The 72089-nt window shown below is 40.6% G+C and overlaps 1 protein-coding gene across 7 annotated transcripts; it reads left to right on the top strand.

The window, feature by feature from the left end:
* The first annotated feature begins 30158 nt into the window (after positions 1 to 30158).
* esrp2 (epithelial splicing regulatory protein 2) lies at positions 30159 to 57676 on the top strand. 7 transcript variants are annotated; one of them, XM_087995922.1, is made up of 17 exons: positions 30159 to 30297; positions 31297 to 31452; positions 31678 to 31806; positions 36961 to 37074; positions 41960 to 42068; positions 43186 to 43284; positions 43366 to 43420; positions 43664 to 43774; positions 45413 to 45545; positions 45640 to 45682; positions 47267 to 47568; positions 48671 to 48889; positions 51355 to 51553; positions 52194 to 52383; positions 52555 to 52738; positions 55601 to 55717; positions 56797 to 56933. In XM_087995922.1, exons 2-16 carry the CDS (start codon positions 31321 to 31323, stop codon positions 55688 to 55690), a joined length of 2109 nt encoding a protein of 702 aa, XP_087852048.1. In that variant the 5' UTR covers positions 30159 to 30297; positions 31297 to 31320; the 3' UTR covers positions 55691 to 55717; positions 56797 to 56933. The 7 variants fall into 7 exon arrangements, with proteins under 7 accessions (XP_087852048.1, XP_087852053.1, XP_087852049.1 ...); XM_087995927.1 differs by lacking the exon at positions 30159 to 30297 and adding an exon at positions 30960 to 31031 and having other exon boundaries at positions 31312 to 31452; XM_087995923.1 differs by lacking the exon at positions 30159 to 30297 and adding an exon at positions 31005 to 31142.
* The last annotated feature ends 14413 nt before the right edge of the window (positions 57677 to 72089 follow it).

Here is a 72089-nt window from a genome sequence, read left to right as displayed (position 1 = left end):
TATGAAGCATGAATGCTTTATCAGACATGAGCAAGTCCTTTTCAGAAAATCTGCTGAAGTAGGACACAATCCCAGAAAAACAAGAAGTTACTCAAATAGGTTAATGAGATAGAACAGTCTACAAAATCTAAAGTATTCCAAGGGGCATTCAGTGACTCCCAACCTTGCACTTTGGCAAGCTGATATTTATGTCAACGGTTTTCTCAAGAATTTCAAGTTGTCCCTCATGTGTGAGTTTCATTGTATTATCGGAGAGTGAGCTGTAGTAAAGAAAATATAGTAAATACAACAGTGCAGCTAACATGGATCAGGAGAAATAGCATTTAGGATTAAAAGTGTGTCATAACCAACTCCACAATATGGGGATACAATTAGTCAAAAACTTAGTTCATGATCAAGAATTTATACTGTTGAGTAGGAATGTGTGCCTCGATTTCAATCCTCCTCAAATGGCAAAAAGATTTAAACTAGTTAAAGTAGAAAAACCTGGTCAAGGAATGACCGGTCAATGGACTGATGGAGGAAGATTTCATCGGGCTCCCTAGACCCATGGCAAAAACAAATGGGAAACAGAATACATGGAGATTAATGTTTTTGGCATAAGAAACTTGCTTCTTATTGTCAATGAGATGTGGGCCTGTGACTGTACTAGTTTGGAGGAAATGTTTTCCATTTCTATCCACAAAGAAGAGAGTTTGGACTCCAAGAATCACTAAGGTTTGTGAGAAGGATAAGCAATGGGATAGCAAATGAGCAGAACACCCCAGTTGAGCCAAAGATGGACATACAAGTAATAATACAACTCGGAATGAAACAGGGTTTGGTGAACAAACAGCTAGTATAGATTCAATTGTGATGCTAAACGCTGAGATGATATGGGAGAGACAAGTTCAACGCAATATTTGATTTCCTTATCTTCCCAGGAAATATCTTCAGTAACTGAGACAGAGAACAAGCCAAGCAAGAAGAATTCCCAAACAGCAGAACTGAGAAAAGGAATATTTGGGTTTCATCAATAAAGCAGTCGCTGAGCGTGAATAAGAAAAATTAAATCAATCAACAAGGGGGATCCAAGATGGCGGCGACCCAGCAAGACTGAGTCTATAGTGCTCCTCCCAAGACTTGGGTACAGTGGGTCACCCATCCCCTACCACGCTCACCAAATCATTTATAATAGTTGTGTAATTTAATTAGTTGTGTAATATTACATTTAAACAATTTAATCCTAAGTTAAAATGACTAAAGGGAAGGGAGCCCGCAGCTCTCAGCAAGCAGGAACCCCTCCCCCACCCTCTCCAGCTGCAGCAGAGGCGTCCACAGCCGCCTCGGGGGACTTACCAACAGTAACAAGCCTTGCAGAAATGATTTCCAAGCTTGACTCGAAGATCGATGCCTTTATTGCAGAATCCAGAAATCGTTGGGACTCGCTCTCGGCCGCGCTGCAGAAGCACGACCGAGAAATTCAAGAAATTGAACGCCGAGTCGGAGGGGCGGAGTTAAAGGCCGCGACCTCCGAAAATACCGCTCAATCGGCCGTGGATCAGGTCCGGACTCTCGAGCAGCGAGTCCAGACCTTGGAAAATCATATTGACGACCTTGACAATCAAGGTCATCGAAAAAATATTCGTTTGCTGGGCCTTCCCGAACGGGAAGAGGAAGGCCAGCTTACAGCTTTCCTGGAGCAGTGGCTGCCACAGCTTTTAAATCTGGAGGCTGGATCAGGCCAGGTAAGGGTGGAATGGGCCTACCGGTTTGTAATACGTGGGCCTGGCTCGAACCAGCGCCCACGCCCGGTCCTGTTCCGGCTGCAGAGCTATAGGTAGAGGCAGATACTCCTAGAAGCCTCTAGAAATCTCGGAAAAGACCCCCAAGCTATGATCTACAAGATCATGCTATTTCAGGACTTTTCCCCGGCTCTGGTTCGAAAGAGGAAGGCATTCGACGAGGCGAAGAAGCGTTTAAGGGACTTAAATGTTCAGTACTCCTTATGCTACCCAGCGACGTTATGCTTTAACCATGAAGGATCCGTATATAACTTTGGATCACCAAAAAAGGCTAAGGAATTCTTGGACTCTCTTAGATAAACTGTAAGACATAATGGATGTTGGTCTGCCTTTCCCCCCTGCTTTGGTTTATATCCCCCCCCCTTTTTCTTTTCTCTTACCTTACTGTTTAATATTATCATGGGGGGTGGGGAGAGGGATTTGATTTTCTCCCCCCCCCTTGGGGTTGTTTTCTGTTATTATTTTAAGTATATATGAGGGATGTATGTATATGTGTGTGTATATATATATAAAAGCTGGGGGGTTTGGTTAATGTTGGTGGGGGGAGGTGGTTACCTTATTCAATTTTACCTCTGTCTCTAGGAGCGGGGTTGTTTTCCCCTTGTTATTTTGTATTATTATATTTAATTATTATTCGTTGAGGTGGTAATTTTATAGTTATATGTTTATATATGGTATTAACATTACCAAATATATCCAGGTGTTGGTAAGGGTGGGGGTAGGGTGCTCACTGTTAACTCTAGCTTTGTATTATATTTGAATTCTCCTCATTTTATTGAGGAGTGCCTGGGTCAAGGGTGGGGCATTGGTTGGGAGAGGATATTATGGACTTTTGGAGAGGAAGTGACACCCCCTGGGAACAAGGGGGAAAGTCTCCACTTAGATACGTTTTATATTTTTTTTATTTAGAAATAGTTTTTTACTGTATTGTTGTGGGTGTATTAAAGAGGTTTTATTTTTGTAAATTTTACATGTTCTACGCTTGGGATGTTCTGGATAGGGTTCCCCCTCCCGAGGGGTCTCGGATTGGCCCAGAGGATTATGGTTGATCAGTCGGTTAAGTGGTGCACCTGGAATGTCAAGGGGAGTAATTCGCCAGTCAAAAGGAAGAAAATATTATCAAATCTTAAGAAGGAAAGAGTTGATATAGCTCTTCTACAGGAAACACACCTGTCAGATAAAGAACACTTGAAATTACGACAGGGCGGATTTGATCAGGCCTTTTTTTCTTCTTTTAGCTCAAAAAGCAGGGGAGTTGTTATTCTTGTTTGGAAGAATTTCCCTTTCAAAATCCTAAAGCAGTTAAAGACGATTCTGGACGATATATCTTGATTAAAGCCCTCATAAATGGAGAGGAATATGGGATTTTAAATTTGTACTGCCCCCCGGCACACCCCTTTAAATTTATAACGGAAGCCTTTTCAAAATTGATGGCTTTTAATGCCCGTCATATAATTATAGGGGAGACTTTAATTGTATTATGGACCCGGAAGTAGATAGGATTCCCAAGAGTACTGCAGGAGTATCTCCCAGATCTAGACAATTGATGGATCTGAACAAAGAATTAGGATTAGTAGATGTATGGAGATGTCTTCATCCACAGGGTAGAGATTTTTCTTTCTACTCTAATCCACATAAATGTCATACCAGAATTGATATGTTTTTTGCCCCCTCGATTTTCTTAAATTCCATATCATCCTGTAAAATAGGTAGTATAGCAATTTCTGACCACGCTGCTGTATATATGGAAACTAAGGCGAAAAACAATGGGACATCCCCTCGGCATTGGCGTATGGACCCCTTCTTAATGAAAGATAGTAAATTTGTAAAGCACTTCTCTCAAGAATTTAAAACTTTTTTAGAAATTAATTCAGGTACAGCTAGCAACCCGTCAATGATGTGGGAGACCATCAAAGCTTACACGCGAGGCTTGATCATCTCCTACTCAGCGACCCAGAAGAAATTAAAGGGAGAACAACAGCGTCTGCTTGAAGCCCGCTTAAAAGCAGCTGAAACAGCATACACTGATAGACCTTCTATTATTAAATTGCAAAGGATTACAGCTCTTAGGACAGCTCTAAACACTACGCTTATTCAAACGGCTAAGAGGGAAATATTATTTGCAAAGCAAAGGTTATATGAATATGGCGACAAACCGGGTAGATACTTAGCATTTCTTGCAAAGAAAAAAATGGCCCCTCAGACTATTACGTCTATCAAGGAAAGTACGGGTATTTTGACTCATGATCACAAAAAGATTAATGCGATCTTTAGAGAATTTTATTCTGAGTTATATAAATCACAGGATTGTGAAGATAGGACGAAGAGGATGCAGTCATTTTTAAAAAATTTGACTTTTCCAGGCCTAACTCCGGAACAAGTATCGGTCCTAAATGCTCCTCTTACACTCCAAGAAATACTTGATGCAATTAGGCAACTTCAAAATGGTAAGGCGCCGGGCCCAGATGGTTTTCAAGCTGAATTCTATAAAGAATTCACAGAAATACTGGCTGGTCCACTTATGGACATGTAAAATTATGCATATAGTCAGGGCTGTCTCCCGCCTTCGCTGAAAGAGGCAAATATCTCTCTTATCCTTAAAAAAGGAAAGGACCCAGAAGATTGTACATCATACAGACTAATATCCTTGCTAAATGTAGATTTTAAAATCCTCTCTAAAACGTTAGCACTGAGACTAGAAAGGATACTGCCACATATTATAAAGGAGGATCAGATGGGGTTTATTAAGGGCCGTAGATCATCCAATAATGTTAGAAGGGCTCTGAATATGATTCAAGCTTGTCATCAGGGAAAGATACCAGGAGTAGTGGTTTCATTAGATGCGGAAAAGGCATTTGATAGGGTCGAATGGTCATATTTGTTTTACATATTGGAGAGGTTTGGCGTTGGACAGGTGTTTACCAAATGGGTCTCAACATTGTATAGTGATCCCAAAGCAGTTGTGGTTACCAATGGATTAGGTTCGGATAGCTTTAGTGTGGGTAGGGGCTGCCGTCAGGGATGTCCCATCTCGCCATTGTTATTCACGCTAATAATTGAACCACTAGCAGAAGCTATACGAGCTGATCCTAATATAGTGGCCCCAAGGATTGGTACAGGTAAACATAAAATTACCCTTTATGCAGATGATGTTCTTCTATTCCTCAGTAACCCTTTGATGTCCATACCTCGCTTAATCCAAGTTATTAATACATTTAGTGCATTCTCAGGCTATAAAATTAATTTTTCAAAATCGGAGGCTATGCCAATGGGTAGCCTTGCTATGATACCCTGCTTAGCGGACGGATCCCTTTTTCCCTTTCGCTGGTCCCTGGAGGGCTTCTTATATTTAGGCATTTTTATTACTCCAGTATTTGGTCAGTTGTATAAGGCTAATTTTGTGTATTTATTGGAAAGGATAAGGCAGGACCTCCAGCGATGGGGAGACCTACCAATTTCCTGGTTGGGTAGAATAGCACTAATCAAAATGAATGTCCTTCCTATATCCTATGAGAATGCTTCCGGTGATGCTGCCGAGGACGGCTTTATGTAAATTATATGGCTGGCTGGGTTCCTTTATCTGGAATCATAGGCGGCCCCTCATTAAGCTGAAGAAGCTACAGCTTCCACAGGCAAGGGGTGGATTGGACTTCCCAGACTTTAGGAAATATCAGTTAAGTTCCCCATTAAGTTACATAGCTGATTGGGTCTTGTCTGATCCACAATCAATCTGGTTGGACATCGATGCTTCTCAAGTAAAATATCCACTTATTAACCTGTTATTCTCAGACATGAGGAAAATCATTACAGATCACTGTAAAAACCCTATAATACTAAATACAATCAAGGCTTGGAATATAATGTGGCAAAATGAGGGCAATTCACATAAAGCATCCCCCTATGCACCGAGAGTGGGAGCATGGGGATTCCAACCGGGATTAACAGATGCCACTTTTAAACTCTGGAGATCCAGGGGTATCTCATGTCTAGGGGATCTATTTAAAGATGGGGTCCTGATGTCCTTCGAACAGCTGCGTCAGAAATTCGGATTACCCAATGGAGACCTCTTTCGATACTTCAAAATTCGAGATTATATACAGAAGAAGACTACGTTATTAGATAGTTTTTATAAATCCGATAGAGAATGTAGTGTCCTACGACCAGTGGGGGTATCTTCCGTCAGTACTATTTATCATTTACTACATGATGAAGTATCGGGAGATATGGATAATCTGCTTAAAACATGGGATCAGGATCTGGGACTAGAAATCTCCACAGAAACGTGGAATGATATTTGGGAAAACGCTAGAAGAATTACTATTTGTAACAGAACCCAGGCTATCCAGCTGAAGATACTTCATAGGGCCCATATAGCACCGGTTCGATTGGTAAAATTCAAGGCAGGAGCATCTCCAATGTGTCCTAAATGTAAAATAGAGATGGGCACTCTTGTACATTGCTTATGGACCTGTCATAAGATCCGTAGATATTGGACTAAAGTAGCAAGTACCCTGACAGAAATTTTAGGAACGGAAATTAAAGTGGACCCTGTATCTCTCCTTTTGGGCTTTTCGAACTTTCCCTCCCTGGACACGTACGGGAAGAGACTATTTTCTATTCTTTCTTTCTGTGCAAGGAAAAATATTTTGGTGAACTGGGCGGCTGAGGGCCCCCCTGGACTTTCAAATTGGCACAGACTAATTATGGAATGTATTCCCCTTGACTTCCTTACAAATATGGTGCACCGAAAGACCGAATTATTTTATAAAATATGGCAGCCTTTTTGAATTACATAAATACAGATATTTCGGCTATCCTAACAAGGGCTTTTATTTAATTGAGATTACAAACCTGGCTGGTCCGGGGCCCCTCGGGGGAGGAATCCCGCACAAATACAGGTTTTATTATATATGATGCTAACACATCCCGAGCATGTAAGAGACTTAAATATACACTCTGGTTAGCTGTAGGTTAGATTAGTAGATAGTTGAGTTTTGTTTTTTTTTCTTTTTTTCGGTTTTTTATTGTTTTTTTTTAATTCTGGCTATTGTATATTGAGCTAATTGTATATCAATGTTTATATCTGAGAGTTTTGTTTATTTTTGTAAACTTGTAAAAATGTTAAATTTCTAATAAAAATATCTATATAAAAAAAAATCAATCAACAAACTGAGGTAAAGGGTCTACAGAATAAAACTGATTTGCTGGTAAATTGAGAATAAAAAGCTGCTGACACAGATTGAAAACGTGGTGCATTCAATTCCCTGGAAGCCACAATTTGAAGGATGGCCAATATCGAGTGATACTCCACAGAGGAAATTGCCTCTCTCTTCGAATAAAGATGATATGGAGAAGTAATTTCCTGTTTTATCAGTGAAGATGTTCCTTGTGAAGGAAATCCAAGAAATTAAAGATCTCCCACTTTAAAGGGATACTAGATGCCAGGAAGAGGATCAAAGATGCCAGTCTTTCACGACAAACTAACCATCTTACAAGTCTGAAGAGAATGTATTCTGAGAGAATAGTGAAACCTCTGGATCACCTCAATATGTAAAATATGAGATGTGGGGCCAGATAATACTGGAGGTTGGCAAACGTGGTGCCCCTCTTTAAGAAGGGCGGTAAAGACAAAGCAGGGAACTATAGACCGGTGAGCCTGACCTCGGTGGTGGGCAAGTTGTTGAAGGGAATCCTGAGGGACAGGTTGTATATGTATTTGGAAAGGCAAGGACTGATTCGGGAAGTCAACATGACTTTGTGCATGGGTAGTCATGTCTCACAAACTTGATTGAGTTTTTTGAAGAAATAATGAAGAAGATTGATGAGGGCAGAGCAGTAGATGTGATCTATATGGACTTCAGTAAGGCGTTCGACAAGGTTCCCCATGAGAGACTGATTAGCAAGGTTAGATCTCATGGAATACAGGGAGAACTATCCAGTTGGATACAGAACTAGCTCAAAGGTAGAAGACAGAGACTGGTGGTGGAGGGTTGTTTTTCAGACTGGAGACCTGTAATCAGTGGAGTGCCACAAGGATTGGTGCTGGGTCCTCTACTTTTGGTCATTTACATAAATGATTTGGATGCGAGCATAAGAGGTACAGTTATTAAGTTTGCAGATGACACCAAAATTGGATGTATAGTGGACAGCGAAGAGGGTTACCTCAGATTACAACAGGATCTGGACCAAATGGGCCAATGGGCTGAGAAGTGGCAAATGGAGTTTAACTCAGATAAATGCGAGGTGCTGCATTTTGGGAAAGCAAATCTTAGCAGGACTTATACACTTCATGGTAAGGTCCTAGGGAGTGTTGCTGAACAAAGAGACCTTGGAGTGCAGGTTCATAGCTCCTTGAAAGTGGAGTCGCAGGTAGATAGGATAGTGAAGAAGGCGTTTGGTATGATTTCCTTTATTGGTCAGAGTATTGAGTACAGGAAGTGGGAGGTCATGTTGCGACTGTACAGGACATTGGTTAGGCCACTGTTGGAATATTGCGTGCAATTCTGGTCTCCTTCCTATTGGAAAGATGTTGTGAAACTTGAAAGGGTTCAGAAAAGATTTACAAGGATGTTGCCAGGGTAGGAGGATTTGAGCTATAGGGAGAGGCTGAACAGGCTGGGGCTGTTTTCCCTGGAGCGTCGGAAGCTGAGGGGTGACCTTATAGAGGTTTACAAAATTATGAGGGGCATGGATAGGGTAAATAGACAAAGTCTTTTCCCTGGGATCGGGGAGTCCAAAACTAGAGGGCATAGGGTTAGGGTGAGAGGGGAAAGATATAAAAGAGACCTAAGGGGCAACTTTTTCACGCAGAGGGTGGTACGTGTATGGAATGAGCTGCCAGAGGAAGTGGTGGAGGTTGGTACAATTGCAACATTTAAGAGGCATTTGGATGGGTATATGAATCGGAAGGGTTTGGAGGTATATGAGCAGGGTGCTGGCAAGTGGGACTAGATTGGGTTGGGATATCTGATCGGCATGGACAGGTTGGACTGAAGGATCTGTTTCCATGCTGTACGTTTCTATGACTCTATGACTCTATGTACTGGTAAATGTAATTAGATGTACACATGTCTAATAGTTATAATGGGAAACCATTGTTGGGGTAGATATTGAAATGGGTCTGAAAGGGTTAAGATTGAGAAGGGCAACATGGTGGCTCAGTGGATAGCACTGCTGCCTCACAGCAGCAGGGACCTGGGTTCAATTCTACCTTCAGGTGACAGTCTGTGTGGAGTTTGCACATTCTCCCCGTGTCTGTGAGAGTTTCCTCCGGGTGCTCCAGTTTCTTCTCGCAGTCCAAAGATATGCAGATTAGGTGGGTTGGCCATGCTAAATTGCTCATAGTGTGCAGACCAGATAGATTAGCCACGGGTAATGCAAGATTATAGCGGAGGGTCAGTGTGGACTCGATGGGCCGAATAACCTGCTTCCACACCTGTAGGCATTCTACGATTCTATGCTGTAAGCACTAGGATGATGTCATTTCAACTCATGGACAGAACAGCTTCAGGTCGCATCATGTGAGACCTAACATTCCAGGCCTTCTCCTCCTGTAACAATGCCCATCATATAAATATAATCTGCAGCTAGTCACTAAGATGCAATAAATTATTTCTTGTTCAGTACCAGAACCTCTTCCAGATAGACTAGAAAGTGGTTTCCCTGTCACAAAATAAACAAAGCACGTTCTTAGATCCCCACATAGAGGATGGAGGCAGCACATGTACCATCTGGTGAGGTGCAATCTCAGTTTAGTTGCACATACAACACTTCCCCGTCAAGCTGCACCTCCAATGGGGACAGTAATCAGGATATTGCATCAGCATTTGTTATGAAGATAGGTCATTTTTAATATTGTTCTCATACACATTTTGAAGGAATGATGAATTTATTTCAAGTTTTGTGAAAATATCTGGAGTGGTTTTCCAAAAGAGATTCTCGAAAGAAAGTGGACAGTGGGGAAAATCAGAGCACCAGGCTCTGGAGTATTCTACACTTTATCCTTTTGTCTTCAAGAGGATTTGCTAAGTTTTCCAGAAAATCAATCTCTGCAGAGAAAATTTTTTTTGAGTGTGTGTGCCTGGGGTTATTTTAGATGAGCATTGAGATTTCTATATTACTGACTGTATGTTAACTACTTATTGCAATTTAATTGAATAAGGCTTGTTTTGATAATAAACCCATAATTGTGTTTATTAACAAACCAAGTTAATAGCTTTTGTTTAAACCTGACACAGATATGGTATCTAATTGGTCAACTTGGTAACTGGAAAAAGTATTTTTATTTTATGTTGTAAACTGTGGAATAGTGGGAATAGAGTGACAGAGTGAAACATGACAATGAATTTCCAAACATTTGTACTTAATGTCATACTAATAAGTGGACAAGATCTAAGGCCATCTCGCTATTCAGGCTACAGCTAAAGTGCTGCTGAGGACTTTAATTTCAAATTAGCTATCAGTGGCCTATGACTCATTTCACAACAATGTTTATAGAATCATCTAACTCTAAAACTTAAGAACAATGTTTCACTCTATATCCAAGTGTAACTTCACTCACTGGTACCGAGAGTTCCCCCACCATTATCTAACATGAGAGTTCACAGCACCAACGATGTATGGAGAGGGATCACATGCCAGCTCAATCTTTTCACACACTTTATAATGCAAAAGCCTTGTTCTATTCACCAATTTACTTTGACACAACTTGAATGTTTTGTCACTCTCCTTTGCCCAATTCTATATAACACCATTCCCAAAGAGTTTATTCAATGAATGGTATGAATTTACCACAATTATTCACTAAGCCCAAAACCGTTCTGAGCTCAGAGATATTCTGATGATGTGACCTATTTTTTATTGCTTGAAACTTACTGCATAGGATGTAACTCGTATTTGTATACTATGATCAAAATACACTACAGAGTTATCAAACATTTCATAATTTGACTGCCTCCACCTAAAATCCATTCTTTCCCAAACATAAGAGGACTTTATTTAACATGTCATCTGCTTTGTAATAAATATCATCCAAGCAACACAGCACTCCCTGAATTCCTTGCAAAATTTAGTTTGTTATGCATTGTAAAATTCTGAGGCTGAAGAAACATCAAATTACAGCCTAACAAACTAAATTAGACTCATGTGGGTATTAGTAGTTAAATACAACTTAGAATCATCATCTAAATCCAGTTGCATGTCGGCATTTATCAGATCTAACTTGGAAAGAAATCTGGCTTCGTGACAACATTGTGACAGATCCTCTGCACTTGGTAAGTTGTCAGGTGGATTACATTTTAGGATCTGATTTTCATTTACCTTACAATTCCCAAACAATTGTACACCAACATCTGACTTTGGTATCATCAATATGGGAGTAGCCCAATATTTTTACTTTAGAGATATTATTGTCAGTTTCAAATCTATTCAGCTCTCACTACATTTTCTTTTTTAGAGGACAGGGTCCTGGACAATGCCTGCAATAAACTGGTCTTGTATTCCTCAGATCTCATACATTTGCCTTAAATTCTTGCAATTTTTGAGATTTGTAGCTCAGGTTGAGGTTCAGGTTGTAAATTTGCTCACTGAGCTGGCAGGTTTGTTCTCATATGTTTTATTACCATGCTAGGTAACATCATCAGTGAGCCTCTGGTGAAGCGCTGCTGACCTGTTTTCTATTTGTGTGCCATGGTCTGTTCAGGTGGGTGATGTCATTTTAAGTCCTTTTGCTAAGAGGTTGCTAAATGGGGTCCAAATCGATGTGTTTATCAATGAAGTTCCGGTTTGAATGTCAGATGTATAGGAATTCCCATGCATGTCTCTGTTTAGTCTGTCCTGGGATGGATGTGTTGACCCAGTCATCCAGGTGTCCTTCTTCATCTGTGTGTAACGAATGATGACATTCATTTTGCTAGTTCTTGGTATAGGGTCCTTTAGGTTCATCAGTAAGTGTGTTGGTAGGTTTGTGGGCTACCATGATGCCAAGAGGTCGGAGTAGTCTGGTAGTCATCTCTGAGATGTCTTTGATGTATGGTAGTGTGGCTAGAGTTTCTGGGTGTGTTGTGTCTTCTTGTTTGTGATTGTTGTTCAAGAATCGGTGGACTGTGTTCTTCTTGATGATTTTTTTTCTGTTGCTCATAGTTCCTGGGTGCTGCAGTGTGTTGTGGCCCATTTAAATGCTGTCCTGATGCAGCTCTGTGGGTGTTGGGATGATTGCCTTTGTAAGTGAGTATCTGGTCTGTGTGTGTTGCTTTCCTGTAGACACTGGTCTGCACTTCTCCATTAACAGTTCATCCCACTGTGACATCTAGGAAGGGAAATCTGTGATTGTTCTCTTCCTCATTGGTGAAATTTATGCCAGTAAGGATGTTGTTGATGATATTGTAGGTTTCCTCTAACTTGTTCTGCTTTGTGATTACAAAGGTGTCATCCACGTAGCGGACTCAAAGTTTGGGTTGGATCGTGGGGAGGGCTGTTTGTTTGAGATGGTAGAATTTTCAGAGATGACTACCAGACTACTCCGACCTCTCGGCATCATGGTAGCCCACCAACCTACTAACACACTGAAACAGCTCCTGATGAACCTAAAGGACCCTATACCAACAACCAGCAAAACGAATGTCATTTATAAAATACCCTGCAAGGACTGGAACAAACACTACATCGGACAGACAGTCAGAAAACAAGCCACCAGGATATACAAACACCAACTAGCCACCAAAAGACATGACCACTAGTTTCCTTACACACAGATGAAGAAGGACATCTGGACGACTGGGTAAACACATCCATCCCAGGACAGACTAAACAGAGACATGCATGGGAATTCCTACACGCCTGACATTCAATCCGGAACTCCATCAATAAACACATCAATTTGGACCCCCATTTACCAACCTCTGAGAAAAAGAACCAGAAATGATATCACCCACCATAACAGACCCAGGCACATAAATAGAAAGTGCTTCTTCGGAGGCTTCTTCGGAGGCTCACTGAAGATGTTACCTAGCATGGTGATGAAATGTCTGAAAACAAATCTGCCAGCTCAGTGAGCAAACTTACAACTTGAACACCTGAAGCAGTTTGCTAGTGGGACAGCATAGTGGCTCAGTGGTTAGCACTGCTGTCTCACAGCACCAGGGACCTGGGTTTGATTCCAGCCTCTAGTGAGTGTCTGTGTGGAGTTCACACATTCTGTGTGGGTTTCCTCCCACAATACAAACATGTGCAGATTAGATTGAATTGGCCATGCTAAATTGCCCATAGAATTCAGGGATGTGCTAGTTAGGGGTAAATGTAGAGTAATTGTGTAGGGGAATGGATTTGGTTAGGATACTCTTCAGAGAGTCGATTTTGGGTGAAAGGGCCTGTTCACACAGTGTAGGGATTCTGTGATTCTAGTCTCATGAAGCACTTGAGGGTCAATTGCAATAATGCCTTCCATTGTAAATGCTGGTTCAATGGGAAAAGCATGATCTTCCAAGGGAAAGGTCTCAATTGGCCTCTCATTGACAAGATTAGAGTGGTGCTGGAAAAGCACAGCAGGTCAGGCAGCATGTGAGAAGCAGAAAAATCGACATTTCCGGCAAAAGCCCTTCATCAGGCTTCACATATTAACATCTAGATTGGAAGGAAAAGACCATATGACCATACAAAATGGGAACAGGAGTTCAGCCCCTCAAGCCTGATCCACCATTCAATAGGGTCACGACTGATTCAACATTTCTCATTTCCTGCCTTTCCCACATGACCCTCGATTCCCCGACTAATCAACAATACATCTCTGCCTTGAATATAACAAGGATTCTACTCCCACAGGTCTCTTTGGCAAGGACTCCATTTATGGTGGCTCAGTGGTTAGTACTGCTGCCTCACAGTGCTCGGGACCCGGGTTTGATTCCACCCTCAGACGTCTGTGTGGCGTTTGCACATTCTCCCAGTGTCTGCGTGGCTTTCCTCGAGGTGTTCTGGTTTTCTCCCACAATCCAAAGCTGTGGAGGTTAGGTGAATTGCCATGCTAAATTACCCATAGTGTTCAGGGATGAGTAGGTTGGCTGTATTAGTCAGGGGTAAATATAGGGTAGAGGAATGGGTCTGGGTGGGTTACTCTGTGGAGGGTCAGTGTGGACTTGTTGGGCTAAAAGGCCTGTTCCACAGTGTAGGGATTCTAATTCTTACTCACAACCCTCTGAGATAAGAACTTCCTCTTCAACTCAGTCTTAAATTGGCATCCCTTTATTCTGAGACTATACCTCTGCTCCTAGACTCTCCCATGAGAACCATTGTCTCAGCATTTACCCTGTCAAGCCCCTTAAGAATCCTATAATCTTTAAATGAGATCACCTCTCATTCTTCTAAACTCCACTAAGTACAGTCCCAGCCTGTTCAGCCTTTGCTCATAAATGAATCACTTCACATCAGGGATCATACTGGTGAACCTTCTCTGAAATGCCTCCAATGAGTTGATGTTTTTCCCATAAATGAAGGGACCAATATGGTGGGCAGTACAATGGCTCAGTGATTAGCACTGCTGCCTCACAGCACCAGGGACCTGGGTTCAATTCCCACCTTGGGCGACTGTCTGTGTGGAGTTCCCACATTCTCCCAGTGTCTGCGTGGATTTCCTCTGGGTGTTCTGGTTTCCTCCCACAACCCAAGCTGTGCGGGTCAGGTGAATTGGCCGTGCTTAAATTACCTGTAGCATTAGGTACATTAGTCAGGGGAAAATGTAGGGGAATGTGTCTGGGTGGGTTACTCTCAGAGGGTCGGTGTGGACTTGTTGGGTCGTAGGGCCTGTTTCCATACGTAGGGAATCTAATCTAACCTAATAAGAAATAAATAAGGATACCACAGTATCCATGCTAATATATTCTCTCCAACACCATGGGCTCTTATCTCAGGACTTAACATCTTGTGAATGCCTTCTGGAAGTCCAAATATAAACACATCTACTGGTTCCCCTCTATTTGCTCTGGTTAAGACTTCCTCAAAAAACTCTAATCATCAGACACAATTGTCCTTTCATGAAAGCATGCTGACTCTGCTTGAATAGATGACGATTTTCCAAATGCTGTAATATTACTTCCTTAATAACAGAAATAATAATAGATGATGCTAGACGAATTGGCCTATAGTTATTCAATTTTGGCCTTCCTTTCTTTTTGAACAGGGGTGTCACATTAGCAGTTTTCCGATTCTCTTGTACTTCACCATTTTCCAAAGACTTCTAGAAAATTACAACCATTGCATCCATGATCTCTGCAACTATCTCTTATGATCCTAGGATGCAAGTCACTGGGGGCCAGTGAACTTATTTGCTTTTAGCCCCATTAGTTCATCTAATACAATTTCTCTCGTAATGGCGATGGTGCTTAATTCTTCCCTTGTATTCTTTAGTATTAATAGGATGTTTGAGGTATCTTTCACCATAAAGACTGATGCAAAACATCTGTTTAACTCCTCTGCCATTTCCTTGTTCCCATAACTGTCTCCCCAGATTCATTTTCTAAGGAGCTGAAGTTCACGCTGACCTCTTTCTTCCTTTTTATATATTTGAAGAATCTCTTATTATCAGTTTTTATATTCCTTGATAAAATGCAGGGGTAAACTACTTTCTCCATTATCTTTTTATTCCTTCTTTCCCAGATTCTGAATTTATCCCAGTCTTCAGGGCTACCACTGGCCTTTACCTCTTTAAATACTTTCTCTTCCAACTGAATATTCTCCTTCATTTCCATGGTTGGTTTAGCCCTGCCTTAGACTCTTCCTTCATCACTGGGATCTATTTTTGCTGATCTTCAAGGATCAGAATGTAAAATATCCTTGGCCACTCCACTCATGGAGGGAAAGACTCTTCTATAAAAGGTGTACTCTCCCCAGGTCAGTCATTCAGCAACACTTTCTGATGCAGTCTTCGAAGATCAGTCCAGCCATGTGATTGTGCAGTTGGTGAGGCAACCGTAGCTTTTCCTCATGGTCACACTCTTATACCTTTGTAGGGTAGAAACAATGCTGCTTGTGCATGTAACTCCAATACAAAACTGACACTGTATCTGTATCCTAGCCGCTCCCAGTGTGAATGGCATGAATGGCAGTGTGAATGGACAGGCTCGCTGGAGCACTCAACTCAGGATTAAAATATAGTTGTCAACAGACACTGATTATACACTGGGGGATTAGCACCTTGGCCAAAAAGTGTTTGTAGAACTGATGCTTGGCAGCACGTCAGGTAGATCCAGTGAGTGAGATACTGCTTGGATTCTAACTGCGCTTCCAAACCCCCTTGGGATAGGGTTTAAATTTGGGTTTAGTAACTATGCTTCATCACAACATTCTTCAGAAATTCTTTGAGTTCTAATTTCTTCACTCCATATGAAACAAATGTTGATTTTGCTATCAGAAAAATAAGATTTACTACCAAATGATAAACAAAAGTACAAAACAAAGGTGTACATTACTTAAATACCAAAAATTTTTAAACAACTGCAAGGGTGAAATGGATGCATTTTGAACAATTGATATGCTTTGCTCAAATGCTACCCTGTCTGAAATTGGCAGTGATTTACAGGGGGATTTGAAAGGGATTAAGCTTAGTCCTGTGAAGGGAAATAAAGATCAGGTCAGGATGGAAGTACTTAACAATTTCAGGCCTTTTGCATCTTGAGCTAAGAGCAGTCAGAGTATCTTAAAATCCTGAACTGAACAATATTAATCCAAAAGCGAATTCAATACTGTTGGGATAATCAGCACAGGTATGTCAAGAGGGTGCACTGCTCAATTATATTAAGTTTAGTTCCTCGATTCATTCAAAGAGGGGAGGGAAATGTTAGAACTAGCTGCATGATTTTAAGAGTTATAGTAGATGAAGCAATTTCCCAAACAGCCCAATATTCAATGATGTATAATGATAGATCTGAGCCTCGACTCACAATCTCCCATGCTGCCGAGTACCCCACCTCAGCTCTGTTACAGTGGCAAAAGGATCAAATAGAAAACAGCGTATTCCACAAGGAAGAACAAATTGCAAGAGAAACACAATATACTTCATGGCTGTGGAAGGGACCTGGGAGTGAATTGGTTGTCACAGTCGGAACATTGACTGCTTGGGAGAGCCTTCATTGTTAAGGTCGATGCATGAAAGATATTCCTGAAGATGTCAGTTAGTCTGGCAAGTGCTGTGTGGAAGGGGTTGCCTTTGGAGTGGTTATCAACATCTGCCTATTGTGAGAATGCTTAGAGGCTGCAGAGTGGGTTGACAAGAAGCATCCATCACTTCATAGAAGGACGCAAGAGATTAACATCTATGCTAGGAAAGACAGTCTTCACTTCCAAACATTTAGCTTGCAATTTCTCTGTGTTCAATTGCTCACCCAGCAACAGTTCATCATCAAAACTGTTGCTTTGACTCTTAATAAAGCTCACTAGATTGGTGGGTGAAAGTAAGGGTGGGTGATTCAGAGTGGACAGGTTTATGTTAGGAGAAGCACCATAAATATAAAGCATTGTATATTTTGGCAAACTAATAAGCACATTCCTAGATAGAGGGCAGAGAGCTTCTCTCTAAGGGTACCAACAGGAAGTGCTGGCACTTACCTTTGCTGACCTTTCCAGCTCATCAAATTTCTGCCATAATTGTAAGGACTACAAGAGGTGCCACAATTTGCAACTGTCCCTTCCTTCCACACTACTTAGGTTCCTGTTCTGGCAGGGTCAGTCAGCAGAGCCCTCACATTGTATTCTTGAGGCACTTTTTCTTGTTCCATTCTCAGGTGAAATCTCTTCTGATTCCATGGCAATGTCATCATGCTGCAGCCCTTTAAATAGGGCTTTTATTCCAGAAATTCTTCCATCCCTTCCCCACCCTGGCAACTTCTGGGCCTCTTTGGGCATAGTTGCTGATGGCTGTCTCCTCTCTGTTCTGCCCATCAACGCTAGATGTCAACTCATCAAAATCCCCATTATGGAAACCTAGTCACCTAACCACCACTAGAACGTCACTGGTACTAGAGAGGTCCAAACATTTCAGAGCCTTTCACTTTAAGCTTTTCACTGGCATAAATTTCAGCCTGATTTCAACCCATTCAAAACCCATCTACTTGTATTAAATTTAAAAATTGGGCCCTTTAAAGTTAGAGACTTTAAAGTTGTTACAGTCAACTATGTGCAGGACCTCAGAAGGATGACAATAAAGGTTCCTTAAGATCTAATTCCTCCATTTAAACGCACTGCATTAAAAGAAAAGCATTGGTAATTTTCAAAGATCTTCCTTGTCACAGACAGCCCAGGCAGCTTTCATCACGGTCACCTTTCAGAAGGCATCGGTTTGTAATGGACTAAAAACAAAGGGTAATTTCACCTGGTTTTGCCTTCCTCTGACTACTTTTAAAACTGGCTGTACAGTTTTCTGTGTGCAACGTGACTGATGAAACGATGATTCATTTCATTGTGATGTGAACAATGTATGGTTAATGTAAACAGTGACATAACTTGCTTGGTAAAATACAAATACTTTAATTGTTTTGATGGTTTTGCAAATGGAAACGACTGGAGTTGCAAAATGAAGGAAAGGAATTTGTACTGACGATCACTTCAATAGTTGCTGCTTGATAAGTTATTTTTCCCCCCTCACCTAATATTCTCCTCAGACTAAAGGATGGTTCCCCAGGCCCTGGGAATTCCTGGTACCTTGTTTGGTTGACTATTTTTCATGTATGAATCTGGCAGAGAGCAACAGGCTTTTCTAATTTTAATGTCAACATATTTGAACGAAAAAATATCGGGGGGTGGGGTGGTATCCTCCTTAGATGTATGTAGTCACTTTACACATTAAAAGCGTACAGTGATATGTCTTTGATTTTAGTCAATTTAAATATTGATCAAATTAAAACTTTCAGAACCATTACTAGTGCAGGTTATCTTACTCCTTCTTTTCCTCTTTCCATTTTTATTGATCAAACAGCTCTAGGCTGAGAATTCTGCACTGCCTTTCTTTGACAGACAGATGACATTGGAACAATGTCTTTCCCAAAGTAAATCCCATTACTTAAACATGTTCAGAAGAAAATGAGAGCAACAAAGGAATGGAAGGTTTGTCATCACCAACAGGGGCAGACAATGGTCACCTGCAACCAGCTTCCACCCGCACTAACAATCAAAATTCCATCCAATTATCAATGACTGCCTAATACAAGTAGGCGGATAATCAAACAGAGCTGTTTGTACTATTACAATGTCACTGCAGCAACTACTAAATAATTGCCCTCTTCTCCTTTCAAACTCACTACCATCCTGCCCTACAAAGTAAGTTCTTTGATGTGACAAGGAAAACTTCTGTTAGCACTACATTCTGCCTCTTCTGTCCTTCGGTAAAAACAATGACTGCAGATGCTGGAAACCAGATTCTGGATTAGTGGTGCTGGAAGAGCACAGCAGTTCAGGCAGCATCCAAGGAGCTTTGAAATCGACATTTCAGGCAAAAGCATTCCTGATGAAAGGCTTTTGCCCGAAACGTCGATTTCAAAGCTCCTTGGATGCTGCCTGAACTGCTGTGCTCTTCCAGCACCACTAATCCAGGACCTCTTCTGTTCTTCACCAACTATCAGTTAGGAAATTGCAGTGTGATGCCACTCCATCGCTTGGCTATGCATTGCTCTCTGCCTCCACCATTTATTGCATCTGCTAGGCATTTTTATTAATCCAGAATTGAAAAAGCTGACATTTCTCAACAGCCTTTGTCCTGCTGTTTGCCACACTTTACTGTTTACTGTTACTTTCCTTGAGCTCCCTAATCAAGTGTGAAATGTTTGAGGACCGTCTATGTAAGAAGATTATAAACAAGGTTTAATCTCGATCACACTGAAAGGAATGTTGCCCAGCCCTAACAATTAACCTCAATTATGGTAAATTGTAAACTGAAGAAAAACAGGTCCCAATGTCTCATCATTTCAATACAGAAAACATTCCCATGTTATACCAATTTGTATGGATCAACTGAATGAGGAAGCAAGACATAGTGCAGATGCTGAAAAGAGTAATTTACACCACATACAACTATGATGACAGTTTGAAATACTTCTCTCAAGTGAAGTCTTGGAAAAGAGACAATCTTGTAATGAACATCATGATTTAAGAACATCTCTCCCCTTGAAGTTTAAGCAATTCCTTTGCTGAACCGAGGTCAACAAAATATTAAGATTCTCGGCAGCTAATACAGCAACTGATTAATGGCCTGCAACTGGTTGAATTTCCTTTCATGACAAATATCTTACTTCACATCTGATAATAACTGGAAGCTATACATTCCATTAGTTTGAAATAAAGTTCCATAGTCAGGTGGACTGTCCATCATCTGTCATTTCAGTTTCACTAATGTATTTGAAGTCTGTATTGGAAACCAGATTTCCACCTTTTATAAAAGAAATTCAGGCAAAATATGCAAATATCACAGGATGGAAATTCCCTATCAATGCCACTCTTTCATGGTTACTAAACTAGTTATGATTTCCCACAATCTTAACTACGCTTTGTTAGCTTGTGCACCAGCTCCTGTTAACAGCATCACTTACTCTTGCATCTCCTCTTCCGTCTCTAAAGCTTCATCCCTCCCATTGTCTAGGCTCTGTTGACAGGTCCCAATAATCTCTATTCAGTGATCTTAAAGAAAACAGCATGGATCCAGACCAATTCCAGACCTGCATTAATGCAACAAGCTCCACTGTACCATATAATAGACCAGGAAGGGAATATGCAAAAGCAGAATGTTTTTAATCTGCCCTGCTCTACAGATGTGTCTATATTTAATAAGGTCAGATTTTCATCCATTCATAATGATTAGGTAGAAGATCGAGATCAAGATTCTCATTTCGGCAATACTTGATGGACAGACTGGTCCTTATCCCTATGACACCCCAAAACATGTCAGAGCAAATGGATTACTTTTGAACCCTATTGCAAAGTAGGAAACTTGGAGTATAGTACACACCCCAAGTAAAAGGGAGACAAGTGACCAGAAAATTACATTTTGATTGGCATTGATTGAAAGAGGATATTAGCTGAAACAGCAGCTTTTCTAAACATGTTGCAGTGGATCATCTAGACCCAAGCATGAGAGCAGAAGGCTCTTTGTTTACCTTCTCACCTAAAACAACCTGTTGTGGAGTCCACCAGAGGAAATAATTTGTAAGCACTTGCAATCCTCTTCATACACGACTACTACTAAAGTTAAATGATCCATTTCAGTTTCCTTGGGAGGACCTCAAAATAACAGATGTCAATCTTTGGCCAATTCTAAATCACACCACATGGTATCAAGAAATGGTTGAAGGCACTGGATACTGAAAACAAAACCTATTGCCATCATGGCATTGAAGATGTGTGCTTCAATATTGGCTACACTCATAGCCAAGCTACAACACTACAGTACAGCTACAACACTACATCCACTCCCTCCCCTTCCTGGGACCTCTCCATCTCCATTAATGACGACCGACTTGATACTGACATTTTTTACAAACCTACCGACTCCCACAGCTACCTGGATTATACCTCTTCTCACCCTACCACCTGCAAAAATGCCATCCCGTATTCCCAATTCTTCCGCCTTCGCCGTATCTTCTCCTAGGAGGGCCAGTTCCACCACAGACACAGCAAATGGCCTCCTTCTTTAGAGACCGCAATTTCCTTTCCCACGTGATTAAAGATGCCCTCCAATGCCTCTCATCCACATCCCACACCTCCGCCCTCAAACACCACCCCTCCATGACAAGGACAGAACCCCCCTGGTGCTAACCTTCCACCCTACCAACCTTCGCATAAATCACATCGTCCGATGACATTTCCGCCACCTCCAAACGGACCCAACCACCAGGGATATATTTCCCTCCCCACCCCTTTCCGCAAAGACCGTTCCCTCCGTGACTAACGGTTAGGTCCACGCCCCCCAACAATGCACCCTCCCATCCTGGCACCCTCCCCTGCCACTGCAGGAATTGCAAAACCTGCGCCCACACCTCCTCCCTCACCTCAATTAAAGGTCCCAAAGGAGCCTTCCACATCCATCAAAGTTTCACCTGCACATCCACCAATATCATTTATTGTATCCGTTGCTCCCGATGCAGTCTCCTCTACATTGGGAAGACTGGATGCCTCCTAGCAGAGCCCTTTAGGGAACATCTCTGGGACACCCACACCAATCAACCACACGGCCCTGTGGCACAACATCTCAACTCCCCCTCTGCCAAGGACATGCAGGTCCTGGGCCTCCTCCACCACCACTCCCTCACCACCCAACGCCTGGAGGAAGAACGCCTCATCTTCCACCTCGGAACACTTCAACCCCAGGGCATCAATGTGGATTTCACCAGTTTCCTCATTTCCCTTTCCCCCACATCACCCCAGCTCCAGCCTTCCAGCTCAGCACTGCCCTCATGACCAGTCCTACCTGCCTATCTTCCTTTCCACCTATCCACTCTACCCTATCACCTCCATCCCCACCATCATTCACCTATTGTACTCTATGCTACTTTCTCCCCAACACCACCCATTTATCTCTTCGCTCTGCAGGCACCCTGCCTCTATTCTTGATGAAGGGCTTTTGCCAGAAACGTCGATTTTCCTGCTCCTCGGATGCTGCCTGCCTTGCTGTGCTTTTCCAGCACCACTCTAATCTAGACTCTGATTTCCAACATCTGCAGTCATTGTTTTTACATATTTAGAAAACTGCCCAAGCACGTCCTATGTAGAAAACCCAGGTCAAATCCAAACTGGCCAATTACCATTCCATACTTCTTACTCTTGATCATTTGCTTCAAAGTGTGGTGGAGGCAGGTTTAACCGAGGCATTCAGGAGACATAAGATAATTATTTGAATAGAAATAGTGTGCAAGGACATGGGGGGAAAAGAACAGACAATGGCACTAAGTCATGTTGCTTATTTGTAGTTGCTGCACAGACAATGTGATGAATTTCCACATTCTACACTGTAATACATTTGTAATTATCAGAGTGATAGCCTGCAGTAGTACCAAACAGCACTTGCTCTGCAATAATCTGCTCAGTGACCCTCAATTTGTGTTTTGCCAGGGCCAACTCCTGACCTCATTACAGCCTTGGATCAAAACTGGTCAAAAGAACTGAACTTCAGTGGTAAGGCGAGAGTGACAGCCCTTGATGTCAAGGTAACATTTGACCAAGTATGGCATCAAAGGTGCCCTAGCAAAACTGAAGCCACTGGGAATCAAGGGGAATTTCTCCATCGGTTTGAGCACAGAAGAAGGTAGCTATGGTTGTTGAAGGTCAATTATCTCACCCTCAGGCTCTCTCTGTCGGGGTTCTTCAGGGAAATGCCTTGGCCAACTATCTCCAGCTGTATCATTATTGACCTTTCTTCATCACAAGAAGTGGAATATTTGCTGATGATTGCACAATGTTTAGCACCAATCATGACTCCTCAGATACTGAAGCACTCCATGTCTATGTGCCACAAGACCCGGGCAACATTAATGTTTGTGTTAGTGGCAAATAGCAACTAACATTCACACCACACAAGTACCAGATAATGATTACCTCCAATCAGAGAATCTAACTATCTTGACATTCAGTGGCATTACCATCCTAATCCCTAACTGTCAATATGCTGGGGGTAACCATTGCCCAGAAACAGAACTGGATCAGCCATATAAATACTATGGCTACAAGAATCTGACAGAGGCTGGGAATTCTGTGGTAAGTAACTTATCTACAGTCTCGCCCCTACCTGTCCACCATCTGCAAGGCTCAAGTCAGCAGTGAAATGGAACACTCTACATTTGCCTGGGATGAGTGCAGCTCCAACAATACTCAAGAAGTTTGATACTGTCCAAGACAAAGCTACAAGTTTCATTTACATCAAATGTAGCATCTTAAATAATCACTGCCTCAACATACCATCAACACACAGTGGACACCATCTGAAGGATGTATTGCAGCAAGTGACCCAGGCTCCTTTGGTAGCACTTTCCAAACCTACAACCTCTCCAACCCAGGAAGATGAGAGGAACAGGCACATGGGAACATCACTGCCTGTAAATCCCCCTCTAAGCCCTTCTCCATTAGGACTTGGAATTATACTGCATCTACATACACTATTTCTTCATTGTGACTTGATTGAAATCCTAGCAGCACTATGGGTATACCTCTACCAGATGGACTTTAGCAGTTCAACACAGGGCTCACTGCCATCTTCTCAGAGCAATTAGGGAGGAGCAATAAATACTGACCTAACCAGCAATGGCCACTTCCTATGAATTCATAGATAAAAACAAGACAGTGCACACATGTGGACAAACACCAATACACTTGTTTCTGAAAGTGCTATATGTCGTATAATACAAATAGATATTTGGCAATACCACATCCCTTTTAAATTATAAACTTTGTTGTCACCAGTGGAGACGTGGGTCAAGTGATCAGTAAGCCTTGGCGAACTGCATTATAATATGTGGCAGTTTTATGGAATACAATGTTTTCCGTGCTTATCAATCTGTACATCTATCTGTCAATCACATCTATTGACCAAACAGTCAATGTATTTAAAAGTAGATTATTTGTATGTTAAACCATTTGCTTCTTTTATGAACAGCCATACCTGTGTGCAATAAACATGGAATACACTAGTTTAAATTCCTGACATTACCAATTAGCTAGCATTATAATCAAATCTACATTGCCTTTCTCAGCAGTGTACTTGATCTTTTTGATGTGTTGTTCTTTGCTTTTAACCAAATAGTTGTCTTTCTCTCAATGTTATTCTGGGTGAAACAATCCATTGCCATTGTCAGTAAGAATGCATTTCCAGTGTTATTTCACAAAAGATCTCAAGCAAAACATGTGTCCCAAGGGATTTTCAACAGCCATTCATAGAATTAACAAATTTTCTATTCAAAAGGAAAATGAAAAAAAAACTGATTTAGAAATCACAAAAACAGTGACATCTTGCAACAAATGAACCTGCCACATTTCTGTGCCACTTGCACCAATTACAGGCCTGGAAAAGAACAGCAATGCTACATGCAACTAAACTGAGTTTACCAAAACATATTGTGAGAACCGTACCCTAATGTATTGTCCAGAAACAGAACTACAATTACATGTACCTGTATACCTATAGAATAGCAACAATATGTGGTGGCAATCCTTTGATATCCATGCTCAGTGCAAATACTAATGTATTACTTGGCTATCATGTATTACATAATCTATTACACACTTACCAAAGAGGAAACAACACATTGTCTCGATGTCCAGGCCAGCAATCATTCTGCAACCAACATCATCAAAATCAAATTTTTGTCTCTCACATTAATGAGATCTTGTTTTATGCTAAGTGGTCACCACATCTACTGACCAAACAGTCAGTGTTTTTAAAAGTAGTTTATTTGTATGTAAAACCATTTCTTTATTTTATGAACAGCCATACCTGTGTGCAATAAACATGGAATACACCAGTTCAAATTCTTAACATTACCAATTAGCTAGCATTATAATCAAATCTACATTGCCTTTCTCAGCAGTGTACTCTCAACAACTCCATGTTCTCAGTTAGAAATGAAACTGAAGACATACTGTGTTTAACTTTAATAAAATATGAAGATAAAGTTTAATAATTTTATTCTTCTAATGGAACTACAAAAGTTCATACATCATGCTTGCACAACATACATGATTAAACAGATATGCATTTATAGGAATAAGGTCAAGCACCCAACCTAACTGTCAGAACTGAAATGTCATAACTGGTGTCAGTCTGTTGCAATGTGGTGTTTGTGATGTCTCACAGTTCACTTAGTAATTCTCTGTTGCTTTGACAACATGTTATAGCAATATATACTTTTACATGCATTTTACAATAAATAGCAATGGTGATGCTGCAAACTGTTTTGCTGTCGGATAGCTGACCAGGAATTTCTCTCCCTTTGACTTCCTGTAATTAGTATGCAATGGAAGGATTTTGCAGATTCTCAACCTGTTGGATATGTATGAATGCACCTCCTTAAGCCATCAAGTCCTAGTGTGAAACTTGAACTTGGAGCTTCGAGCCCAGAAGCAGAACACTACCTTCTACATCACAAGATCACCTCTTAGGATGTGCACATTATCATAGTTAATGGATATGTTTGTGTGCATCTGGCTGAATCATGGTCGTTATGTTATAAAACTAATATAACAGCAAAGTACAATAAGCTCTGAGCTGTAAGGCAGCTCTGTCTGGTAAGAATATTTGGAATAAAAATTTGTTTTAAATACATTATACTAAAGAGCTAATAATGTACTGCAAACATTATAACAGGTGAGCATGGTGACATATTATGATGGCTAGCCAAGGACACAATCATACTTATAAAGTGATAGTTCTATTTAAAAAATGCTTTGTGTATTCCAATGTGTTGCATCTTGTATGATAGAAACTGTAATAAAATTGGAAAAGTGTTAAATTGGTCTGCTCTTTATTATTTATAAAAACAGTTGCAATGTATACAATTATATGGTTAATCTGAAAATTATACTGTACTTTGCATGCATATTTCATGTAGGATTAAGCTTGGGAAAGTTGGGCTTCAAGTAGATCAAGAATTATTCATGCTTTTTCTTAAAAAAAGTTAAAATACAAATGTAAAAGATTTTCACTCCTCTACTTGGTAAAGTGAATAATTTACGATTCAAAGAATGATGGAATAATACATTCTGGACAATATTAATTTTTATTGTCAACTTCACACGCAAAATGAATACAATTCATTGTAATAAAACTGAAAAACAGATTGCAACATTAAAATAAGGTTTATCTCATCACTCATTGGATACTATCAAGTATTGTTAAAGACCCTTGCTGCATTGATAGGATTTAGGAGTAAATCTCTCCACTGTCCTTGAAACATCCCACTGAACATCTCTTCAGTTGGAAAAGTCTGTAAGGCACAAGTAGGAAGAACACAACAAAATTCAAAAACATATGCAGGGAATTGAATCCTAAAATTTGGGGAAAAAAAATCTGCTGTTACCTTTAGGAAAGATGAGGGGAGCCTGAATATTGTAGTCCATATAAACAGTGACACAACCAACTTGTATTCAAAACGGAGTGAGCAAGCAAACTCATCGATTCTTCCTGCTCCCACTCTCTACTGAAAGACACTTTGTAAGAAGCATTCATATTCTGTACCTATATGTATAGTAGCCAGCATGTTGTCAGTATATTGTGATTTGAGTTAATATAGCAAGTAGTTGGTGACTGGGTTTAATTGATTCAATTAATTGATGCTAAGGCTGAGCAAGGAGATTCGATTCAAGTCCCACCTACTCCGAGGTGTGTAATAATATCTCTGAACAGGTTGAATAGAAAATATTAGAAATTGATATTAAGGTGAAAACAGGTAGGACTGATGTATGGAAGATGCTGTAGAGCTAAACAATTAACAAACTATCCAAAAACAAAGGTGACTTGGGCTTTTTTTTTCCACTGACTGGCTTGGATCCCACTGGGACTGGCAGCAGAGGATGGCTAAAACAGATTGGAAATCAAGAATTCTTCACAGACAATGTGTTGTAAATTGAGTTACTTTGAGAAGAATAGCTGAGATCAAGTGCAAAATGTAATATGATTTCCCACCATTGTACTGTGAAGCTGAACTGCATAATCAATGGAAAAGTGAGGTAGAGATGTAAACACTGATTAAGTCTTTGCCAAAGAAGAAACAAGCAAAATATGGCCTTGACACTGCCACTTCCTACCAGATGCTGGAGCCTATATAAAAGAGTTTGGACTCCAAGTTAGAAAAACAAGTTTTGAATAAGTATCTCATTTTAATATTTTGACACTTTGAAATTTGCTACCTGAAGATTCAATGATCAACAAATAGATATCATAATTAAGTCTTAATTAGGCATTGTCCAAAGGGTGAAAAGATATCTCTCTCCATTGGAGAGAGACAATGGGTTATCTAAAGTTTGGTTGGCCCCACTCTGCAGGTACAAGGTAAGACAAGCAGGCAAACCTCTAGGAAGTACTATAGTTATTACAGGATTCAAGTAGCACCATTGGTATCATTCTGCCTCATACTCTAGCCAACCAACTCCCACACATAGACACTGGTGGGCAAGTTAGAAAAATCCATAAAATGTCACTTTTTGTAGAAAACCACTTAGAAGTTAGAAAGTTATTAGAATAGCTGTGACTTTGCAGTGTTGTGTTAACAGGCCAGGAATGGGAAAAAAGGGTTTTTTTTTCAGAAATCAAGGAAAATAAATGATTTTAATTCCTCAGGAGATAATCCCATAATCATATTTAGGTCAGCAACCCTGGGTAGTTTTCTTTAACATGTTAAAGATGTTCTAAATGCTCATTGGACAACATCAACTACACTTCATTTATTGCCTTTATTGCTCTATTGTAACTTACCAGAGAGAGGAAAGAAGTCTGCATTTTGTATGACACGAGAACAATTGATTTTGTCCATCCTAAATAACACTAACATCAAACCAGGGCCTGCCTCTGACAGGACGGAATTAAATCGATAGTAAAATATAACCAACAAACCAACAAGGACCGGAAATAAATTTACTTCACCGGCGGCAACTTTTTGGAAGGTTTTTTTACTGAAAAGTCATTCGACATTGAGACTCTCACTTTCGGCTAGAGGATTTAGTCTCTGTGATTAATTTTCAATGAAGCATGCGCACTAGGTGGAATAATAAATACATTGACAGTCTAATAGACAAGTTATAGATTCCCTTCCCCCCGCTTTATAATTCCAGTAATACGGGGTTAATCAGAAAACCAAGTGCTTGTTCTGTTGCTATTCTGCATTCTGGTGAGATGACATAATTAATTGAAAGATTTACCCAGAAACGCAGGACAACCATTGCATTATCACATCAATTACTCTTTAAATGAAGCTTCCCCATTGTGCTGGTCACTGTAACTCTTGTCCCACACACCGTCTAGTTAACGTGAATTTGAAATGGTTTCAAACAGAAACCGTTTCACCGCTTGTTTTACTAAAGAACTGTCAAGTCTAGACTGGTTAATCATTATTTGCACCAATCACCTTTTATCTCAAAAGAATGAATTAGGAATCCTTAGCAAACACAAGTTCCGTTCTTACCAGGAGTTAGAAATTGTAAAATGTCAATAAACCAATGTAATGGATATTTCAAGCCTAGTTTACTGATGGTTCATACTATAAGGTTCACACATTGAGCTCTGTTACAACAGCTACTGTACACAGACTTGCTCTGAAGGCGTGGCGCCGTTTCTATGGGAAATCCCATGGTGACCTGGGCGGTTGCAATCAAATTCTTTAAAACAAACAAACCTGCCGAGTGCTTGAGAGCTGCTAATTTAAGTGTTCGCAGGTGCACCTCTCTAACATGATAGTTGCTGGTGCAGTCTTGCTTCTGCTAGTTTCTAACGAGCCTCGAAGTGGGTTTCTACTGGAGGCTGGACTCCTGCCCTTCCATCCGTGTTTACAGTAGCAAGTCCGTTGTGTGTTTGTCTGCGGGGAATGGCAAATGGACCTGGTTATTGTTTAACAGACAGAGCCAGGCAGAGGCCGGAGCACGTGGTCAGCGCACACTATGCGGAAGTGAATCCTTCTCACGGATTTCACTCCAAAAGAATACTAGCCTCCTGCAGTCAATGGAAACTGTTAGATTGAGCACAACACTGACCAAACTTCTTGCTGTAATTCCAATTCAACCTCAAAACCATAAAGTACGAAACGCCCATATACATTTATTGTAACGAAAACGTAAGAAAAAAAATTTCAATGAACCAAGCGTCATGGTTGGAGAAAGTATCAGATATTTTATTTCGAGAAACATGTAATGTTGGACGTAATAGGTTAGTTCGAGGCTAAGGTAATTAGGCGTGAGTGCATATCTAGAATTTTGAAGATACAATATTACAAACTACTTTTTAAAATTTCGATAACATCTCCAAGAGACAGCTCTATAATATTTATTATTAAATGTTGTTAACCAAAGCTAATTCTGCAAAGCTACTGACTTGCAGCTGTTATTGTGACAAACGCATATTTATAACCAATCGCTCATTCTTTTTCGTTAGAGATTGTTCAGTTTTATCCCTGGATTCACTATCAAGAAGGAGTAAGCTTACAAAGAATCCGCCTTCGGGAAAAAAGATGCAAGTCTGACTTAAAGATGTGACATTGTTTCACAGGTCCTGTAATGTGGCTGGAGTGATCACGTTGGAAGTGTAACGGGTCTTATCACGGGACCGCCAAAGCTTTCCATCAAAAGAAAACGCTTCCTCTGAATTCAGGGAGTTAAGGCCCAATTTCATTTTCAACACCAGCAAACTCACAATATCCACCAAATGGAGGTCACCCGAACTAATGGAAATGTAGGGAATTTCTTCTAACGCCCGAAACTAGGCCAATAAAAAAAAGCGTGTTTGTATAATATTGTGCTGATAGTTAAACAGGCGAATGACCGGAATGCTGCTTTCCCATTGGTGAATAAAGTAAGTACTTCCTTTTGCACAGGAGTTTGTACTAACCAGGCGTGTGGGTCAATGTATTACTTTTGAGTCCAGTTTCAGTGCATCTCCTAATGAAGGTGAAAACATTAAAGAGAACTCCAGGAACATATCCCGTCCTTTCAATAACTCCTCAAAATCGTGACCCGAGGAGGCAACTTCGCATGTTGTGGGGAACTTGGAATCTGTTAGTTTAATGTTTGATTAGAAGGTGAACGTTTTGGACACTGGAGAGTCCGTTCCCATAAACCCACAACCCTGAGTCAGTGCCAACACCCGGCCACTGGTTTAAACACCAGCTTAGGATGTTAGTGCTTTCTAGCATTTGAAATAAACGTAGGAACTCAACCATTAACCTTTTAAAGTTTGTTGACTAGAGATTCTAAAATATGAAACACTATAAAAAGCAAAAACACAAGAGACAACTATCTCTTAGATACTTTGAGCGGGGGGGGGGGTGTTTAGTGAGTATGTTAAGATTTTAAATATCAAAAATGGCCTGCTCTCCGAGGCACACCCTACCTATGAGACAGTTCCAGTGATTAAGGTGATGTGTTTAACTATCTCTTGATTGCACAGCCAGTGAAAGGTGAAGTGCCGGATTGGGCTGTTCCATTACATGCAATGCCACGTTCCTGTTTTTTTTTGTTTCCAACAAGCCAATGGAATCTCCCTGGCGATTGCTGCTTTGCTTGTCACATGGTCTGATCTGTAGGCAGGTAAATGAGGACAGAAAGCAGCCATCGCTTTTCCCCATGTCAGAGTGAAAGAGACCAGCTTTGTCAGTTTCGCCTCGTGAATGAGCAAGTCCACCAACACGTTAGGACCAGGTAGACTTCGAAGAGACACTTTGGCTCTTTGAGAGAGAGGGAAAAGAGACTTTCTTATCTTCCCTTCCCTTTTTGTAAAAAAAAATCTTTCTTTAAGACCGGTAGAGGTGATCACTGGAAAGGTGAACACTTTTTTTTCTCCTTGTGTTTTAAGCTTTGCTTGTTGTAGCTCTCCGTCATGACGGCTTCGCACGATTCTCTGGTGGTTTTGTCTGGGGCAACAGCTGGTGCAAATGGGGCTAAACTTGGTTCGGATGAAAGGGAACTAGTTCTCTTGGTGTGGCAAGTTGTGGATCTACACAACAAGAAGGTATGCAATCGACCTGTTTTTCCAAACCCCCCTCCCTCCCCTTCTCTCTCTCTCTCTCTCTGTGTCTTCTGCCTTTTTCGATTCGTACACAGACCTGTCCGCACATTAACTCTGCTACTTGTAGAAGTGTTGATTGTGAACGGCTCGTTTCACGGACATTTGCTGCCCCTGTCTCTCTCTCTCTCCCTTCTTTCCCCCCCCCCCCTCCCCTCCCCTCCCAAACAGGTGGGAGAAGTCCACAAAGTGCTGGTGAAAGCCGACAGCCTAGAGTTGAGCGAGCAATGTAAAGGGGAGATCGGCGTTAGTGTGGAGGACATCGCCAAAGCGGAGCCGCTCGATCGAGTCCTTGAACAGGTGAGTTTCCCTGGGGAAGGAGGTGGGGGGGGGGGGGAGAGAGATAGAGAATGGAAAAATAAACGAAGTTTTCAAACTTAGTTTACTACGCGACCACCTCGCAGAATGGGGATTTGGGAGAGCAAGCACACAGTGTGAGGTCTTTAAGAGTATCCCCACCTTCCTCCCTTCCTATACACTTAAGGGGGAAGGGGACGCATAAATGGGAGATCACCGTCGGAAACACAGTTACTCAAATCCAGGAAGCGGTGCTGCTCCCTAGCAGCCACTCACCTGAATCCTACAGGAGCCAGGTCTCCTTTGCAGTCGAGCCTTCTTGCAGAAATACAGCGTCTTAGAATCCAGCTAAAGTTCAGCGGATTGAAAATGTGGACTTAATATATTTGTGACGTTTAGCTTGTGGGGAAGCGTTCATGTTTTGTATCAGCTTTGATTTCAAGGCCCTGAACAATTTGGATCAAACTTGAGACCTCTCTTTGTGAACATGTTCCAACTCCGTGCCAGGCCCAGAATTTAAGTTGTAAATATTATCTAATCCAACTGACCAGAGATGCTATGACACCACTCCAGAGCAGGCCTCATGCTTCAGACGCAGGGGCACTACCACTGCACCACAAGAGCCCCAATAAGAGAATACTGCCTAGCCCAATGCTAAACTGTATTCACCTGTGCCTGATCTGACCTGAAACAGCTGGATGGGAAATAAGGATTTTTTTTTTTAAATAAGCACTTTTACACTTTGTAAGACAGGAGGCAGAGGTTAAGTTGTTCCCATCTTTGACAGTTTGTTTAGCAAAATTTTAATTAATTTTTGGAAACTTATTCTTTGCTTTTAAATTTAAGAAAACTTGGATCTGGGTTTGGATGTGGGCAGTGAGACTACCTCAAAGTTAATTTCTAAATGTAATCAATCTAACACAGTAAAGTCATTCTTCTGTGCTGGTGAGGCATCAGTCAAGGTTTTCTTGTAAAGTTGAGTTATAAAGGAATGGACTGTAAATAGCCCATAACCTTTTGAACGCTCAAGAACTCTTTCTTCCCCAGCCCCAACCAAGTTTCTGATTTAAAATCGATATGTTTAATTGGTTCAATGAATACAGTCTATTCTGTAACATGAGTAGCAGGATTTGGTCTTTATTATCATATGTACAGATAGCACATTCTGTGGATATCAGCATGTTCATTTAGTGGTCATGAATTTTGCTACTTCCAGTAAATAGATCTGTTGTCAATCCCTCTTCATTTAATTACTACTAGTTTTATCCTCTTCGCCCCTCCCAACCTCCTCCATCGCCACCACATAAAAAGAGTGCTACCTTTATTGTAATGCAACAAACAAACTAGTATTTAACAGAATGGAAGTGATGGGTTCAAGTTTATCAAATGAGTCAAAATGTAATTTCGTGTTTTTGAGTAGTGCTGTCATGTTGTCGTTTTTGGTTTGCCAATATATTTTAAGTTGCAGATTAGGAAAGTCTGCTCCTTTGGTCGCGTCACTGTCTAGGAGCCCTCGACTGAATGTCCAAAAGAAAGTATTAATTAGTCAAAGAAAAACTGATATAGCCTTAATGTCTACTAAAGCAACCAGGCACATTGACAACTCTTGCAGTCTGGAGGGTTTAGTTCCAGAAAGAGATCTCTTCCCTTCCACAACCTCTAGGATCCATATGCAGAAGTCCAGTAAGCTATCAAGGAATGGACAAGAGGTTTTAGAAATGGTTTCAAATTTAGGTCCATTTTTATTAATCCAAGCTGGTCTTCAATTTAAAGACTGTCAAAACTCATTTTTGAAATGTGGCTAAATGGAGATGTGGGTGAAGGATTGTTCAACCACCTCATTTGCCTGTTGGAGATGCCCATCAGGTATGGCAGCAGTTGTAATGAAATAAATAGTTTTGATGTTCTGAGTTGAGATCTGTTGTGACAGTCTTGTACCCCAACAGTGAGCTTAGTTTTTATTCTCTTATATTTGATAAATTAGTGAAATTATCTCCTTGTCCATAGTCATTTCTTACATTTTTTTAATGAAAGAAATAAGGGAAAATTGAAGCATTTTGACCATGCTATTTCAGTTTCCCTGTGATTCTAGCTAATTCCTTTTAAACTAGAGTTGGAGTCTTTTCTCTGTTCCCCTCTTCACCACCATGGTTCTGGTGAGATCAATAAGAGATTGATGTTTAGCTCTTTCTGTACAAGATTGACCAAGTGAACTTAAAATCATATTTTATTAAGTTCTAGTTTTCAGCCTCCAACTGAAAATAGATAAGGTCTTGCTTTATTCATAAACCAAAAAAAAATTGCATTTATATCGCACTCTTTGACTTTGGGCGATCCCAAGGTCATAATGCTGTACAGTCAATAAAGAACTTTTGCAGCATAGTCACTTGTAAAGTTAGGGAATAGAAATCAATTTGCACATAGCAAACTCTGGCAAACAGGATTGCCATCATAACTGGTCAATCTACTTCAGTGATGTGGAGTGAGTGATAAACAGTAGCCACGACACTTTGGAGTAACTCCTCTGCTCTTTTAATGCTACATGATCTTTTACAACTGACCTGGAAAGCAGAGTGTTGGTTTAATATCTCATCCAAAGGATTGGCAACTCTGACTGCAGCACGTTCAGTTCTGCAATGGAGTTTTGCCCTAGATCTTTATGTTCAAATCTGGACTAAGTCTTGAACCCACAATCTCCTGATTTGGAGGCTAATTCTATCAGCTGGGCTTATAAATAACACTTGAGGTAGACCGAAGGTTACTGTTGCTAGAGGTATATATTGAAGTGGATAATTTATGGAGAATGAGTTTTGGCCAGGTGGTTTGTTGAGACACAGTAAAGTACAAGTGCATTTGAATTTTAAATTATGCTGTAAGTATTTTCAATTAATAATGCTGTTTTCTGACATTCTGCTTGTTTGTAATGAGGTTTTTTTTATTCATACAGAAGTGTTTTGAACTAGGAGTAATTTGAGCATTGGGGATGTTGGATTGTAATGTGAATTGTTGATGGAAGATTAGTTGTCTTTAAGTGGTCAAACGTGTTAGTCTGCCTTGTGGTCCAAGCAATAACAAAGTTGCCAAACTAGTATTTCCACTTCTAAAACTTTGTATTTCCTTTTAACCCTTTCCCACCCAGATTGCCTGTACAAAGCTCCCATTCCAAACTTAAAAAGCTAGGAGCTGTAGACTTGGTTGAAAACATATTGTTTCATTTCCTCTTTTTTTTTGTGAAAATAAATGAGTTTCATTGTTTTGTAAAGAATTTGATTTGGTGAAGTCAGAGTGACATTTAGGGTGTTGTGTTCCTGATGCAGGTGACTGTCATTCTGACTCTGCTGTCAGTGCAAACCACTTGATGTTTGCAGACTTGGTGGAGCCACTCATAATTGTTAGGGGAGAGCACTTCAGGTTCAGTGCTTTTGTGGTCAGAAATGATGATATGTTATTGCAAATGTTAGAGCAAATTCAAAATTGATAACTTGATAAATCTTGTGGGGCACATTTTAAAGGAATTGTATCCTTTAATGATGAAATCTCAAGTCTTGAAATCAAAGAACAGCAGTCTTGTGTACACTACTGTGTAAAGCTGAGTGAGGAGGTGTAAAGCTGACTGAGAAATCAATGATTTTAACAATTTGACATTCTGTCATTACTTGCCAACACCCCAGCCACAGACACTGGACCTGCCAAATAAGCAAACTTTGGGAGTGGTGAGAGTTTAAATACTTGGTGCTTGCACATATCTTTGCATACAAAACCCTTGTTCTGTATTACTACTTGGATGCCCTTTGTGTAATATTTTTTACATGTTTGATTTACCAATTTAAGAAATGTAATGTTCATTATGCAGTGGTCGTTCATGTATGGCTATCAAAGGTATGTAAGCTTTGTGTCTAATTTTAAATTGGAACATGCCTACAGGTATGGGAGTTGTCTCTTGATCATCCTTTCCACCCATTGCAAACTGAACGATCCAATTCTAACTCCCAGAACTCTGCCTGATCCTAACTTGTGACAAATTCTTCATCTCTTTGCTGACCTTCAGTTTCTAGCTTCAGCTTCAGTCCTGATGAAGGGTCCCAAACAGAAACATTGCCTTTCCTGCTTCTCCGATGCTGCCTGACCTCCTGTGCCTTTCCAGTTCCACATTTTATCGACTGACTTTCAGCGTCTGCAGTCCTTACTATCTCCGAGTTTTAAAATCCTACTTTTATCAAATTCCTCAAAGGCCTTGCTGCTGTTTACCTCTAACCACACCTCTGCTTCTCAGCTCCATGACTCCTGTGCTACTAATTCTGAAACCCAGTGTTAGTTACTCCACGAACAGTCATGTCTGTGTCCCAAACTCTGGTGTTCCCAGCTTGTCTTTATTGCCGGTCTGTGTGTACCTGTAAAAGGCAAAATGCTCCAAATAATGGAAATCTGAAACCTACAGAATGCTGGAGAAATTCAGCAGGTCTGGCAGCATTTATGAAGAGAGAAACACAGTTAATATTTAAAGTCTGGAACGATTCTTCAAGTCATGTTGGCCTCGATACATGAACTCTTTCTCCACAGACACTACCAGACCCGCTGAGTTTTATCGCCTTTGAAAACCTTTTCTCGCTGATTGTGTTTTAGATAACCTGTCCTGATATCTCCGTAGGGGGCGTCACTTTAAAATTTTTATCACTTTTTGTGACAGTGATCATGTGACTCTTGTTTTGACATGATCCTGTGGCACCTTTTGTCCCATATTTCTGGGACAGTCTGTGTGAGTCTCCATTGTGGGTCGGCTAGTGGACTGATGAGTTGGATTAAGAGCACTGCAGTGTCTCCGATTTAAAGTGCTAAATTGAATTTAGCAACAAGTGATGCCTCTCAGCTACTTAAAACTTTGTTTCACTTTATTTTAAAATTGAATCTGTGTATATTCTCGATGTCTCTCAACTGCCTACAGTCTGAACAAACTCTTTGTAAGTGCCTTCGAAATTCTCCAGTTGAACATTTTGAGACCTGGGAAGCAATAATCATTTATGAATGTTTGCCAATGCAACTACTTATGGTTTAAATGTTGTCAGGCTATCAGGACTCCTCCCACATTCTCTACAAAGGTGTGAACAAATAATTGCAAATGCATGGAATAAACATATGAATCACTTCTTTCTTTTTCAGTTCAGCCAGGTTTTGTCCAGTGAATTGAAAGCACTTGGGAGGAGTTCTTATTGTCTTTGTACTGATGGCCAATTACTCATTCGCCAGGTTCTACACCCAGAAGCATCCAAAAAGGTAAAGAAATTTGACAGCTGTAACATTGCAAATGTTTTATTGGTCAAACTATTCAACCTTTAGGCAATAAATTGGTGTGAACATAATCTCTACTGAACCAAACATGAAATTTTCAGTTTGGATCTATCTTAAATTGCACTCATCCAGAAACTGAAGTAATGAACTTAGCTTGAAATAAAATATAGGTCATTCTGTTATAATGCATGTTCGTTACTGCGAGTTTGCTGTAACGCAAATGGTGAATTGGGAACGCTGTTTCTAAAGCACAAACTTTTAAAACGTGTTGGCTGTAACGCGATTATGTCGCCACTATTTTGAGCGGTTTCTAAAGTGTGATTTTTCTATAACGTGGCGTCGGACAAGAACGTAACCATCGCGTTATTGAAGAACTACCTGTACTCAATACTGCGGCTGCGCTGCGTCTTGGGTCAGCCGCTTTAGGTGGCTTGGGCCAACGTGGTTTGGGTGGATTGAGGGTCACTTGAAGTTTTGAGTAGACTGAAGCGTGAGTGGTGAGACTGGCCAATCCTGTGCACTTAGCCAAATTGTCTAGATAAGTTAATTTTAATAAAGCAAAAAGAGAAAATAAGCGCTTGGCATAATCTTTGAACAATTGCAGTTTTTGGCTGGGTTTGAGTCTGCTGGTAGTTATTGAACCCACAGATCCAGCTTCCTTTCCTTGAATTGTCTAATATCATAATTGTTTCTAATCTGCCATGACATCCTGGTTTACAAGATGCCTTAAATACTAATGAGAGAGCATCTCACATAGAAGCCAATTGGCTTGCTGCTCCAGGAATTGGATTTGATAGGCTGAGTTTTGATTGGTCACAGCATTGGATTGTGTCTGCCTCATGTTAAAACTAAGTATGTCTGACCAGTGCATTCTAAAAGAACAGCATAATATTATGGAGAAGATGGGATGTTCTGATTGCAGTTCTATTGGTACCACTTCAGATAATGATACCATCAGTCTCTCGTAAGCAACACATGGGCAGTATTCTGATTTTGGTCTATAAGTGACAAGTGGCATTTATGCAGCTTTAGTGTCAGACAATGGACATCTTCAAAACGAGAATCTAACCATCTCTTCATAACATTCAATTGCAATTGCTGAATCTCTGACCGTAATGTCTGGGAGTAACCATTCCAACCACTGGCTTGGAATTCTGAGGCAGGTAATTCTCCCCTTTTGACACTCAGATCTGTCCACCGTTGTGATGGAATTATGCTGCAATTACCTGAATGAGTACAGCTCCAACAAAGCGAAAATACCATCTAGGACACAGCAGCCTGCTTGATTGACACCCCATTCACCACTTTAAACATTCACTCCTTTTGCCATTTGTGCATGGTGGACTTTGACAAGTTCTTGCAGTACTACCATTCTACCGATCTTAACAAACATGTGATATTCAGCACCTAGAACAACAATAGATAAATCACCTGCAAGTTCTCCTCCTCCAGTTTAGTAGATCATGATTCTGTTTTTGTTGCCTGGTCAAAAACCTGTTTCTCCCTAACAGCACAGTTGGCTTTACTATACAAGGGCAGCAGCAGTAGTCTCATTCTCGAGGGCATTGTGTACACCAAATCCTTTCTTGTTGAGAAAGGCTGGTGTTGGGGTTGCCTTGACGTAATTGCCATTGTCAATCTCTGCCTATCTGTCTCCTGGCCTGAGGTTATTCAGGTAGCTACGATCGATTGTTATTGGATCCTGTTGCATCTTCATGCCAACCCTGGCCCTACAATCAGCACCCTCTTCCTATCCTGCATAAATCGGTGTTCCCTTTCAGAGTTTGGTTTCTTTTGACTTTTTGCCTCTTTTTTTTTTAAAAGCAATGTTTTGCACTCATTGCGTTTTAATTATAATTCTAAATATACAACTGGACTACTCCTCCGTTCTGGGAACCACACTTTAGGAAGAATTTTGGAATAGTTAGGGAAGAGGTTTACTAAAAAAAAAGTACCAGGAATGATGCTTCAGTTATGGCATGAAATTGAGGGGATTGGGTCTGTTCTCCTTGGAACTGAGAAGCTTGAGCAGAAATTTGATAATGGTGTTCAATGAGTGGAAACTATTGTCATGACAGAAAGACTAGTAATGGATTTTGGATGCAGCGCAAAAGTGCGATTGCCAATGTGGTTTTTAAGATAAGGGTAATCTCAAATGCTTTGATTAAAATGGTTGTGGAAGCAGATTTGGTGACTTTCAAAAGGGACTTGGATAAATATTTGAATGGAAAGCAATATTTGTAGGACGATGGGAAAAGAATGGGGTCTTGCGACAAATGTAATGGTCTACTAAGAGGACGTGTGTCAAAGAGGGTGGTGCTGGAAAAGCACAGCAGATCAGTCAGCATCCGAGGAGCAGGAAAGTCGACAGTTCAGACATTAGCTCTTCAGGAATGCTGGGGGGGACCCAAGGCAGCTGAGAGATAATGGGGAAATGGGTGGGGCTGGGGGAAGGTAGCTGGGAAGGCAATAGGTAGATGCAGGTGAGGTAATGGTGATAGGTCAGAGAGGAAGGTGGAGCAGATAGGTGGGAATGAAGACGGACAGTTCAAGAAGGTGGTGCCGAGTTGGAGTATTGGATCTGGGATAAGATGGGGGAGGGGAGGTGAAGAAATTGCTGAAATCGACATTGATGCTGTTGGAGGGTCCCAAGATAGAAGATGAGGCATTCTTCCTCCAGGCATCGGGTGGTTAGGGTTTGGTGAAGGAGGCAGCCCAGGACTTGCACGTACTTGGCAGAGTGTGGGGGGGGGGAGTTAGAGTTTGGCCCCAGGGCGATGGGGTTGTTGGGTGTGTGTGTACAGGAGATGTTCTCTGAAATGTTCCACAAGTTGGTGTCCTGTCTCCCCAATGTAGAGGAGACCACATTGAGAGCAATGGTCGTAGTTGATGAGGTGTTTGGATGTGCAAGAAAATCTGGCAGATGTGGAAGGGTCCTTTGGGGCCTTGGATGGAGGTGGGGGCACAGTTTTACACCTCTTGTCGTGGCAAGGGAAGGTGCCGGGAGTGGAGGGTGTTTTGGTGGGGTGCATGAACCTAACGAGGGAGTCACTGAGGGAAGTGGTCCCTGCAGAATGCTGAAAGGCATGGGGAGGGAAATATGCCTCTAGTGGTGGGGTCTGACTGTAGGTGACGGAAATGGCATCGTATCCAGAAGTTGGTGGGGTGGAAGGTGAGGACTGAGGGTTCTGTCCTCGTTGCAGTTGGAAGAGTGGGGTTCAAGGGAGGTGGTGCAGGAAGTGGAGGAGATGCAGTGGGGGGGAAATTGTGGTCCTTGAAATAGGCCACCTGGGATGTTCTGGAGTGGAATTGCTTCTCTTGGGAGCAGATGCAGCAGAGATGGGGGAATTGGGAGTAAGGGATAGAATTTTTTACAAGAGGGTAGGGGTGGGAGGGGGTTCAGTCCAGGGAGCTGCAGGAATCTTTGGGTTTGAAGTAGATGTTTGTGTTAAGTCGGTCGCTGGAAATAGATGTGGAGAGGCCCAGGAAGGGGAGAGAAGTGTCTGAGATGGTCCAAGCGAACTTGAGGTCAGGATGAAGGTGTTCATGAACTGTTCAACCTCCTTGTGGGAACACGAGGTGGCATTAATACAGTCATCAATGTAGTGGAGGGAAAGGTGGGGAATGGTGCTGATGTAACTACGGAAGAGGGTCTGTTCCATGTACCTGATGAAGAGGCAGGCATAGCTGGGGCCCATGTAGGTGCCCCTGGCTACCTCTTTTGGTCTGAACTAAGAGGATGGTCTATGAATGGTATACTAAAGATCTCCTTTATCATTCCATGGTTTTTTTGACTAGACTTGTTATCTCACTGAAGGCTTTTCTGGATGGCCAAACAGTAATTCCATTATGTACATGATTGTGCTTTATAGCAGTGTGGGACGTTTCACGCATGGGATCTCTACTTTTTAACTCTATTCCTTCAGCTCTGCCTTGGATAATACCCTAATCCCTATATTTTTAGTACAATTTTGATACAGGTGACACCTGCAATTACCTGGGTTATCTTTATCTCACACTAAAGATTTTTAATGTGACCTGGTCAATTCGAAGCCTGCAGCAGCTGTCTGCTGCCAATAGATAAAATAATTCAAATACATCCAGAAAGAGAGAAACAACATATTATTATACAGTGCCTTCCAGGATCTTCAAGCATGCCGAATCACTGGATTATTAACCCAGAAACTCCGAATATTTTCTGGGGGTATGCTGAAAATCTGGGAGGAAGAAAAACAGGAAATGCTGGAGAAACTCCGGTCTGGCAACATCTGTTGAGAGAAATGGTTAACATTTTGAGTCCAGGCTGATTCTTTGGAGTGCCTGGATCAGATTATTGATTAAATGAATAAGTACTTATCGCTTCAGCAGTCCTCAAAGAATTTATAATTCTTTGTCCTCATTTCATAAATGTCTATTAAAAATTGCTTAAAGAAGGACAAAAATGGTCTTCTTCAACTACAACTTGAAGTTAATGACTTCGATAATCCATTCGTTCTTTTTTTAAGCAATCATTTGTTTTTTTTTTGGTTTTTATTGGAAGTATGTTGGAATTTTGCCTATACTTGTTACTTGCTGAATTATTGAGTCAACTGTGGTAGTTGAATATTTCTGGTACTTAATTGTAACATCTAGAATTGCTTCCCTATGCTTTCATTTGTGATTTGCTGCGGTCTTACTACGCTCAAGCTGAGTTAGTAATTGAGGTTACTTTAGTGCTGATGTTGCAACGATATCTGTGGATCTGGTTTCAACCTTTATCTTTTATGTTACGAGAAGATTACTTTGAAATATAAACGGCATTATTTTTGAAAACTTTAGTTGTGAATATTTGTGAACTTTAACCTTAATCCATTTTCCTTATCTTTTGTAGAATTTGGTGCTTCCTGACTGTTTCTACTCGTTTTATGACCTGCAGAAGGAATTTCACAAATGTTGTCCAAATGCAGCCTCCATAAACTCCAACAGTTCAATGGCAGAATGTATCCTTCCTTCCTGCTAACCATCTGTCAAGTGCCTGGACTTTATTTGCCTCTGTGTTTGCAGTTCTGATTAGAGATCACTGATCTAAAGATGGATGCACGTTTACTGGGCTCCATAATAACAATCAATTCAATATAAGGATGCGCTGAAGGCCTAGTAGTATTATCACTGGACTGTTGATCCAGAAACGAGAGTGTGGTGCAGTCATCACTTTCTCCTTATTAATCCAGAGGTCCAAGTCAAGTTCCGAAATCTCTGGGTTCGAATACTACCACAGCAGATGGTGGAATTTTGAATTCAGTAAGGAAAAATCTGGAATTGAGTCTAGTGCTGACCATGAATTCATTGATCAATTGTCAGAAAAGCTCACCTGGTTCACTAATGTCATGAAGGAAAGGAAACTACCATCCTTACCTGGTCTGGCCTACATATGACCAAGACCAATAGTGAAATGGTTGATGCTGGGCAGTTAGGGATGGGCAACAAATGCTGGCCTAGCCAGGGATACCCTCACCCTGTGAATACACAAGATAAAAGCACTTTTATTGTAGTAATCTATTGCAAGACACTTGTCAGCAGCGTTCTCGAATAAGGTTTGACACCGAGGCATATGTAAAGTTGGGGGAAGATGATAAAAGCATAATCAGAAGTGTCCTTTACAGAGTTTTAAAGGAGGAGAGGTAAGCAGAGGTTTATCGATCCAGATCCTGGGCTTTGGCAACTGAAGCCACAATTAACCTAATTTTTTTTTGGTTAGTTTTGCGTATATGATACAGCTAAACCATATGGGTGTAATTGAAAAAGCTAAATCGGCATCCACAACGTGTGTGCATAAGGATATTGGAAGCTTTAGTGCAGCAGTTCAGGAATCTTTCTTGATCAATATTTCTTTTTTTTAAGTCAACATTTCTCATTTTCCTCTGTAGCCTCTGCCTAAAAAGGGACATTTGATTAATGTCTTACGGTAGCATGTATGCCCTGATGCAGCCCCTTCATCCTCTTCTGCACTTAAAGTAATGCATGGTTTTTTTCACTTTAAAAAAAATCAAACAAGATTCAAGGTTATGGGAAGTTGGGAGGATTCTGACAGTGAAACTTCCTTAATGTTGTGTACAGACTTGGAATTAAGCACAGATAATACAGCCAATGAATATGGTGTGTTTGAAGTTATTACCATGGGTGCAGTTATTTTAAGCTTAATAAGCGAACCTTACAGTAAGAGCTTTTTAAATTCAGTATTCAAAGTCTTTCAACAGTAATCAGTTGGCATATAGTTAACTTCGTTTTCTCTTTTAGATTATGTGTTCAAAAACTTTGAAACTGTCAAGTACAAGTTTGAAACGGGTCCGTGGTAAGTAGTGCTTTGGTATTTAGAAGGCATTGTATTGTAGTTCGAGAATGATAAGTGGAAAAACAATACCTATATATTGAGTAATAAAGTTACTTAATTTACTTTTAGTAGTACTGTCTGCAAAGTGGGTAAAAAGGAAGAAACTACATTCTGCAAAGTACTTAAACTTTTTGAACTGTTACATAAAGTCACTTTTCACAAATAATAGTAATGGATAAAATCTTGTTAAATGTTCTTTTACAGTAGCAAAGCTGAAGGAGTGAATGGTGAAACTGTCATTAGGGCCAGAGGTCTACCATGGCAATCATCTGACCAAGATATTGCAAGATTTTTTAAAGGACTAAACATAGCCAAGTAAGTGTACTTTTGAACAAGAGCCTAGTCTGTGAATGCTTTGTAGATTTAAGTTAAAATGAGTGCATGGCTCAATTTGTTAAATGTAATTGTCATCAAATACTTTAATGGGTTTCCTACCAATTATACATGTTCCTTTAGAACTTTATTTTTTGTTCAAAACTGTTTACCTCCTTGAATAGAAGTAGAACTGTTAAATGGGTCATAATATGATGATCTTATGGCCCCAGCTGTTATGGGGAAATATCCAGTTGATGTTCGTGCTGGACAAGTTGAATTCTTGACCAGAGCCTGGCCAGATAGATCACTTATTTTAGCAAAGTAATCCTCGCTTCGAACAAAAGTGGGCATCTATGCAATCTTTGTTTAATGATAAAACAAAGCAAAAGTTTATTCATGACAGGAATTAAAAGTAAACAAGGAGGAAAATTCCACTGTATTCTCTGACAACACAGATTCAAACAATTCTGGTGAGCGTCTTCAGGGGCAGCAGTTGTAGGTTGCGATGCCTGTCATTTATTCCTGGCAATGGATGGATTGAATCTGCCATTTTCTCAGTTTTTATATATTCCTTTTTATTTACAGAAGAAAGGGTTGCTGTCAGATATCCCAAGACTTCAAGATTTTTCAGGATAGGAGAGGACAAATTTGAAAGCAAAGCCCCTGGGTTTAAATAGACCAAGTCATGTGCATTAAAAAAATTGCCTGAGTGCGCAGATCTTATGTGGTTTGAAGAGTGGGTTCAAGATAAACTGGTCAAGGAAAATGTGAGATCAAGAATGGTCTTTGGTATTGGCTTTGATAGACTGCTATATTGTATCTTTAAAAAAACCTTCCTTCCTGGGATATGGACTTGGCTGGCTGGACCAGCACTTATTGCCTGTCCCTGAGAAGCTAGTGATGAGCTGCTGCCATGAACAGCAGGATTGATATGATAGCGATTCCAGAAATGGCTGTGTGGGGCTGAGAAACAGACATTGCTCGAGGTGCAGAGGCTATTGTCAGTTATTGCTTCTGAGATTTGGTCAAGAGAAAGCAATCCTTCAGGTGGAGATGATAAAAACAATACTGTCAGACCAGATATATAAGATAGATAGATATGTGTTCTTGGCTAGGAAATGGTTGTGTTTGGTTGAAATCAGAACATAGACCTAAAAGCTAGAAACATATATGTCCTACTCTAATTCTTTTTTGGAGAAAAAGTGGTGTGAGTCATCTCCCTGGGACTCTACTGCCAGTCTATACAAGTGGTGAATCAAAAGTATTTTTATCACCAGGTCTCTTAGCCTGGCATCTTGTTTATGTAATGATTCTCTCCTCTCAACAACCATTACACTCTCATATTCTGTCAAAAACTGTTCACGTGCCAATTTTAACGCTCTCAACAAACCTTTAACTGTAAGGGGAAGCAGTAGAGCTGATGTTACCTTCACCAGTTTGCACAAATATGTCTCTGATCATCAAGAGGTGTCCTGCAAGAATTGCATATTGTAAAGGTGAATCAAGAGTAAAGCACTGAATTTCGTTTTTATATTGATTTTTGAAGAGGCAAAATGTTAAGTATTGCGTGGATTGAAAGCTCAGCTTTGTGGTTGCCACTAATGGATGCATAATAGAAGTTTCCTTGTTTTATTGTAGAGGTGGAGTGGCACTGTGCCTCAATTCCCAAGGAAGAAGAAATGGTGAAGCACTTGTCAGGTTCATCAATCCTGAACATCGGGACCTTGCGCTTGAGAGGCACAAACACCACATGGGGAGTAGATACATTGAGGTGGGTACAAATGAGAAGCAGCGTTTCAAAATTTCACTTAAAATGGCAAACCTTCAAAAAAAAATTAATGATATGGAAATTAATTTCCATTCAGGTGTACAAGGCTACTGGAGAAGAATTCTTAAAAATTGCCGGAGGTAAGTTTTTAAAAAATAGAAAAATCTCCAATGGGCAATTTTTACAATGTGTTGTTAAACAGAATCAAGCTGAGGGGACCAGTGGTGTTTAATCACATTGCCCATTTCTCCCATCCTTGAATCTGTTTTGAAGATTGTACAGGCTGGTGCATGCTGTTAATGATTAAGAGCCTGTTACAACTCTGCTTCATGAATTCCATGACCCTAGAAATCTGTAGGTGTGCCACATCACTCTAACTGTGGCTGAATGAGGCGTCCTCTCTAATTTAAGATCAAAGGTCCTTGGATCGGGAACATCTCCATTGAATGGGAATCAGTCCCTGCCATCAGTGGTGATAACACTTATCTGTTTTGTGAGGGTGGGAAAAGGCGAAGAGCTAATGTAAGCAGCAAACTAGGGAAGCTGCTCTGGATAAAAATGAGGTATTTATAACTCCATTGTAGGCACTTGCCTTTAGTGGAACCTGAACATAGAGACTGGTTCTGTTAACGCGAACGTCATTCAACATCTGTGCGCCTCACTTCTGCATTTCTGGTAACTGGAAATGTAGAGGTCACTTGCAAAGAGAACTGGATGGAATTCTGCCAACCTATTAGTCCTGCCTCCTGAAGATGCTGCCAGTTTGGGTAAGCATCCGAAACATTGACCCTGTCTTCCTGAGGAAACCCTGTGACACACTGCATTTTTGCACTGTTTGGGTAACTGAGTCTTAAAACGTGCTTGCCAGCCCAGAATTGAACTCAAAGGGCTTTTTCACAGTGAATCCCTCTCTCCATTCCAGTATAATCATGGGGTGTGTATTGCTACCGTAATGATATTCAGTACCTTCTGTCCTAAAATGCTTAAATCTGTGCATGTTGACTTAGTTCCAGATCATCCGTAATATTACAAAAATTATCCTCTACTTTGGGTGAGGGTTCTCGAATTGGAAATCAAGATGGCAGCCACCTGTTTGGTTTTAATGCTCCTTTTCCAGCTGAAGTAGGTGACTGCCAATTAATGTGCTGCTCAACCTCATTTGTAAAATGAAGGGGACATGGGTGGGAAGAGAGAAGAAATTATTAATTTAATCCCTAATGTAGCAAAATGGGCAAATAAAATCAACTCTTAATATTGTAAGAGCACCCAAACTATACATTTCTGTAAGTTCGGCGGTAGATATCTCTGGCTAAGAAGTTTTTTTTGATCTTTTGCCATGATAGACGGCTCCCGAGAGACCAATTTTATGAAGCAACAGTCCAGTCAATACCATTCTAAAAGTAGCTACTTTCTCTGTCTCTCCTCATTCATTATGGTTAAACCTGATCTCATTGGGCAGCTGGTTTCAATAAATCTCTATTAGTAAACTTATTTTGAGATGAAGGAATTTTAAAAAAAAACTTATTTTGAGATTGAAATGACCATTGTAATCTACTCCAAGGTTTGTTCTTTTGGATTTGTTATTCATTATTGAACTAAATAATTCATGTGTATTTAACTGATCTCTGGTCCTTGCTGTATTCATAGATATTTTCTATTTTTTGAGAATGGGAGGGTGGTAGTCTAGTCAGTGTACCATTTTGAAAGGTTACTTTTAAATGCAGGTACTTCGAATGAAGTCGCCCAATTCTTGTCAAAGGAGAACCAAGTTATAATACGAATGCGTGGACTACCTTTCACAGCCACGGTCGATGATGTCCTGGGCTTCTTTGGAAATGAGTGTCCTGTTACAGGTGGCAAGGAAGGACTCCTCTTTGTTAAATACCCCGATGGAAGACCGACTGGGGATGCGTTTGTGTTGTTTGCCTGTGAAGAATTTGCACAAAATGCACTTAAAAAACATAAGGAGATATTGGGGAAGCGTTACATTGAACTATTCAGGAGTACTGCAGCAGAAGTACAGCAGGTTGGTATTATCACCATTGTGTAGTCCATTTCACTGAACATTATTTGGCTTTTTGTGTGGGATTGTGATGTTGGAATGAATGAATAATTGTCATTTTATGGTCTCGTTTCCAATTCATTCTGCTTTTCTTGCTCCAAATTGTTCAGTTCTGGTACTGACTAACCTTGGTTTGAAACCTGAGAATCTTAGGCCCGTTATAGGCTACTTAATCAATCATGCTTATGCCGGTCTTTTCAAAGAGTGACCTAGTTAGTCCCACAGTTTGAACTTTTTTGAAGTTGATCTGTTGTAGAATATTACTTGAAGGCTTAGTATTTAAACCATGCAAATTAGGGTCAACACTTCCAGGGAAAAAAAAATATAAAGTTCACCTTTGGTGTAGAGTGTTGAGACTTTTAAATTAGAAGTGCCAACAAGCCATTTTTAAATAGAAAGTAAAATTAAGTCTTGATACTGTAAAGACAGCCTTTCCTGTAATTATGGCTGCTGTCAGTGGATGTGCAGTGTCACTTCTGGCTTTGTCATGTCCCGAGGTGGAATTTGACCTTCTGGCCCAGAGATTTGGATGGACACACAATTAGGAATGGTTTGGCAGGAGCAGGCATGTGAGACTAGTTTAATACAAAGACAATGCCTCCTTGAACTAAGGGATATGAATGGTTTGAGAAAGAAATGTGATGCCTGGTATTATTGTAACATAGACTTCTTATAGCATTTACACTGTACTGTACTAATCTCTCCAATATCATAAGAGCTAAGTATTTCCTTGTACTCATTTAACCAGCCCTCTGGAGCTGCATTTACAATGCAGTTGTAACATTAGGATGAGGTACTTGGAGGTTGATGCTTAGTTTAGAATGAGGGTTCAGTAGTCCCCAGCGAAGTGGGATGTTACAGTCTAAAGGAGGCTCTTTCTGTGATTCTAAGTTGTCTGTTATTCCTTGCACTTCAATCTTTTACCTTGTTTCATAGCAGAAGTCTAAATGTGGCTTTAATGTCCCTGTAAGTGACTGTGTGTTGGAGCAGATTACAACGATACTATGATTGTGAAATTTGCTTCCATTAATACTTCTCCAACTGCTTTTTTTTTCTTATGCTTTAGGTATTAAATAGGTATATGTCGACACCACTAATTTCGACACTCCCAGCTCCTATCATCCCAGTGATACCTCAGCCATTCATTGCCACTGGACATACGAGAGATTGTGTTCGTCTACGGGGCCTTCCCTATACAGCAACCATTGAAGATATTCTGGACTTCATGGGAGAATTTACAATTGATATAAAACCTCATGGAGTTCACATGGTACTAAATCAACAGGTAACTTGCAGTCTGCTGCTTCTAATGCAAGCTCTTTGTCCTTTTTGGGAATGAAAATCTCTGGTTAGAATTGGATAAAATAACGTTTGTTAAGCTACCCATTTGATTTAGATACCATTAAGTTCTCAGGGATTCTAACCTGATTAGAATGCATATCAGTGCAAAACTGTAAACCCGGCAGCCTCTTATTTCAGGTGTGCAAACTGTTATGATAAGTTTGAATCTATTTTAGTTTGCTTCGTTAACAAGCTGACCTCCATATAATGTAGATTGCTAGCATTTGTTTGGTTTGTGGACAGCACCTGTTGCTTGGGCAGGAGGTTGAGAGGGAGCAAGTTGGGGCAGTGATATTAAAGTCTTCAACACATATCCCTGTTGTGATTCCTAGTCTGCTAAGCTTTGGTGATTTGCAAGTTGGGAGTGTTTGAACTTTGCATGTGAGGTGTGTGTGCATGTAGGATATTTTAAAGCCTCTCTAGTGCTGAGTCTCCTTTTTAAAGCTCTACGGTTTTCTATAATTTGGACCAGAATTACCCTCGTGTAGTCTCTGCTCACATATGAGAGATTTTTTTGAAAGAAGTTGGATTTCAAACCTCTCTATTTCTAGTGGCTTCAAATTAATTTTTATGCATTTATGTGCACTTGGGGATTGCTGTTCGTAACTATTGCAGAAGTGAGTCAATCATGATGTAGAGTAAGAATGCATTTGAAAGGAATTGCTGGCTGTTTTCTATCTTGTCTCTCCCCATGCCTGAGCTCCATTGATGTTCACTGTTCTGTGTTGAAAAACATGTTGTGTCAAAACCCAGTCAGGCCACCTCCTTAAAACCAAGCATGGCGATATAAATATATAATTCCGTAACGTGGAGCTCGTAACTGTGACTTGTCGTTTTAAGTCCACTATTCTAGTTTCGGAACAAACATCTTCTTGCATAAAATTACTTTTTTTTTTCAATCTGCTCTTATTTATTAATGAAAACCTTAAGTCCATGGATTAATGAATTAGGCACTGAGCAAACAAATGTTGCGAAGACTAACCTGAGCCCAGACTTGTTTAGGCAGGGGAGTAATTGAGGCAGATCTTTTTTTTTCTCTCTTCCTATTTTAGCTGTAGGCACCATGCTGTTGGCAAGAAGCATTGAGGATTTGAGATACAGCCTGTTACTCACTTCCTGCTTTGTCTAGGGCCGTTCAATCTCAGATGTTCACATAATTCTGTTATAACGTTTGTAAGTAATTGTGTAGCGTGAGCTGAGATTCCAAAAATTGTCCTCCAGAAAGTGTTGAGGTACATAGTTCCGATTTTAGTAAAACAGGTGATACTAGCTGCTGCTTAGGCTTTCAAAATAATTGTTAAAATTGCAATTTTAGAAGCAATTGGAACAAACCTGGAGTACTTCATAGAAAACAAAAGCTTGTACATAAGGATTTTGTTTGGTCAAATTGAGAGAATTAATATTGGTTAATACTCAAGATTTTTAAGTGTCATTTTTTTAAAAATTAATTTTGTGTCTCTAGTATAACAAGTTTCGATTTATTAGTTTAGCTATGAATTGGTTTAACTGGTGTTTGATAAATCTGACTATGCCTGAAGCTCTTTGCAGTCAGTAAGTGGGGATAAGAAAACACCATGAACACTTGAACAAATGCCACTGTCTTGTGACTTTCATTTTCTTGTTCCTTGAAATGCAGCTCCTGAGTAAAAGGAGATGAAAGTCTTCAAATATAAATTCCCAGTGAAATTGGAATAAGTTTAGTTTTAGTTGTTACCTGTGACTTGTAGATGTGCACCCTGTTCTTTGCACCATCTTCAAGTTGGTCAGCATCATACATGTGATTTCAAGCTAAGCCACTTGATTTATTGTCATGTGTACCTAAGTACAGTGCAAAACTTTGAGCAGTGTAGGCAGATCATAGTAAGCAAGGACATACAAATCATAGGGTTTTTTAAAAAAAAGTTTGGACAGTGTGATGTATACAGGTTACACCACGCAGGATATGCATGAGGCAAGAACAACATTAACAAGATCATTATTTGAAGTTGGGGAGTGTATCCATCAGTCTAATAACGGTAGCTGTTCTTGGATCTGCTAGTGTCTCTGTGTGTGTCTGTATCTTCAGCCTGACAGAAGAGGTTGTCGGAGAGCATTGCCATGGTGGGGGGATTCTTTGATGCAACCTTGCCACAGCAGCAAGGAGTATAACTGGAGTCCATGGATGGGAGGCTGACTTCTGCAATGGTCTGGTTCGTGCACACAACCTTATGTAGTTTCCAATCAATTTGGGGTTGGCAGTGCTGTTTGAAAAGGTTCTAAATGTAAGAGTTTGTCCTTAATATGTGCATTTGCTTTGTTTAAAATGTTTTGAACTTCCAATAACAACTACTTTTTTCTTTTTTCCCCATGCTGTCTTCCTTTTCTCCGTGAATCTCTCCCCAACCCCCCCCCCCCACCCACCTCCATCAGGGCCGGCCCTCGGGTGATGCCTTTATTCAGATGAAGTCTGCAGACCGTGCTTTCTTAGTTGCGCAGAAATGTCACAAAAAGACTATGAAGGACAGATATGTGGAAGTGTTTCAGTGTTCTGGAGATGAAATGAGCTATGTTTTAATGGGTGGCACTTTAAATCGTAGTGGCTTGTCTCCGCCACCATGTAAGTTACCATGTAAGTTTTGACTTCTGATGCTCTCTTGCTGCTAAAGGCTGAAATGATGGTAGGTGGAAGCTGGGGCTTTGATATCTCTTCATCCTTACCTGGTTTGCTGTGATCAGTAATTCATTAATCAAGGCTTGAGATTGAATGAGGGTTTTGATTTTTTTTTGTTGTTGTTTTTCTTCCACTGCCCATTCTTCCCCTTCACCAAATGGCAAAATTGGACAGTTGCACTGGGCATTTTGTTTTTGCTTTTTGGCATACTTTCTGGAGCTCTGCAGTAGGTCTGCCTGGTAATAGGATTTTCCAACTTTGGAAATGGAGTTGCCAGTGTGTTGGAGATTACATTGGGGTGTCTCTGCTTAACATCCAAGGTGTCATACATGTTCAGTTTGCATTTGACTTATAAACCTGTACAGTTTTCAAAACCCAGGGATAAGCAATGTGCCAAATCAACTTGAAGGAAATGCATGAAGGCAGAACTGGAGTGAAGGTAGTCAGTCATTGGCAACAGTGCAATGGCTGCCTGTAGTGTTCAGGCACCTTGAACACTTCGAATGCTAATTATGCACTCGGTGTTTGGGATGCTTGCACATCAGGTGATTGAACACATTGCTTATACTTAGTTGTTCCTTTCTCTGCCATCTTGTAGGCCTCTCTCCGCCCACGTACCCAACATTCTCACCTGGTACTGCTGTAATACCGGCTGAAGCAGCGCTTTATCAACCCCAAGCCCTTCTGGCTCCAACACGGACAGCACCACCGCCACCTGCAGTCGCCTATTATCCTGCTCAGGCAACCGCCACTCAGCTTTACATGAACTACACAACCTACTATCCAAGGTAAATGTTTCAGTGCCATTTCGTAGTGCTTGTTTGTTGCTCAAAAATGTTTGATGTCTCTGTTATTGTTTAGTGTGCAAATATGCTTGACAATAAAGCTAAGGCCATGGAGCTGTTCTGTCATGATTTATGTTTGAGAGTGTTTGGACTGATTTGTCACCTTCCTTCCAGCCCTCCCGTGTCTCCAACTACAGTAGGATACTTTGCAGCTCCCCAGGCAGCCATGGCTGCTGCTGCTGCAGCCACATCTGCAACGCATGCTGTGATACCACAACCTGGAGCACTTGTTCGCATGCAGGGTCTGCCTTACAACATTGCAACAAAAGACATCCTTAGCTTCTTCCAGGGATATCAGGTAAAGCTCAGCACTTTATATTGCTTGGTGATCTTTTCCTATCCAGCGCAAGAAAATTTGATATGAGGATATTCAGCATATCTGCCTTCTTTTATCAGGATTGCAGTAAAACTCTCTGTTGTGTCTGTGTGTATATTGTGGTTTGCTGAGGCCCAAGGATTTCTAACTGAGCAATTTTTTTCCTCATGCGTTCCATTTCTCTTGCTCTCCTGGATATGTTGAATGACGTGCTGATCTTAACGTGAATACATTTTGGACCATCTCTAGCTTGGTATGGCCGTGTGACAATGGGAGTACTGTTTACATTGCACTCTCTGTGGGGATTGACTTTGACAGGTGTCGATGGTGATGTAATTTAGTGGGAGTTTGGTCTCTGCCATCTCCTGGGAGAAATGAGATGGTGGTGGTCCTTGGGTTCTTTTGTCCACCCCAACCCCCTTCCTCCTCTTCCCTGCTCCCCATTTTAGAGTCCTGTTTGGTTTCATGGGGCTTTTGTACTGCATGTGTGAGCACTTTACTGAGCAGTCGCAGTAATACCAGACCTGCAATAGTATAAATATCATTGTAATATGGCAGTGAAATGTACTGTCCCAATAGTAAATATACAAGTGTTCTCCCTTTCAAAGAAAACCAAATTGAAAGTGAATTTGTCTTTTTAAATATGCTGGAATCCATTCTGCTCCTTTCTTGACTGTTTGTAATTTACTATACTTTACTGCTTTTGCTACCTTTTTTCTTTATCTTTCTGACCACTTTAATTATGAAGATCTGCTCATTTCTGCTTGTCTTATTACTTGAGGCATATATATTTTGGTAAAACTCACCAAGCAGAGTTAAAGCTAATCTTGGACAGTCCACCTATTGTATACTTTCTTCAAATCTAAATGTTTACTAAGGAGAGCAAGGACAATGTGGAAGCCATTTTGTTAGTGGATTTGATCAATTAGTCCCAAGTAAGGATTTTAGTAACCATGGTTTGGCTTGACCCAGTTTTTGCTTATTGTATGCCCAGGTGGGTTTTCTTTTCAAAATGCACCATTTTCAGGACGAGCTGTAGGATTTTCCTATGAGTATGCAAGGGAATTTTAATTTAAAAACAATGTTCCATCTTCCTCTTGGGAGTGTGTGGTATTTTCTTAGTTCCTGCTCCCCAGTCTCTGATGTCTGAAACAGAATGCAAACATCTTGTTTTTCCTTTTTGCTGAGTTCAATCTCCTCTCCTGAAAAGTGCAACATGTACCTCTCCATACTAGAGGGTTCTTGATTATAAAACCAGTCAATCTATATGCCTTGGATTCTTTTGAACTTGAGTTGTGTCGGTCTGTATGCCTTTTCTGGATTTGGTTGAACAGAGCTGTTTTTATTATTTAACGTTGCGAAATATTTTCCATTTTATATATTAAAGTCCCTAGTTCAGACGGTTGGTAGAACTCAATGGTTTGGATTAGATCCTTACAGATCTGCAATAGACCAGCCAGGCTGTTTGTAGGAAAGGCAAACTAACTAATCTAGTCAATCTACATTTGCAATTCAGATTAAAATCCTGAAATGGTGCAGAAGTTTTTTTTCTGTATGTCTCTGGACTGTGCACAAAATGAGATTGCAGTGCAATAAACATGCAGGAGCAATGAGTCATTAAGGCAGTCAAGTATTTGAATTCCCTTACGCATTTTTAACTAAAAAATTCTTTGGTTGCCTTTATCTGGGTGGTTTCTAGCTAACATTTTTATACTCCTGCCTATCCTTTTCTGCCTTGCTTTTCTTCCTTCTCTCTCCGTCCTCTCCCACAAAAAAAACACTTCTTTTTACAATTGCATTCTATGCAAGCAGGTCTGGTAATATGCAAATATTTGCACAGCCTAGCCAATCTAATCTAGAGTATTTTGCTGGGCAGGATTAGTCACCAGATAATGGTTTATTATAAAATGGTGGATGGGTCTAAGCCAAAATTAATGATTCAACAACAGGTTGTGACTGCATTGAGTTTGTGAAGGTACACATCTGCTTTTATTGTAATTTTGTCTTTTTGCTTCAGATGCCTGAAGCAATTTTCTCCCAAAATATGAATCTTTGGAAACTGGCAGGAGAGTTTTTACTTTTACATCTCTGAAAGTAGATTGTATAATCTAGGAAACCAGAAAAGGCTAACTGCTTTCTAATCCCATCTGTTTCTAGCCCCACACAATTGTTTTTTCCTCTTGAGATGAAGAGCATAAATTTTTTTTTCTCTCTCTCTAGTTCACTATCTACATTTTACTGTTCAAAGTCCTTGCATCTTATCAATTAAGATTTTTAAATATATTAGGAAGTGATGCAGGATCTCTGATCAAGTACCCATGTTTGAACATTCATGGATAATGGAATTTTTTAATGAGTAAGTTAAAGAATGTTTTATTCATTGTCTTTGTTTATATTCCTTGATCTCACTTATAATCAAATTATCCAGCTTCATCAATACTTAATATTGATAGGTTTACATAATTATACAGGGCAACACCGTACATGTACTGCATCTGTGACCTTTTTTAATATGGCTGGTGTACTAGGTAAAGATCAGCTTTATTGTAACCTGTTTTTCCATGATGTCATTGGCCATGGGTTTGTAATACACAAGGTGCATGAGGATATGCATAAATGGAGTGTCGGATGTGATTGTGTTTTTGTCTTTATAGTTTTTATTTTTAAATTCTTGATACCTTTAGTCTTGCAGTCAAAGGGCTGTTAATTGATTTCACGGTTTGTAAAAGTTAAAGTTCTCTCTTGCCAAGTTACCAATGCCCAGGTTAAGAATTTGTGGTGAAGCATAAACTCACCTAGCAATGTTCCTTTTGACTGATGTATGTATTCAAACTTGTACTGTAGTATACACCTGATGACTACAGCGGCCTTATTCAGATGAACGAACAAGCAAGGAGTATGTTTCAGGCACCCAAAGAGTGGGTCTGTTTGTAGATGACCGTCTTTACAAATTTCAACAAGGTAAGAGAGAAACCTCCCAGCTGGCTTTATGGCCAGGCCTCACTCTCGAGTGACCTCAAGTGGTGTTTCAGAACTGGGATTTTTACTTCTCTCTCTACACCTCCTCTTTGGGACTACTATCATCTCTCTTGACCCCCTTCCAATGATGAACTACAAATGCATGGGTGAGGCGGTTGCACCCATCATTTTTTTGAGCAGTGGCGGTTGCAGTGCCTTTCACAAGGGGTAAAAAGGTTTAAACTTTTCTTTGCATGGCTACAGTAACGCTGGTTCTTCACTCACTGCAGTAATGCAATCACTTCATAACATATTTAATGTTCTTTCCACACAAGTTTAATCTTTCTTGCAGAAATTTCTTTCCTTCAAGCAGCTAGATAATTGTTATGACTGGATTGCAAGTATCCACAATATGTATAAAATGATCCAATCCTCTGATCACGATGGTTCCTTTTGGAGCTTTTGAAGTCCAAGCACACGAAGCTGTGAAGGGCAGCCAGACCAGGTTGAATGAAGGAAGATGTAATTTATAATGAAGGGGAAAAAAAATGCTATTTTGCTGAACTTAAGAAATGTAACTATGTGGAATCAATAAAAGATTATTTGTCAGCAGGAAGGAGTAACATTCTCGATCCATCTTTTACAGAGAAGTCGCTCTGTAATTTTAGCTCTACAGAGTAATGTAGAACAAATCATGCCCTTAGTTTTCACCAGTTTCAGCCCTCCCATTGCTCCCAATTGCTAAAGATCTGGGGATTTTGACCTTTTTATGATTTTTAACAGCTCAAATTCAATGTCCTGCATTAATCTTGATTTTTCTTAAAGATGCTTGAAAACCCATCAAGAGATGCCTTATGTTTAAGAACACTGAATTTTGTCTTTGGTTCACAGCCATGCTGTGACAGTACAATTTACATTTAGTGAAATATTTTGCAGTTTCCTGGCTGAATGGAACAAATCAATATGCTGACTTGGAGGTCATTGACTAAAATATGTTACTCCATCAAAATACAGAAGGTACTCAAAAGACATTAACTTTACATCAAACTATTTCTAACCATTGTGTTTTCATTCGTCCTCAGCTTCCTGCAGACGCAATCTTAGTTCTGTATAACTTTGCTGGCCAGCCCAGTGGAGAAGCTTTGGTGACTTTCCCAACCATTGAGATGGCTACACGAGCAGTGTCAGAAAAGAATGGGCAACTTATTGGTCATGAGTGTGTAAACCTCCAATTGGTGTAAGACTTGCACAATGACTCACCAGCCTTCATACCCACGGGAAAGAGATGATCATTCCTTTATATATATTTAAAAAAAGGAGTGTGGCCTTGTACAGAGCGTGACAAAAGAGGAAACTGCATGTGTCGGACACCCCCTTGCTGCCAAAGGGTTGTGCACTAACTCAAAAGCCATAATAGACTGCAATATTCTGCATCAACCTCTTTTTTTTGTTTTAAACTGCCAACTAGCATTTCTGATTTTGACTTTATACTGATGTGGAAATGACTTACAAAACTTGACGATGCTAACTGTGTAGTTAAGTTATATATTTTATTTAAACCTAGTAGCTTCAGAGCCACATGTAGACTCGCCATTCCTAACATGCATGCAGTGTTTATGTTAAACTATTTGTATGATACAAGAATGCTGCTTATAGGTAATGCCTTTAATGCATGCAATAGAAGTTTTTTGTATATGCCTATAAGCTATAAGGATATTTTTTTTACTCTTAAGATGGCTAAGTGATGAACTATCTGCTGTTGGAGCACTAAAACTTGTTATCCATGATTATTTTCCCTGTGCCTTAATGCAAAGTGCAATATCAGCAGAAAAAAAGTTTTGAAAAGGCCTCCTGTGAGGCTAAAAGAGTTGTATGTACTTAGTTAATAGAGCAAGTTTGAAACTTGCAACAGTATAAAATTGTATGCTTTGTATAGCCAAACAATAAAAGTTTAAAGATGCATTAATGAGTTTTTATAGTTTTTTTTCTGGGGTAGTGGGGGAAAGTGCCACAGGATTGGCAAGAAGTCATTGAAGCCAAAGTCCGCTTTTCTTCATGATTTAAGTACAATGTAGATTTCGTACTTTCACAATTAAAATGATCTTTGTGTTCTCCACTTGCAAAACAAAAGCTATTAAGGCAAATTGTATATTAATAGTGATTAAGCTATTAAGGCATAGGATTAACACGTGCCTTTTCTGCTCTGTCACTTGATAGCATTTTTAGAGAAATTTTCTGATTCAGTATGTGGATGTACCTACTAGAGAAGGTGCAAAACTTGACCTACTCTTGGGAAATAAGGCAGGGCAAGTGACTGAGGTATCAGTAGGGGAGCATTTTAGGGCCAGCGACCATAATTCTATTCGTTTTAAAATAGTGATGGAAAAAGATAGACCAGATCTAAATTTTGATGGTATTAGGCAAGAACTTTGAAAAGTTGATTTGGAGGCAGAAGTTCGCAGGTAAAGGGACAGCTGGAAAATGGGAAGCCTTCAGAAATGAGATAATGAGTGCAGAGAAAGTATATTCCAGTTACGGTGAAAGGAAAGGCTGGTAGGTATAGGGAATGCTGGATGACGAAAGAAATTTAAGGTTTTGTTAAGAAAAAGAAGGAAGCATATGTCAGGTATCGACAGGATAGATCGAGTCAATCCTTTCGAGTCTAAAGACAGTAGAAGTATACTTGAGAGAAATCAGGAGGGCAAAAGGGGACATGGGATAGCTTTGGCAAATAGTTAAGGAGAATCCAAAGGGCTTTTACAAATACATTAAGGACAAAAGGGTAACTAGGGAGAGAATAGGGCCCCTCAAAGATCAGCAAGGCAAACTTTGTGTGGAGCCGCGGGTGATGGGGGAGATACTAAAGAGTATTTTACATTAGTATTTACTGAGGAAAAGAATATGGAAGATATAGACTGTAGGGAAATAGATGATGACATCTTGAAAAATGTCCATATTACAGAGGAGGAACTGCTGGATGCCTTGAAACTCATTAAAGGTGTATAAATCCCCAGGACCTGATCAGTTGTACCCTAGAACTCTGTGGGAAGCTAGGGAAGTGATTGCTGAGCCCCTTGTTGAGATATTTGTATCATTGATAGTCATAGGTGAGGTGCCGGAAGACTGGAGGTTGGCTAACATGGTGCCACCGTTTAAGAAGGGTGGTAAGGGCAAGCCAGGGAACTATAGACCAGTGAGCCTGACATCGGTGGTGGGCAAAGTGTTGGAGAGAATCCTGAGGGACCAGTGGTACGTGCTTTTGGAAAGGCAAGGACTGATTAGGGATAGTCAGCATAGCTTTGTGTGTGGGAAATCATGTCTCACCAACTTGATTGAGTTTTTCAAGAAGTAACAAAGAGGATTGGAGGGCAGAGCAGTGGACATGAGCTATGTGGACTTCAGTAAGGCATTCGACAAAGTTCCCCATGGGAGACTACCTAACAAGGTTAGATCTCACGGAATATAGAAGAACTAGCCCTTTGGATACAGAACTGGCTCAAAGTTAGAAGACCGGGTGGTGGTGGAGGGTTGTTTTCAGATTGAAGGCCTGTGACCAGTGGAGTGCCACAAGGATCGCTGCTGTGTCTACTACTTTTTGTCAGTTATATAAATGATTTGGATGTGAGCTTAAGAGGTATAGTTAGTAAGTTTGCAAATGACACCAGATTTGGAGGTGTAGTGGACAGCAAAGAAGGTTACTTCTGTTTACAACGGGATCTTGATTAGATGAGCCAATGGGCTGTGAAGTGGCAGATGGAGTTTAATTTAGATAAATGTGAGGTGCTGCATTTTTGGGAAAGGAAATCTTAGCAGCTCTTATACACTTAATAGTAAGGTCCTAGGGAATGTTGCTGAACAAAGAGACCTTGGAGTGCAGCTTCATAGCTCCTTGAAAGTAGATTCGCAGGTAGATAGTATAGTGAAGAAGGTATTTGGTATGCTTTCCTTTATTGGTCATAGTATTGAGTACAGGTGTTGGGAGGTCATTTGGCTGTACAGGACATTGGTTAGACCACTTTTAGAATATTGCATGCAATTCTGGTCCCTTTCCTTCCTATCAGAAAGATGTTGTGAAACTTGAAAGGTTTCAGAAAAGATTTACAAGCATGTTGCCAGGGTTGGAGGGGTTGAGCTATAGGGAGAGGTTGAATAGCTAGCACTGTTTTCCCTGGAATGTCAGAGGCTGAGGGGTGACCTTCCAGAGCCTTATAAAATCATGAGGGGCATGGATAGGGTAAATAGACAAGTTATTTTCCCTGTGGCGGGGGGGTCCAGAGCTAGATGGCATAGATTTAGGGTGAGAGGGAAAAGATATAAAAGAGACCTAAGGGGCAACATTTTCACGCAGATGGTGGTGCATGTGTGGAATGGGCTGCTAGAGGAAGTGGTGGAGGCTGGTACAATTGCAACATTTTAAAAGGCATTTGGATGGGTATATGAATAGGAAGGGTTTGGAGGGATATGGGCTGAGTGCTGGCAGGTGGGACTAGACTGGGTTGGGTTATCTGGTCGGCCTGGACAAGATGGATTGATAAGTCTGTTTCTGTGCTGTCCATCTCTGTTTCTAAGTGGAAGACTGGTAGACTATCCGAAGTTAGGGGTACCCATCTAACTCGGGTGACAGAGTAAGGAGGTATTTATAACCATTAGAGCTGAAAGGCCTAGGTTAGTAGAATGTTCCTGATGCTTATGCAACATTAATCTTATTGAATTATTTCCTTCAGAAGTAGGACTACACATGAAAAGGAAAATGTCATCCTTTCTTCTAGATGCCTCCATTCCCTCCCCCCCCCACCCTGTAAGGACCACTAGTGCAAGATCTGTTTACCTCAAGAAGAATTTGTAGCCAATTCATTTAAAAACAACTCTCTTCCTTGTAACTCCGTAAATAATTGTCAGGAGCAAGGACTCACTGAAGCTAATAACACAGAGTGAAATATTTGTTGCTCTTGAACTTGATATTCCTTGTTTAAATGACACTATTTACTTTTGTGAGCCTTTGGAATTTTGCTTGAGGGCAGTGGCTGTGTGAATAAATGTTTACTGGAGTGTAATGTCACATTGCTTGTTGCTTTTAGGTCTGACTTCTTGCCAAACCTCTTTATTTTCTTCAACTTTATTTACATTCAGATGAACCCTCTGCTTTCCTTAAAAAAAATCTTAGAGGCTGCTGAATCTCTGAAACGTAGCAGCTTGGTTGTCCCAGTGTCTCAATGAATATAGGAAATTAAATAACAGTTTGGTGTTTGTTAACCTGAAAATCATGACGTTATGCACATGGTCACATTTAAATTCTGGCATAATGCTACCAATTACAAGCTTCATCTATATCTGTTGGTAACCCATTGAATCTAAGCTTCTAATGTGAAAATGTGTAATGTTATAGCAATTACTTTAACGGCTGAAGGTAATTAAAATGGGGATAGAGAAAGCAGGTAGTTTCTATTCACTGAAAATGAAAATATTTGCTTTTCATCTTTCTGAATGTTCACTAATTCAGGAAAATTGAAAGATTATATGAACTGTTCAATGGTACAACAAGGGAGTGACTGTTCCTGATGCCTCTGTCATAAGGATGTCAGAAGTTTAGGACAAATTGGTCGATATCTGTGATCCTTGTTATGCAAAATAAATTGAATAATAGGTCTTGATGCGGACTTTGTAAATGTTGCAGAGAAAATTATTCATAGTGCAACAATAACATTGCTTTCTCTCAACAGATGCTGCCAGACCTGCTGAGTTTCTCCAGCAGAGTTAATGTTTTGGGTCCAGTGACCATTCGTAAGAACTCCCAGGACTAGTGTTAACTACATTCTCTCTCCACAGATACTGCCAGATTGGCTCAGTTCTTCACCAATTTTTGTACCAGATCTTTGGCATCCACAGTCCTTTGTTTTATAATATTATTAGTGTGGTCTGGTTAACAGCTGGACTTGAGTCGATGACAGATCTGCCATACGAAAGCTTTAAATGTAAATGACAAATTGAGGATGTTAATTCACCTAAAAAAAACCCAACAATTGATTAATAATTGCAGAATTAAGTTGAGCCAAATGTCCCAATCAAAGCTTATGGTTTTTTTTAATCTGAATGCATGCAGCATTTGTAACAAGGTAAGTGATTTTACAGTGCAAATAGAAATGAATGAATATTAGTTGGTAGCAGTTTCAGAGATTGGGTAGCATGGTGATCCAGACTGCAAACTCTGTTTAAGGGGGGGTTCAATGTTCCAGAAGGGTAAGCAAAGAGGAAATGAAGGTGGGATCGCTTTATTAATAAAGGAAGGTGTCAGTGCATTGGTGAGAAATGATATAGATGCAATACAGTAGGGTGGTATCAATTTGGGAAAGATGTTTCAGGAGACGTCTGTAGGCCCCTGAGAGTTGCCTCACTAGGACAAAGCATAAATCTGGAAATGATGGAGGCATGTAAGAAGGACATTACAGTGATAGAATATTGGGAATCCCCGAGGATCAGAGGGACAATAGTGTGTGCGCACGCACTGGCCCCTTAGGTTACCAGCACACTTGGATGAAGTAGTTAAAAAGGGATATGGGATTCTTGCCTAGGCATAGAGTTTAAGAGCAAGGTGATTATACTAGAACCGTATAAAACCACAGTTACAATATTGTGTGTTGTTCTGGAATCCACATCATGGGAAGGAAGTAATTGCACTGGAGAGAATACAGAGAAGGTTTAGCAGGATGTTCCTGCGGTAGACAGTTTTAGTTAGAAGTTGGACAGGTTGGGGTTGTTTTCCTTCAAGCGGATGGGATTGAGAGAGATCATAGAATCACTACAGAGTGGAAGCAGACCATCCAGCCCGTTGAGTCCACACTGACCGTCCAAAGACCAACCCTACCAGATCCATGCCCTTACTATCTCCCTGTAACTCTGCATTTCCCATGCCTAATCCCCTTATCTGCACATCCATGGACTGTGGGAGGAAACCAAAACATTCAGAGGAAACCCACGCAGGCACGGGGAGAATGTGCAATACTCCACACAGTCAGTCACCTGAGGCTGGAATCAAACCTGGATCCTTGGTGCTGAGGCAGCGGTGCTGAGGCAGCACTGCTAAGGACTGAACCATCATTCTGCCCTGATTGAGATGTGTAAAATTGAGGAGCATGCTGCAGGCATAGATTTAAGTTAAGGGGTAAAAAGATGATTTGAGGAGAAGCTCTTAAATATAGAGGGTGGTGGGAATCTAGAATTCACTGTAAGGGTTGTACAGAGAGAAACATTTAAGAACTATTTAGATATGCATTTGTGATACCAAGTTATACAAGACTATGACCAAGTGCTGGAAAATTGGATGAGAATAAATGGTTATTTTTGACTGTTGCAGAGCCGATGGATTGGAGGGCTTTTTCCCGTGCTGTTGACCTCTATACAATTCTCTTGGGTGATTTTAATCTACATATTGATTGTCCAGTCAGAGAGGTAAGGTTAACCATTGAAAGAATAGTTTGTATTAAGGCTCTTAAGATAGTTGCATTGCTGTCATGGGACGTGGGCATCGCTGGCTGGACAGCATTTATTGTCTGTCTCTAATTGCCTTTGAGAAGGTGATGGTGAGTTGTCTTCTGACCATGTGCTGCAGATAGACCCACAATGACATTAGGGAGGGAATTTCAGGATTTTGATCCAGCAACAGTGAAGGAACGGCAATATATTTCCAAGTCAGGATGGTGAGTAGCTTGGTGGGGAACTTGAAGGTGGTGGTGTTCCCTTGTCTTCCAGTGTTCATGGGTTTGGAAGGTCTGTCGCAGGATCTATGGTGAATTACTGCAGTGCATCTTGTAGATATACACTGCTGCTATTGAGGGTCAGTGCTGGAGGGAGTACATGCAGTGTCAATTGAGGAGGCTGCTTTGTCCTGGATGGGGTCAAACATCTTGAGAGTTATGCACTGATCCAGGAAAGTGGAGATTATTCCGTCATACTCCTGATTTGTGCCTTGTAGATGGGAGACAGACTTTAGGGAAGGAAGTGATTTAATTTCCACAGTATTCCTAGCCTCTGTCCTACTCTTGTGTTTATTTGGCGAGTCCAGTTGGGTTTCTGGTCAATGATAATCCCCAGGACATTGGGAAATTCAGTATAGTAACACTGCTAAATGTTAAGGGGCAGTGGTTGGATTGTCTCCTATTGTTGTTTGTCAAAGCCTGGCATTTGTGTGGTGTAAATGTTACTTGCCATTTGTCAGCCCAAACCTGGATATTATCCAGATCTCGTCAGATTTAACGATGGACTGCTTCAGTACCTGAGGAGTCATGACCTGAATACTAAAGTCATCAGTGACCATCCCTAGCTCTGGCCTTATTATGGAGGGCATGTTATTGATGAAGCAGCTGGAGATATTTGGGACTAGAGCACTACCTAGTGAGGAACTCCTGAGATGTCCTGGAGCTGAGATGATTGTCCAACCACCACAACCATCTTTCTATGTGCTAGGTATGACTCCAAACAACAGAGTTTATTTTTGGATGTAGGTTTGCTCGCTAAGCTGGAAGGTTCATTTTCAGATGTTTCATCACCTTTCTAGGTAACATCTTCAGTGAGCCCCTGGATGATGTTACTGAAGATGTTACCTAGTATGGTGACGAAACATCTGAAAATGAACCTTCCAGCTCAGTGAGCAAACATACATCCAAAACCTCAACCTGAGAGATCTGGCTATCCTCATGCTTGAATCGCAGAACATTAATATACAGGTACAGCAATTATTTAAGAAAACAAATACAGGTAGTCCTCGAATAACACACATTCCGGCAGTGTGATCTGCTTATAATGTCACTGAGGAATTAAGGAACAGTAATTTTGAAAATGATTACCTCTGTTTGCAATAGCACATTCTACCTGTGATCATTTTGTATATCCTGAGCATGTACCAATGTCAGCTGCCAACAGAGCAGCTTTCTGTGAGACCTACATCGAGTAGCTTCCTGTGAAAGGTACATTGTTCCTAGCTTATCCCTTTTTTTGAAAAAGTGGACAGGCATGGTGTTATGGACCAGGCCAGAACCCCTCAACATATTTTAAGAAGGTAGCCTATTTGAAAGGCAGATGTGATGTGGTTATTTCAGGTTTTATGTAGCTGGTCAAATCACTCTGCTTTAAGCAAAACAATTTATTTATACACTAAAGGTTGTGGGGAGTGTTGCTGAATAAAGAGACTTTGGAGTTCAGGTTCATAGCTCCTTGAAAGTGGAGTTGCAGGTAGATAGGATAGTGAAGAAGGCGTTTGGTATGCTTTCCTCTATTGGTCAGAGCATTGAGTACAGGAGTTGGGAAGTCATGTTGTGGATGTACAGGACATTGGTTAGGCCACTGTTGGAATATTGCATGGAATTCTGTTTTCCTTCCTATTGGAAGGATGTTGTGAAACATGAAAGGGTTCAGAAAAGATTTATAAGGATGTTGCCAGGGTTGGAGGATTTGAGCTAGAGGCAGAGGCTGAATAGGCTGGGGCTGTTTTCCCTGAAGTGATGGAGGCTGAGGGGTGACTTTATAGAGGTTTATAAAATGATGAGGGGCATGGATAGGATAAATAGATAACCTCTTTTCCCTGGAGTGGGAGAGTCCAGAACGAGAGAGCGTAGGTTCAGTGTGAGAGAGGAAAGATTTAAAAGGGACCTAAGGGGCAACTTTTTCACACAGAAGGTGGTGCATGTATGGAACGAGCTGCCAGAGGAAGTGGTGGTGGCTGGTACAGTTACAACATTTAAAAGGTATCTCGATGGGTATATGAGTAGGAAGGGTTTGGAGGGATATGGGCCAAGTACTGGCAAATGGGACTAGATTAGGTTAGGCTATCTGGTCGGCATAAATCAAAGGGTCTGTTTCTGTGCTATATGTCTCTATGACTACAGTTGAATTACGAACAAAAGAAAACTCAATTTAGAAGAACGTAACTATTGCGCCCAATACAGCAACTTAACTAAGGAACTGTTCCAATCCAGTCATACCCCATAAACACACCCCTTGGCAAAAAGGGAAATTGAAACAGATTCTTACAGGCAGGAGGGAACAATATCCAAAGAGATTTTCGATAGAAAGTCAGTCAAGAATCATTCGCTCAATCTTACAACCTTTCTTGGATTCCAGCATCTTGTGACTGCCACAGCTAAACCAAACTAGAAAAGCCTGAAATAGGAAAACTGGCCACTCCCCTGCCATTGTTACACTAGGCTTTTTCTGGGCACTTCAGCACCTCTGCCTTTACCAACTCTGTTTTCTAAAGAAAAAAACCAAGGACAAAATAACCTTGATAAAGTGTCAGCATCATCATAACAGTGACAAGAATGTTAGCAAGAAGCGTCCTGGTGATAAAATTGTGGACAGTGAAGGCAAAAGAGTGGCTATAACTCTGGAAGAGAAGCTAGATATTATAATTGTTTTGAGTGTATGGAGAGAATGTGTGATATAGCTCGCTTAACAGGAATGAGGGAGTCTACCTTACACACCGTGATGACCCTCTGTCCCTGCATTAACAATATGATTTTAAGTGTACCGTGTTAATTTTTTTCATTAAGAAATATGATCTATACCTTCATTCTGGCTGTGCTATACTTTGCATTAGACTTTTGGGTGAGTGTTGAGCAATCGTGAGTGATATTTTTTGCTGGTCTCCCCCTAAACCCACATTTCCCATAGGCCCCATTATTTCTAATCGATTTTCTATTAAGCGAAGTTTCACTGGAACACAACTATAGCATTATAGGAGAACTATCTGTAGAATGTTGTTATTGAAGTAGAAATTAAATACAAAAATAGCAAGATAATGCTGTGGTTAGACAGGGAGTTGGTGAGGGCCCATCTGGAGTGCTGTACATAGGACTGATCACTTGATTTAAATAATGATGTAAATGAATTGGAAGTGGTTCCAAGATGGTTTACTAGATTAGTACCTGCAATAGCAGGTTGTTCTATGAGGAAATATTGGACTCGCCAGTCTGGTTTGACTGGATTTTAGAAGATTGTCAGAGTAGATATAGAGAGGATATTTCCATTATTGGAGAATCATGGTCTAGGGGTGACTATTTGTTTGAAAATCTGTGATTACCCTTTTAAAATTGAGTAATCTTCCTGAAAAGATTGTGGAAGCAGAGACCATAAATATCTTTAAGGTAGAGGTAGATTATTGTTGAGTAGGGAGGGTGAAATGTTACGAGGCAGTCAGGAATGAGGTTATGAGTCAGATTTGCCATGTTTTCATCAAATGGCAGAGCAGGTGCACACGGGGCTGAATGGCCTCAAGTTGCTCTTTGTTTGTATGTTGGTATATTTGTCCTTAAGGTGGTGGTAAGCTGCCACTTTGAACTGTTGCAGTCCATGTAGATATACCCATAGTGCCATGATGAAGCAATTGGATTTTAATCCATTGACAGTGAAAGAACAATGGTAGAATTCTAAGTCAGGATAATGTGTGGTTTGGAGGGGCTCTTGTATGTGATGTTATTTCCATGTGTCCTTCTAGGTAGTAAATATAGGACATTTGGAAGCTGCTGTCAGTTGAGGATTGGCACATTGCTGTAGTCCATCTTGTAGATGGCCAATGTTGACAGCATGAGTCAATGGAAAAGTGTGGTGCTGGAAAATATCAGCAGGTCAGGCATTGGGGGTGGGAGGAGTCTTTGAGATTGAGAATCAAGATTGGTAATCAAGCAGACAGCTTTTGACTTGAATGGTGTCATTTTGCTGGAGTAATTTTGGAAAAACAGCTAAGTGGAGAATATTCCATCACACTCCTGACTTGTGCTTTGTAGGTGATGGACAGACAGTGGGGAATTGAGAGGGAAGTTTCTGGGCAAAGAAATCCCAGCCTTTGACCTGCTTCTGTAGCCACAAAATCGATTTGGCTGGTCAAGTTCAGTTTTGCATCAATGTAAGATGTTGAGTCAAGAAGTTATAATATAGGGGCTAACAAATTTTCATTCCATTGATTGATTTAATACTGGGACTTCCATTTGAAAGAAAACAACTTTAAATAAGCCAGACACTGTCTTAAAATAGTAAGCTTTGAGAAGATTTAAAGCTCAGGTTGAGGTTCTGGATGTAAGTTTGCTCACTAAGCTGGAAGATTCGTTTTCAGAGGTTTCATCACCATACTAGGTAATATCATCAGTGAGTCTCTGGTGAAATGCTGGTGTTATGTCCCACTTTCTATTTGTCTTTAGGTTTCCTTGGGTTGGTGTTGTCATTTCCGGTTCTTTTTGTCGGAGGTGGTAGATGGGATCTAAATCGATGTGTTTGTTGATAGAGTTCCAGTTGAAGTGCTATGCTCTTAGGAATTCTCGTGCGTGTCTCTGTTTGGCTTGGCCTAGGATGGAGGCATTGTACCAGTCAAAGTGGTGTCCTTCCTCATCTGTATGTAAGGACACTAGTGAGAGTGGGTCATGTCTTTTTGTGATCATGTATCCTGGTGGCTTGCTTTCTTGTCCAATGTAGTGTTTGTTACAGTCCTTGCATAGTATTTTGTAAATGACATTAGTTTTGCTTGTTGTCTGTATAGGGTCTTTCAAGTTCATTAGCTGCTGTTTTAGTGTGTTGGTGGGTTTGTGGGCTACCATGATGCCAAGGGGTCTGAGGAGTCTGGCAATAATTTCTGAGATGTCTTTGATGTAGGGGAGTGTGGTTAGGGTTTCTGGACATGTTTTGTCTGCTTGTTTGGGTTTGTTGCTGAGAAATTAGCGGACTGTGTTCATTGGGTACCCATTCTTTTTGAATACACAGTATAGGTGATTTTACCTCTGCTCTGCGTAGTTCCTCTGTGCTGCAGTGTGTGTTGGCTCACTGAAATAATGTTCTGTTGCAGCTTTGTTTGTGGATGTTGGGATGATTGCTTCTGTAGTTCAGTATTTGGTCCGTATGTGTTGTTTTCCTGTAGACGTTGGTTTGAAGTTCTCCATTGATTGTTCGTTTTGCTGTGACATCTAGGAATGGGAGTTTGTTGTCGTTTTCCTCCTCTTTAGTGAATCTTATGCCAGTAGGGTATTGTTGATGGTCTTGAAGGTTTCTTCTAGTTTGTTTCATTTAGTGATGACTAAGGTGTCATCCACGTATTGGGCTCAAAGTTTGGGTTGGATGGTTGGCAGAGCTGTTTGTTCGAGTCTCTGCATTACTGCCTCTGCTAAGAACCCTGATATTAGAGATCCCATGGGTTTTCCGCTGGTTTGTCTGTAGGTTTTGTTGTTGAAGGTGAAGTGGGTGGTAAGGCATAGATCCACTAACTTGATGGTGTTGTCTTTGCTGATGAAGTTGGTGGTGTCTGGTGTATTTTATCCTACCTGCAAACAAAGGATGCTTGACAGTCATTTTAAATCAATCAGACTACTGTACATTGAGAAAGTGAATCCACTGCTTGCAGATACCAACAAGTGGTGATAGATCTGACCCCCATAGCTAGAGAGTTGAATTACAGCCTTACTCAAGAAAATTCACATATCTGGAGAATTAAACAAGACAGACTTCCAAAAAATGAAACCAGACGGATCCAACACACGCTTCTACGGTTTACCCAAAATTCACAAACCAGGAGCTCCCCTCAGACCCATAGTCTCATTACTGGGAGCACCAATGTACAGATTAGCCAAGGAGCAACACCAAAGACTAAAACACTTAGTAAAAGACTCACGCCACTCCATCCACTCCACCCAAGGATTCCTGAAGACCATCAAAGACACCAAGATAGAAGAGGATGAAATAATGGTCTCCTTTGATGTAACAGCTCTGTTCACATCCATTAACATCAACCTGGCCAACGAAACATTGACTACATTATTAAAAGACCCAAAGACACACACACCAAACACCACCAACTTCATCAGCAAGGACAGTATCGTCAAGCGAGTGGACGTATGCCTCACCACTAGAAGAAACCTTCAAACCAGCAAAAATACCATCACTGGCACTATTCCAGGTACAATTAGTTATGATATAACACGATAGTTCCATTCTTGTGTGATCTTACATTCTAAGAAAATCACACAACAGCTGTGTCATTTAAACCAATGAGGCCAGAGTCGTATTCTAGCCAATACAGGTACGGAGAGTTCGCATTCTACAAATAATGGTCCAAATTCTTGAATTGCATTAAAGGCAATTCACATTGAAAAAACATGTGCTATAGCAGAACCATCTGTATTTGTTTGGTAAATCTTCTCTGAATTGTTTCTAATATACTTACATCCTTCCTTAAATAGGATCCTGAACTGTGTACAGTACTCTAGATGTAGCCTCACTAATGGCTTGTATACCTGAAACAAAATCTCTTGTTTGTTCATATCCCCTTGTGATAATGATAATATTCTTTGGTGTATCAAAATACTAACTTTCTGTGATTCATGCATGAGGACATCCAAAAAGCACTGAGTCTCAGCTCAGCAATCTCTCACCATTTAGATAATGTTTATTTTTAATTCCTCCTGTCAAAATGACCAGTTAGTCAATTTGCCACATCTTTGTCCACTCACCTAACCTGTTAATATCATTTGCTGTCTCATATCCTCTTTGGAACATCTTTTCTTACCCTATCTTTATAGATGCCATGGAGTGATGTGCTGATCGATGTGTACGCAGCACAGGAGTATGGGTCAGTACTGAGATTGCCTCTTGTACTCGCCAACTGTACCTCCATCCTTTCACCAAAGTCTTTGGATATAATGTAAGTAGGTGAGTTCCTAACACAATGCCAGTGGTGCATCGCTCATTACAACTTGCCAGTTTGAAAAAGGCCCTGTTGTGCCTACTCTTTGCTTTCTGTTAGCCACCTGATCTTCTGTCCATGCAGAAATGGCAAACCTGATGCAATGAGTTTCTGTTTTGACAAAAACCTCTGTGGAACTTAATCAAATACTTTCTGGAAATGTAAGTATAGTATTTTAGATATGGTCTCACCAGTGACTTGTATACCTGAAGGATAGGTACATGGCATTCCCTTTATTCACACCATGGGTTACTTTCTCAAAGAACTCCAATAGTTTGGTCAACATTATTTACCTTTCACCAAAATCACTTTAACCACCTACTATAACGTCTTCACAGCTTCTCACGTTTTCCCTCTGACAGATGCTAAGCTAAAGGCCTATAGATTCCTGCTTTCTATCTTCCTCCTTTGTCGAATTAAGGAGGTACCTTTGAATCGTGAACATTTTGGAAAAACTAAAAGTGATATGTCAAATATCTCAGCAGGTATTTGTTTAACACCCTTAAACGAAATACATCAGGAACCTATCCACTCCCAATAAGCATTTTTCAGCCTTTAGGTCCAGAATTTACACAGAACCACTTCTCTGGTGATCACTGTTTTGCTGAGTTCCCGGTTTCCAATTGCTTCAGCTGCTTATCTAATAGGTCCAAGTGGGATGAAGGAAAATTGAGGGGAATGCCCCACATCCAATATTCAAGCAACGTCGGCTGACCAGGCCCCATGGAACATATAGTGACCGAGGAAGTGACCTCATGTACCTCCATGTTTGAAAGGAGCCAGCAACATTCTGGATGTTCCAGAGGGCTGGATCCTGCAGCAGAGGCCTAGCTGCAGTGTGAGCAGCTGCAGAGTCACTGCATGAAGTGCAAGGTCAAACAATGAGTGATGAACCTAGGTCACCTTGAAAAAAAGCTAAACATTTCCAAATTCCTAACAGAATGGGAAAATTCTGTTTACAACTATTAAAGAAAGGTGTTTTCCTTGTTTTGAAACATAGGATTGGGCCATTCAGCTCGTCCAGCGTGTTCCATCATTCAATGAGATCATGGTTCGTATGTGGCATAAATCCAAATGCAGTCACTTCACCTGACGGAGGAGCCGTGCTCCGAAAGCTTCTGATTTCAAATAAACTTGTTGAATTGTAGCCTGGTGTTGTGTGACTTCTAATGTAATTAATAATAGTATTAGCGCAATAGAAAGGAATGTGTTTAGGCAACCAGCAACCGAAAATAGTTTGGGTAGAGATGGAAATTAAGCAATAACTCATTTGTGGGGATGGTGTACGGGCCTTATAACAGTAAACATACAGTAGGGTGGAGCATGAAAGAAGAAATAAAGAGACCGTATCAGAAAGGCATGGCAATGATTATGGCAGATTTTCCTTTGGACGTCCTTATATGTGGATAAGAGTGGTGCATGATCTATGGTACATACTGTAATGAAGTGATTATCACCTGGTTTCTGTGTTTTGCATTCAGTTTCCAACTCCATGATATGTCCCATCTCAGGCCTTACTTCACCCCTGTGTCACTGCTCACATTTCTCAACCTCTGATCAAGTATCTCATTGCCTGTCCTTTAACTCTTTTATCAGTTTTTTTTCTCTATATCTCTCTAGGGAAGTGCCTTGGCATGATTTATTATGTTAAGGGTGCTATTA

The sequence above is a fragment of the Chiloscyllium plagiosum genome, unplaced genomic scaffold, assembly GCF_037043375.1.
Source record: "Chiloscyllium plagiosum isolate Xiang-an unplaced genomic scaffold, Cpla_swu_hap1 HiC_scaffold_17, whole genome shotgun sequence".
Lineage (NCBI taxonomy): Eukaryota > Metazoa > Chordata > Chondrichthyes > Orectolobiformes > Hemiscylliidae > Chiloscyllium > Chiloscyllium plagiosum.
This window is presented reverse-complemented; position numbering and strand designations above follow the sequence as displayed.

What these genes read in the sequence shown, in the direction of transcription:
- esrp2 (XM_087995926.1), top strand. Translation starts at nt 31,321, where the DNA reads ATGACGGCTTCGCACGATTCTCTGGTGGTTTTGTCTGGGGCAACAGCT. An exon ending in TGGATCTACACAACAAGAAG is followed by an intron (nt 31,453 to 31,677) that starts GTATGCAATCGA and finishes CCTCCCAAACAG; the next exon opens with GTGGGAGAAGTCCACAAAGT. An exon ending in TACACAACCTACTATCCAAG is followed by an intron (nt 52,384 to 52,554) that starts GTAAATGTTTCA and finishes CCTTCCTTCCAG; the next exon opens with CCCTCCCGTGTCTCCAACTA.